The 57,854-nt window shown below is 43.1% G+C and overlaps 5 protein-coding genes across 5 annotated transcripts; 1 reads left to right on the top strand and 4 right to left on the bottom strand.

Moving 5' to 3' along the window:
* Positions 1-6,944: 6,944 nt before the first annotated feature.
* Positions 6,945-9,517, bottom strand: LOC129600079 (uncharacterized). Its single transcript, XM_055498472.1, has 3 exons — positions 8,733-9,517; positions 7,411-8,304; positions 6,945-7,326 (listed from the first exon to the last, which is right to left on the bottom strand). Exons 1-3 carry the CDS (start codon positions 8,751-8,753, stop codon positions 7,069-7,071), a joined length of 1,173 nt encoding a protein of 390 aa, XP_055354447.1. The 5' UTR covers positions 8,754-9,517; the 3' UTR covers positions 6,945-7,068.
* A 19,924-nt stretch (positions 9,518-29,441) lies between these two features.
* On the bottom strand, positions 29,442-35,219 carry LOC129600074 (atrial natriuretic peptide receptor 1-like). The gene is made up of 20 exons (XM_055498465.1): positions 34,586-35,219; positions 33,957-34,343; positions 33,725-33,768; positions 33,581-33,619; positions 33,425-33,520; positions 33,131-33,274; positions 32,717-32,947; positions 32,411-32,643; positions 32,241-32,340; positions 32,021-32,179; positions 31,769-31,951; positions 31,430-31,663; positions 31,199-31,318; positions 30,776-31,077; positions 30,433-30,652; positions 30,210-30,357; positions 30,095-30,143; positions 29,964-30,013; positions 29,815-29,906; positions 29,442-29,723 (listed from the first exon to the last, which is right to left on the bottom strand). Exons 1-20 carry the CDS (start codon positions 35,019-35,021, stop codon positions 29,676-29,678), a joined length of 3,315 nt encoding a protein of 1,104 aa, XP_055354440.1. The 5' UTR covers positions 35,022-35,219; the 3' UTR covers positions 29,442-29,675.
* A 3,127-nt stretch (positions 35,220-38,346) lies between these two features.
* Positions 38,347-47,678, top strand: LOC129600087 (atrial natriuretic peptide receptor 1-like). Its single transcript, XM_055498480.1, is given in 21 exon segments — positions 38,347-38,960; positions 40,227-40,613; positions 40,739-40,782; positions 40,845-40,883; positions 40,994-41,074; positions 41,743-41,892; positions 41,945-42,115; positions 43,480-43,718; positions 43,798-43,897; positions 44,024-44,179; positions 44,237-44,419; positions 44,692-44,925; positions 44,988-45,101; positions 45,168-45,469; positions 46,302-46,521; positions 46,710-46,857; positions 46,983-47,031; positions 47,104-47,153; positions 47,232-47,323; positions 47,479-47,491; positions 47,494-47,678. Coding segments are annotated over 21 exon segments (3,318 nt in total). The 5' UTR covers positions 38,347-38,599.
* A 637-nt stretch (positions 47,679-48,315) lies between these two features.
* Positions 48,316-49,445, bottom strand: LOC129600083 (rho GTPase-activating protein gacII-like). Its single transcript, XM_055498477.1, has 2 exons — positions 49,315-49,445; positions 48,316-48,867 (listed from the first exon to the last, which is right to left on the bottom strand). The coding sequence occupies exons 1-2, from the start codon at positions 49,361-49,363 to the stop codon at positions 48,461-48,463; spliced, it is 456 nt and encodes a 151-aa protein (XP_055354452.1). The 5' UTR covers positions 49,364-49,445; the 3' UTR covers positions 48,316-48,460.
* Positions 49,446-51,844: 2,399 nt separating this feature from the next.
* Positions 51,845-53,030, bottom strand: LOC129600080 (adipocyte plasma membrane-associated protein Hemomucin-like). Its single transcript, XM_055498473.1, has 2 exons — positions 52,862-53,030; positions 51,845-52,544 (listed from the first exon to the last, which is right to left on the bottom strand). Exons 1-2 carry the CDS (start codon positions 52,908-52,910, stop codon positions 52,153-52,155), a joined length of 441 nt encoding a protein of 146 aa, XP_055354448.1. The 5' UTR covers positions 52,911-53,030; the 3' UTR covers positions 51,845-52,152.
* Positions 53,031-57,854: the final 4,824 nt, after the last annotated feature.

Raw genomic sequence — 57,854 nt, 5'->3', positions numbered from 1 at the left:
CATTTGCGATTCCGGTCCTCCTTTACGTTCACTAAGCACCTTTCGAAGGAACGTTTGGGTGTTGTGTGCTGCAGAAATGTATCGACTGTGTGCTCTAATAGCATTTCGCACAAAAATAGATAAAAACGGTTACATTGCCTGAATATTACGGGACATTGGGAATATTATTATTACTTAGGCATCCACACGAAAAAACATCTTACGATGTACCTGGTAGCCACTGCCATCCCTCTAATGTTGGTAGCCACTGCCATCCCTCTAATGTGCTGGCACTGATGCGAAGCTACTTCACAGTCGGAAGTCGCAGTGTTTCTGCCGAAGAGTCGAAGAATTCCAACCGTGACCTGGCTGATTGTTCAACAGGTCCATGCAGCCTGTCGTGCATGCAGCGCGTGTGGATACATCCACTCATCCAAGAAGACAACGCCGTAGTCCGCACTGCTGATTTTTTATATGCCTTTTCACTGGAGAAAAAACACACACCATATCGGCAAGCAGAAATACGAAAGATATAATGCGGTGGCACGCATTTCACTCGGCTAGTGTACTTGCAAAAAGCGAAAGCAAAGTTCTGATTTTAGGTGCAATTATTCAGAATAAAATATTCCCGTCCGCTACCAGTATGCGCGAAAAACGTGATGGTGCTCTGTAAGCATTTGCAACGCATGCTCCTTCATAATCCTCCGTAATATTCTTAAATGATTTATTTGACCAGGCCGAAACACGTTTAAAGTATTTGTAATCTGGATGTGCAGATTGGAGAATACGCAAATATAGATATCACTGTAAAGCGTAAATCACTTAATAGTAAGCACTGCTACTCTGCAAACGGCCTCGATTTGGTGGATTGCACACCGTAAAGTGCGTACTGTAACGTGTAAACTATACTCTAGATGTTTTAGCAAGTTGTAAGTAGTTAAACCACTTACTAAACCATAAAAGAAGCGAAGTGTCGAGCCTTGAGAAAAGAAGAACAGAGAAAAGAGAATGATGAGATAAATCTACAAAAAAGCTGATTTAACTAATGAAAGCACAACGATCTGGTGATCGTGAAAGAAAGCAGAAACGGCAAAAGCGAGGTGCTTCGTACCTTTATTTAGGCTGGCGTTTTCGTCCGCTGTCAGCGCAGTGAAACTAGAAACCAGTGTCAAACCACTATCCCAAACGGATCGCTTCCCAATGAGCCATTTATAATGGGTTTGGGCTGTGGTATTCTTCATGACTCATGTAGCAAACGAGGCAAGCCATAAAAAGCACGCGTTGGCATACTACTGCCAGATAAACACCAAACGATCGTCACCAGCCACGACAACACGTCTCGACTTCGAGAGCCTGGGATACATCATCCACAACTCAAGGCTGGAAATAGACAGTCTGTACCGCTTCTTCGCAGGGAATACAGGGACTGTTGCGCAAGGTAACACTCCAATATATGGATCACCGAGAGCAGAGATAACTTGCCAGCGCATGGAGCTGCTTAAGCTACAGCAAAACTGAAAGTTGCGCATGTTGGACGACGTGGTGATAGATGATCTAGGATCTCTGTATTGAGCATGCAAAGTGCGCAGTTGCGCGAATAGCTATTTAAAACTGCAGGACAGCATCATGATAAATGCTGGTAAATATAGCATATCCAGGCTGAAGGTCGCGACAGACTTGTAGACGACAGACGTTCAGCGAGGCTTGTAGATGTGGAAAACTTCAGGGACAGCCATATCGCCCGGAGTAATGTACAACTAAGACACTGATCTTTACAGTACTCATCCGATGTCAACGCCGTGTCCAATTACATATTCTTATAATTATATTCTCCACTTGACGATTGATACAAAATCAGAAATTACCAACGAGAGCGTTGAAATATGTCGATTATCAGCAGTGCACATGAGCCGATGATGAGCGACTGTGGTTTGTTAGTAAGCACTAAACAGTAACTTGCCAGTATTAAGTGATTAAGTTGAACGGTTTTCTGGTGTTCCGATAATCAATACACCCTGCTGCATTCCCTTCATGCTTACATGGTGCGACGGCTGCACCGGGCGGCTGTTGTCATTGCGCTCAGCAGTGCGCCTGGCAGAAATATAATCCACGAATTTTTCTTTAATTCTACGTCAGGCAAAATCACCGGAACATGTGCCCAGATCTTATTAGAAATTAGCTTATTAAATAATAACAATAATCCACAAAATATAACCGAAATCCACAACAGATTATGATAATGGTATCCACCAGACCACCACCAACCAGAGCACCATATTGCGATAATCGATCCATTCAATAATTGTACGTCGTAACAAAACGACAGAATCGGACTGATTCAGTTTTTGTAAAATGCTGCTAAGCAGCCTAACAAGCTACAGCTAAGAAAAATCAAAATCAACACGCTGCGCTGGATGTTTTTCGGTATCCGTGAGCCAGACTGGAACGAAAAGGGCACTGCAGTCTGCAGATAAAGAAGGAATTCTGTGGCACAGATTAGGCAGAGCAATATTTCCGTCGGGTGAGTGGTGAGTCAGCCAGTCTTATCTGGCTGTTCTTCGGTGTTAACGATTTTCCGGCACGTGCATCTGGGGTCGGCATGGTCGTTGTTTAGCGCTTAACAGACCGTGGTATGCCGTGCATGCACTCACTTCCAAAATTACGTTTTTTTTACGCTGTATTTCTATATTATGCAGTGAGCGGGGTCAAGCTCATGGTCGTCCTGCCCGTTGCCATCTCGATTCTCGACACTGATCGTTCGCCGGAAGTGCGACGCGTGCCGGTTGGTGTGCTGTTCGGATTTGCCCTCTTCTTGAAACGAAATGAAGAAGCAGTGGTCGCAAACGAAAACATAAATACAATATAAAACGATTATTACGAATACCTTATCGAAACATTAATACGACGTCCCTCGGCAGTGTAGTCACTTCAGTGAACAATCACCACCATCCCACTACAGGCTGGCGCTGATGCGAGGCTACTTCACCGCTTAAGACCAGAAAGTTTCCACCGGAAACTCGCTGACCTTGAAAAGTGAACTGACCAAACAGCTCAGCCGTTCCATCCAGCCAGATGATGTACATACGCAGCATACGCAGATACTCTGCACATCCCGTGGAAGATAACGCCTCAGTTCGCATAGCGGGTTCTTAATTGTATCTTCAACTGAAAAGCAAAACCGTTGAGCTGCTTGCGTAACTGCCATAATACTGTATACGAAAGCGATAATATACAAAATAAAGCAGGAGCACGTATCTTTCTAAATCGGCTAGAAAACTACATATCAATTTTATCTGCAATAAAATTCAGCGGAGTTCGGATCATAAATCAGAACCGCGTAATGATTTCCGACCATGTTCAACAGGTTGCTTAGCAGTATGTATATATAAAGTATACAAGCACATGTGTATAGCAGTTAAGAGTACCGAATTACCTCCCGCACCAGCGCACAGCATCCTACGTACAAATAAATAATCTACCTACGTTAGGACGACTACGGCGACATCCACGCCAGCCCCGACACCGTTCTCCCGCCGCGAAAACCCCTACACAAGCGCAGCTACTCCGTGCAGATCCACTACACCGAACGCGGACACCCTCCGAAACCCGGCAGCGCCCTGAGCGAGGTCACGGCGCTGTCTTCCCAACTTGGGTAGCCAGATAATTGTCGATTACTTCTTAGCTATCAGTTTGGGGATTTAAGGTAACACATGTGAAACTGACGTTGGCAAAACGGCCGAAGACAGCGGCCATTTACGAATGCGGTCCTGTTTTACGTTCGCTGAGCACCTTGCGTAGATGTTGAAAAAAAACATCTTACGAGGTACCTGATAGCCACTGCAATCCCTCTAATGTGCTGGCACTGATGCGAATACGTCACAGTCGGAAGTCGCAAACTGTTTCCGCCGAAAACTTGCTGACTTCTTACCGTGAACTGGCTAACAGTTTAACAGGTCCATCCAGCCTGTCGTGCATGCAACGCGTGTGGATACATCCATGAAGATAACACCGCAGTCCGTAGTCCACGCTGCTGATTCTTTGAAAGAAATTTCACTGGTAAAGCAAAGCACTTTGCTGCATGCTGCATGCGTACACAACATATCCGAAAGCAAAATTATAAACAGATACGATAGCGATAGCGATATAGCGATAGCACACATATAGCGATAGCACACATATAGCGATAGCACACATTTTACCCGTCCAGTACACCTGCAACAATACAAAACAGAGTTCTGATTACAGGTGAAATTGTTCAGAATAAATTTACCTGCTCGTTAACAGTATGCGCGGAACAAGTATCCCTGCAGAGCAGTTAAAAGTGGTACACGCTCATTCTGCTATAAAGGATAACCTGCATACAGATTGCGATATTGTAAGTGTGATATATTGTTGTTACCATTTTAACTTTTGCCAGATCATCGTTCCACTAACCAACAAGCGGTGATGCGAAGCTACTGCACAGTTTCAGGCCATAACGTTCGCACAAGAAACTCGGAGATCTTGAACACCCGAATTATTCAACCGCTCGTCAGTCGTCCAGGCCATTCATCCAGATGCGGTAGCAACACACGCAATTTCACTGGAGAGCACAACATCGTCATCCTCGATGATGGTTCTTTGTATGCATTTGCACTGGAACAGCAAAATAAATAAATGCGGAACAATAAAATCATCTGGCGCATTCACAAATACCGTAATGGTTTAGTAATCTGCTGTAAATTTTTAGAAAGATGAAAGCAGCTCTGTTCAGTACGCAATATCTAGCACGCATGCGGCTTGATCATTCGTAATCATAATCATCTGTAGTATTTCTAAATTATTAATTTGTCCAGGCCGTAACACGTTCAAAATATGTGCGAACTACAGGACGCAAGTGTCACAGTAAAGCGGAAAGTGGAAACCAGCAAACAGAAAGCAGAGCTCCTCATTAACAGTGAATTCTGCCTCAAATTTGTGAAATGCGGAAAGCCAGTACTGTAGTCTGTATTCTGTAAACAGCTTCGAAAGTGTAAAGTACTAAAAACCACATCTTCAGTAAAGAAAACGAAAGAGGGGAATTTTTCAAGAGAGCTAATTAAAGTAATAAAATTATAAAAGCACACTCATCTGGTGATCTAGAAAGAGTACAATCCGAGAAATCGTGTAGAAGCGAGGTACTTACCTTTATTTCAGCTGGCTTTTTCATCCGCCATCAGCGCTGTCAAACTGTGAACCATTATTCCGAACGAAACGTTTCTCTTTCCATAAAAGCGTTTTCGTTGTCGAAAACTCCACGAAATAAACAAGGCACGTCAATAAACACATGCCTGGTTATCAACATACCACGAGAAAAAAACACCATACGAGATCATCCCCAGCCATGATAGCAAAGTTCGGGAGCCTCGGATAGACAACTCAGAACTGGAAACCGACACGGGGAGTTGGCTAGCAATTTGGTCGCCCGTAAACGTACTGATTCTTCGCCTGGAATACAGGGACTGTCGCACAAGGGAACAGACCAAAGTCATGGATCAAACCGCCCAACGATAATCAGTCCGCGTATTTAAGTAAGTTGCCACAAGGTGACAAGACTGCATGTTGTGCGACATGGAGATTGGTGAGAAGACATGGCCTCTCTATGCAGCACGCGATTTCGACTACATGGAATGGATACGCAGGAAAAGGATTGAAAGATTTTTTTGTTTTGTGCACGGTAAGAAGTATACTACAAATACGTATTGTACACATACAGATGCGCAGCACATGTTCACAATGCTGGGCTGCAGAACGCACTCAATGCAGATACAGTACTAGTAACAAATTTCGAACACGTTCGCCTTGGTCACCTTGCGCTGCAAAGGATCCACGCACTCCCTCGCTCAAGCGGTACAGAATGGATGGATATTAATTTTCTTCTTGAAGAAGGAATAAAGCATTGACGAAGGGAGGAATACTCGGAGGTTTTTCTGACATAAAATAATATTGTTCTATCACTTCTACCGTATAATTATAATACCGAACCAAAGACTTGGTTACAATAGCGCAACAGCATACCGTACATGGTGCGTGTTTCTAAAAGAAGAAACTTTGTGGCACTCAATTATGCCTTAGGCCTTTCATTAATTGTTATGTTTTGCTGCTATGCTGTTAATTGGTAAAAGAAGGGCTTAGAAGGCTGGAGCAAAAAAATATTTAATTTATTAGTCTGCGCACTTAAACCACTTATATCCTTTACTAAGGATAGCTATGTAAACGCTGGCTACAACAGATAGTTAGAAACTTAGGTATGTACAGATAAGTACAAATATTATATAGGCAGATATATGGTGGACTGGTAGCAAAGTAAATATGTAGTAGTAGACAGTAGTAGTGCATAGAATGATATAGTTTAAAGTTTTATGTGAACGCTGTATTACGGATAAGCAGACATGTGCAAGACAGAATACATCAAATTTTCACTTTTACAATTCACAATCGACATTGCTAGTACTATGTATGTTGTACACCAAGCTTCTTTATATTCGCACGGGGGTTTATTTTAACGATAAGAAAAGCTGTCGGCATAGATGTACAGATAGGTAGAAGTGAAGATAAAGCTTACGGGTCAAAGTTAACAATATGTTCAGGCAGTTTTTAAGGAATACCAATAAGTGTGTGTTCGGTATCAGTTGGCAAAAACGCTCAAGTTACGGAAATACATCGGCCAAACGTAAGCATTACGTAGGCAAACGATTAAATTAGCTAATTATCTGTACTCGTTTACCTGCGTAGTGCTGCATGTGTATATACTATATATATATATATACACATGCAGCACTACGCAGGTAAACGAGTGCTGGCAGTGGCAGAGAATAAGGTATATCTTATTCTCTGCCACTGCCAGCATGTACAAATTGTTAAATCCTACATATAATTTCACTCTAAGCATCCAAACAGAACAACAGGCGTTTTTGGACAAGCCTCTCGCGCACTTTAATGATTACCATTGTTCTTTAAAGGTTACGGTATTGATAACAGTTACCTGAGCTGAGCAAGCACTGAAAGTTAATAAAAAAACTCATCGGCATCACGACAAACCCCGGTGCCATAGGGGCATCTTTCCCAAAGTTAATCGCTGCAGCAATCAGAATAAAAATCTAAATCTGCGCAGGTAATACGCTCGTCGTAATAGTCATCACTGTCCGAGTCGTACTGGCCGCCAAGTCTACGTTCACGCACTGGCGTCAGGGTTTTTGACAGGACTAACAGTGCTCGGAAGGTAATCATGGGAAAAGTGGAAAGATTACTGCTCAAGTATTCGAATACATCTTTCCATTCCATGTCCGGTCTGAAGCGGCTATCAGCTGACTGCCATTTCCTCAAGATCTGTAATACAAAGTACATGCTCGGGACAAATGTTCATTACATAACTTTGCAATTCACGTTAATATTGTTGCTGCCAACACTCACTGTCATAATTTCTTTTTGGCGAATAGGTTTACTGCTCGCCTCGCCGGTCCACTCCAGTAAGCGCTGTAAGCGCTCTTTGTGCGCAGGGATGTTAAAGTCCAGTGGCGCTACTAGCTTTAGTAATTCGATGAAATCAGTTTCAGTATGAACATTCACAATAAAACAGGTTAGCGTTACATCCAGAAATGGCCGATTATCCTCCTCGTCAATGTCACTCACACAATTGGGAACCAGGAAGTGCCACAGTTTAAAATTTTTTAAAATAACCCGACTCAGTGGAGATTCCATTATTTTTGACAATGACGAGCGCATTTTGTTCAAAACTGCCATATATTTATCGACAATTGTCTCTACCCATGGACATGGTCGACGAATCCATAACTGCGAATCGGAGAAAACCAATGTTGCTGGAATCGGCTGGAAGATCCTGAGGTCTTCCAGAAGTTGTACTGTACCCAGAACGCCAGTATCGACAAATAGCGCATATTTGATGGCACTCGTGATACAGTGGCTTAACCACATCATCCCGACAAATTCACTGTCCCGATCTTCAGGCCAGTCAAACGTTATTATCGCCACCTGCCTACAGTCTGGTTCCAGGGTTGCCGAATTCCAGCTAGCGCAAACAGAACGCATGATTGCCTTGTGCCGTTCATCCAGAACCGAAAATATGCCGGTAAAGATATCGTAGGGAAGGTCAGTAATGGTTAATTCCTCCGCACACGGAGGTCGTTTCCCTGGTTTGATTCTTGCGACAGTATGCTGAGCGTTGGGTTCGCCGGTAGAAGGGAAGGAATGTGAGTGGTAGATGTCGCTGCCGTAGTAAAGAGGGCCTGCGGCATTTCGGTATCCGCCCCGATAACTTTCCGTTTCCGATTCTTTTAGTATCGCGGCCTGAAATAGACTGAAGGGCTGCAGTAAATTGTGTTAGTTTTTTTAAAAAAGCGTTTTTTTCTATCTTGAAAAATGCAGTTACTGTAACTTCTCTAGGAATGAAGAAAAACCACTATATCACCTTATAAATAATGCGATAGACTTCCATTCTTCAGATATTTTCTTTTTACTGGTTTCTGCACTTTTGAATGCCTTAGACAGGCAGCCGCAACGACGTAATGACTAGTTTCTGAGCATTTACTGCTATGATGAACCATAATGGAATACTCGATACGAGTGCGGCATGTTTGGTAGCTAACGTATTTGCACTGCAGTAATAAGTGTGGCGACTTATTAGCACTCGTTTTTTCTAAAACGTATTTTATAATAATGTAATAACAGAGTAATAACCCTTTTTTTTAATCACCAATAGGACTGTAAGTAATTACCACTTTGTTTTGGTCAAGCATTTCGTCGTAGCGTAACTGAAGAAAGGTGACACAACTGTTCTCAATTTTGATCAGATGAGTGCGATCGAAATATATTTTCCAGGACTTTATCACTGCTGAACTAAGAGCAGTAATGTCCTCGGGTACCGCCAGTTCTTCTTTGAGAATATCATTCCTTCGTAACAACTGCCCGGTGTGTGGAAGGCAGCGAAGGCGATCCCGCTCAACGACGGTGACAATGCGCTCATCCGCATGAAATACTTCCACCAGTACATAGCGATTAGATGAGCCCGGCGACACCTTGCAGTCGTACCAGGCCCATGATTGACTGGATGATAATTTTAATAGGACACTGCGCAATTCATGATCAGACGGATTGTAATTCCAGCCTGGCAGCGCCTGCCGCCTGTTGCGTCCTGATGACTCTCGATTGAGTCCGTTATCCAAGAATATGGTGTCATGACAATATGGGATGACCTCCGGCTTTTTACCCACGATGCCAAAGTCCACAACCCATCCCGAGTCCAGTTTATCGACAACAAGGCCCTTTGAAGGAGTCCGTTAACCATGACATCCGCAGAGTTCCAATGATTAACTTTCTTCGCAAACATTTTATTCGCTAGATATAAAATGAGTAGTATGGCACTATGGCTCAGTGCTGTGTAGAATACAAAAAACATAAGATTTAATCAACAATGTAAATTGTAAACACGAATGTTGATGTAAAGCGCATCGGCGTTTGCGAGACAGGTAAAAAAGCACGTGTTTGGAAAAAAAGCGCATTAATTTTGCCGGTACAGCACATTTATAATCCGGTTAGTCATGTTTAGCGGCTATAAGTACGCAGTGGCTATATAAAACATTTACATTTACACGAATTCATCATGTGAGCACTGAACCTGGTGTATCCGTTAACCGTTTAGCTTACGGCTGCAGTTTTATCACCACTTCAGACACCACGCGCGTAACATGACAACTACAGTAACTCTAACAATAAGCAGGCACGGAATGCTATCATCTTGCTTCCACACATACAGAGTATACTATAGCGACTGTGGTTAAATTCAAATAATTAGAACTTTATTTGATTGGTCAGTCTGTGTGGATTGATGAGTCACAGCTGGCTAGTGTGTTAACGGTGTTTAACGGTGTGATGTGAAATGGGAAATTGGACGCTGATCAGTCGGTGATGGAGTAACTTTCTGATTCTAATAAATTTGTCCATGGGCAACCTCTCGATCGATCGTTCGTCGTGACCTCTCGTTTTATCTTCTGCACATTTCCCTTCATCCAGAGGAACAGTAAGATCTCTTCCTGTTTGTGGGTTTCCAGTTGCGTAATATTAGACCACCAACATCGGTCTGTTGCGGCGTGGCGCGGCGTGTAACCCACAGTAAACGGGAGCTCACCGTCAGCCTTCCGTTGTATGGCGCTTCCTGACATCAAAGGATCGCAAAGCCTCCTTCAGAACCCAACGTAGAGACGGACTGGACTTTGGTGCAGCATCGTAGTGCAAAGCGTATGTGCAGTGGTGTCCCAGACCGAAGTGTAGAAGCAGATCATCATAACAGTACTCTGGATCAGAAGCCGTAGCGTACAGGATCTCGTGGGCAGACTACAAACGTTGGAAGCAACGCGAACAGGAACGTAAGGGTAAGCACTAATATCCTGAATCATTATCATAAAGATTGTGAGGATTTGAAGCAGATTTTATTTGTGAAAACCTACGCATTGAAGAATCATTTTACTCGTATTGAGGACTGACGTTTTAACGTAGTGCAGTATCCTGTGTGTGTCCATACTCATGGTTTACTTCTGATGCAATCGTATGAAGTTTATGAAAATTTCTGGTTTGAATTCGTATGAAATCCATCTGAAAATTTTGAGAACTGCTGTATTTTATGAAAGTTTTGTAGAAGGGCAGAATTTTCGTTTCTCGTGAGGATTTTCCGAAACGTGCCTAGACGTGCAAAAATTTGCATGTAAGCTTGAGATCGTAAATTTGATAAGCGTGCGTCGGCATGTCGACCACTGAACCGACAGCGCGAGGCAGCGCTGATAGAACAAAAAGATGAAGAACTGGAAGCAGAGCGCAGACAGATCGTAGAGTTGTTGACTCAAGTGAAACGGGCGAAAGTTAACGAAATTGCCAGTAGAATTAATGCAGTATTAAAAGTAACGATGAATAATAATGAAGCTGTGAGCATATTGCCAATTACTGTATTCAGACTGGAATTTCGTATGAAGATCTAAAACAACTGCAGACATTAAGGAATCGGATTATTGGCGTAGAGGTAAAAGATAGAGAAGCTAGAGAATGTCTCGGAAAGTGAGCACAGAGAAAGTCACACAGTCAGAGTGATCGTACAGTGAATTATTTAAAGCTTATCAGCGGAAAATCTGGCAGTTGTATCGAAACTACTTAAAGTTTAAAGATGCAGAGACAAAACGTTAATGAACTGCGAAATCGTTTGAACGATTGGACAAGAAAATATGCATTTGAGAATCGGACTATCAACGTAGAAGATGAAGAAACTGAAGTACATGTGAATGCAACTGATAATGAGATTAAGTATGAACCAGTTAAAACTGAACGTACTCAAACTGAAGAAAATATCGCAAGTTCGCAAACGTAACAAGTACAGATATCAATTCGTTAATTTCGGCATTAAATTCGTATGTTATTAATAACAACAGCAGAAACGTAACAAAAGATCATACAATTGAAAAATTTAAAAACAAGTCGAATTACAGCATAAAGCATTTTTCAGCAGTTTGACCGCGTAGCAGATAATTTGAACTGGTCATCAGCAAAGCGTATCAGTATGTTACCAACGTATTTGGAAGAAGGTCCGCGTAAATTCTTTGAAAGTATGTGGTCAACAAATAGCAGAAAATCATATGCAGAATGGAAAGATATATGTGTTTACGTTATCTGCCGGAAGATTATAAGCAAGTAAAGCGTATGGAGCTGGCACAGAAAACCTTAAAGCCTGGTGAAAATGTAGAGGAATTTTTTGATGAGATGTTAGACTTAATGCAGGAAATTAATCCGAATATGGCGGAAGAGGATAAGATTGCTGAAATACGTAGAGCTATTGACAGTAATGTCGAGTATCGTAAGCTCTAGCAGTAGCTAAAGTGAATACAATTCCGGAAATGCGTAGAGTTTTAAGTAACTTGGCACGTATTGACCAGTCGGAAACGAAAGAAACTATGCAAGTAAGTACGGCACAGGCAGTTAATGCGTATGAATACAGACGAGACCGAAGTAGATCTTTTGACAAATTTAGATCTTTTCGGGAACGTAGTGGATCTCGCGATCGTAATGATTTCCGTAGCAATCAGTACAGTAATAACCGATATAGTAATAATAGCAGGAATACGTATGCAAATCGGATATCCGTACTGATAATCGTTATAATAGTAACCGTGATACTCGTAATGATTTTCGTTATGGCAATCGCGATTCACGTACGTATGAGAATCGTGGCAGAAATGAAAGATGGAACCGGGATGAGCGAGGACGTAGTGGTAGTCGCGATCGGGTGACCGATTTCGCCGAGATTTCTCCCGTGATCGTAGTGGAAGTCGGGACCGTGATAAATCGTAACAGAGAACGTAGTGATAATCGTAGATTTTCTCGTTCTCGTAGCCCTGGACAACGTGATTTACCAATTACGCAGTGGAAGTTCAGTCGTAATGAGATAGATTTCTCATCGTACAGACTAAATAATGGATTGTACTTTTGTCCTAAGTGCTTCGATTATCGGCATGGGTTTCGTATGTGTCCTTTCATTAAGAGTCGTAGAGATTTAGAATCTATATTGCCAAAATGTCCTGAAGATAAGAAGCGAGAACTACAGCGAGCGTATGAAGATGAAGTAGAAAAGGAAATCAGAACGATAACTGGGTGTCAGAAGAGGGAAAAGACTGTCGCCATACGTAAACGGAGGTCCGTATGGCCGCGTAAACAGAAAGCCTCCTGTAGACCGTATTGTGTCATTGAGTGGCACCGTACCGCTGAAACGTAGTGAGCTGAGTACTAATGTACACGGTGGACCGGCATCATGTAAACCCAGCGAAGGTAAGCGTGATTATAAACGGACAGGAAATAGAAGCTCTTATAGATACTGGTGCAAGTACTAGCATAATGAGCTATCCTATGATGTTAGATCTTAAACTGCAACGTATTGAAGCACCGGAAGGCAGCAGCTAAGATTTACCACCATAAGTAATGATGTGAAAGAAAGTAGACCGTGCTACACCGAATGTGAAATTATTATGGGTCAACATAAATTCAAGCAGGACTTTTGGTTATTAAGTACTGCACCACAAGAATTTTGCATACTCGGAAATGATTTTATTAAGCGTGAAGGCGTAGTGATCAATACTCAGAAAGGTTACATATCATTTGAAGCGTATGAATCTGTACGTGAAATTTCGAAATTAATTGCTAGTATCGATACAGATATGAAATCAAAAGCGGAGTGCGTAGAGTGCATAATGGAACAATATTATGCAAATAATCGTATTAAATACGTAACTGAAGAAAATTATGCATTCAGATTTGAGATTGAAAATAAAAGCACAGATTTCGTACATAAAAGTATGAAGACCGGTACTTACAGAAACAGTGCGTATCAGATACGCAAGATATTAAGTAATTTTAATTACGTAACGAAAACACAAGCAAGAGTGCAACGTATGCAGAATAAAATTGAAGAAGAAGAACTGCAGAGTACTAGTACTGTAGTACTAGATAATTCCACAGCCATAAAGACAGTAGTTAGTACGGATAAATCAGTACAGTGTGAGGTACAAAGTACTGATGAAGTACGTGATGAAGCTGACGTAATCGATAAAGCAGTTAACGCTGCAACCGATGCGAGTGGAGAATATGACTGGAATCGTACGCGAATTAAATTGAGTAATAATACTCATATTAAACCGAAAACTGGTGTACTTCTAGAAGTGAATGTACCTGATCAGTACACAGGCAATATGAGACTTTTTTCCTGAAGGTACCTTACTGTTTAACCATCACGTATCGGTCGGTAACAGTATCGTACAAGTGGAGGATGGTAAAACAGCAGTACTAATCACCAACTTCTCTGATCGGGCTATACGTTTACGTAAAGGTCTTATGGTTGGTGTTGCAGAAATTATTGAAGAAGGTGAAGTGGTCGCAGAGAATGTATTCAGTACTTCTACAGCTGTCGTAGAAGAGACAGATCATGGAGTTAAAGTTAACGTATTGGATCAAATTAGTGAGATGAAATTTAACCCTAAATTAACCAACGATCAGCGTAAACGTCTGGTTAATTTATTCGTAAAGCATCATGCAGTATTTCCCTGTGAGAATCGTAAATTAGGTGAATGTTCAGAAGTAACGCATGAGATAGAAACAGGCGATCATCCGCCAATTAAGAAACTACCGTATCGTACTTCCTATGCGCAACGTATGATTATTAAGCAGCAGGTAGATGAAATGGAAAATAATGGTGTAATTCGCAAATCAACTTCACCATGGAGTTTTCCTGTCGTACTCGTTAAGAAGGCAGATCCGAATGCAGTACCAAGATTATGCATTGATTTTAGAGAATTAAATAAGATATATCATAAATCGGCGTGGCCGTTGCCGAACGTAGAGGATGCCGTAAATAGCTTTGGAAACTCAAAGTACTTTTATAGTCTAGACTTCAATAGCGGATTTTGGCAAATACGTATGGCAGAGCGTGATGTTAAAAGTGCTCATTCGTGACAAGACGGTCAATTTGAATTCCTACGTATGCCTTTTGGTTTGGCGGGAGCAACCGCTACATTCCAAAAGCAATCGACAGCATACTCTCACATTTAAAGTGGAAGGGTGTCGTATGTTACGTATGATATTCTTATAGGTGGAGCAACATTTGACGAACACATAGAATTACTAGATAGCGTATTAGCTGCAGTTGCAAAGGCAGGATTTACAGTATCTCCTAAGAAATGTGAGATTGCGTATGAAGAAATTAAATTTCTTGGATACTTAATCGCAAAGACGGACTAAAGCCAGATAAGAGTAAAGTTGATGCAATCGCGAAACTACCAGTACCAGATAGCGTTAAAGCCGTCAGATCGTTTATTGGTGCATTAACATATTATCGTGGTTTCATAGAAATTTCTCTACGTATGCTCAACCATTACTAAAATTAACTCGTAAAAGACGAACCATTTCATATGGGGAGTAGAGCAGCAACAATCGTATGATTATTTGAAAACAGTTCTTATGAGCGTACCGGTATTGAAACCTTTTGATTATAAGTTGGAGACGCAGCTGAAGACAGATGCTTCGACATAGAGTCGGGGCAATATCTGGAACAAAAACACAGCGACGGATGGCATGTCGTGTGTTTTGCATCGCGTATGTTAGACCAACACCAGGTCAATTACTCCGTATCTGAAAAGGAACTATTTGCGATAGTGTTCGCATGTAAAAAGTTCCGTCATTACTTAATGGGACTGAAATTTACCATAATCACAGATCATAGCGCACTACAGTACTTGCTAAATTTAAAAGAACCGCACGGGCGCTTAGCGAGATGGGCACTGATGCTGCAAGAGTACGAGTATGTAATTACGTATCGTCGTGGTAAAGCACATCAAGATGCCGATCATCTCAGCAGATATAGCGTAGAAAAGCCTTGTGGAGAAGAGGAATATCAGATTCCTATGTATCATTCGATTATGGATAATAAGGCAGACGAATTATTAATTAAAGAACAACGTACAGATATATACTGTAGTAACATAATTATGTTACTTACAGATAAAGAGGCTTATGAGAGAGCGACGAAGCGTCAACAGAAGCGATTAGAAATGTTCAGGATAGTAGATGAAATTCTGATGAAAAAGGCGTGCAGGAAAGGCAAGAACTTATTATTGTACTGTATTCCCAGTACTATGCGTGCTGACATATTATACGTAATGCACGATAGTCCGAGTGGTGGACATGTTGGTTTACAACGTACTTTAGAGCGTGTACTTGAACGGTATTATTGGCCAAGAATGTTGCATTACGTACGTAATTATGTGGAAGCGTGTGAACATTGTCAGAAGCGCAATCCGATTAATATACCCCCGACAGCGTACTTACAACAGTTAAAAATCGTATGAGAAATTAGAATGTTGGTCAATAGATATACTTGGACCGTTTCCATGAAACTGCAGAAGGTTTTAAACATATTATTGTTGCTGTGGAAAACACGAGTAGATTTGTCGTATGTGCAGCAGTGAAAACTACGAATGCGAAAGAGACCGCAGAATTTATTTTAAAGGAGATTATTTTAAAATTTGGTCCTCCAAAGCATTTGACGACAGATCGTGGTTCGAATTTTATCAGCAAAATCGTACGAGAATTGAATCGTATTATGCAAGTTCAGCATAGATTTACGACGTCTTATCATCCGCAGTCGAATGTCAAAGTAGAGCGAATGAATCGTTTTATTGCTGAGAAATTAACTGCATACGTAAACAAGATGCAAAATGACTGGACAAATTACATAGATTTTATTACGTATGCGTATAACAGTACAGTACATAGCGTTACTGGATATGCACCATCGTACTTAATGTTTGGTGTGCAGCCGCTCAGTACAGTAGACACGTTATTCAAGGAAATTAAGTCGGAAAATACTGATAACGTAACAGTAAAGCAGTATTTTGACAAAATGTTCAGAGCGTTACAAATTGCGACGGAATTTTCAAAAAATATTGACCGTATGCATGAAAAGAATGCGGAGAATTATGATAGAAATCGTGAAGATAGTACGTACAAAGTAGGTGATTACGTATGGGTGAAAGATGAGCAGCGTACAGTTGGCAGTACTGAAAAATTACAGTACTTGTATAAAGGACCGTACAAAATTTTAGAGATTACAGACGTAGTTAACGTCAAATTGAAGTCAATGGATAAATCAAGTCGTAGTCGTCAGATAATTACTGTACATATGGATAAATTAAAATCGTATAAAAGAATACGATCCGGATGTATTAGATAGCAAAAATGACTTTATCAGACGTAGAAGTGAGCGTATAGCTACTAAAACAGATAACGCAAATAATAAGCCGACGATAGTTTCGTCCGTCAAGAATACTCGTATAGTGTCTGCGAAACCTTGTCCAGTAATTCATAAGAAAATGAAATGAAATACTCGTAGTAAACTTACTACAGTACGTATTGTGCATCTGTACAAAGTATGTTTTGTTTCTTAACAGAAATGGAGCGAAATAATGACGACACTGCAGAAGAGCGCCTGCGTCGTATGGAGCAGATGGCACGGGAGCGTAAGGATGCTGATGCTTTGAATCTCCAACGAGAACGTGAACAACGTGAACGTGACCAACAAGAACGTGAGCGGGTGCAACGTGCAGAGCGTGAGCGGAAAGACAGCAGTGGCGTGCGGAAGACAAGGAGAAGCGCGATAAATGGCGTCGTGAAGTAGAAGAGCGTAGTGAAGTTGCGACAGATTAAAGCTTATGGAGATCAGCTTGACATAGAAATAGCCGAAGAACGTCTCCGTGGTGCGCGTAAAAGTAGATCGTCTGACAGAGTCTATTTCGTGGAGTGAAGAGGAGGAAGCACGGGATCGGGAAAAGTACCGCAGAGAGCTCGAATCCCAGCGTCGACAGCAGCGTATGAGTGGTCAGCGTCAGCAGCAGACTAGTATGCCACCAGCGTCGCACGTGGATCGTGGTGATGATGAGGAGCGGGACAATATGCCATTCATGATGACGCCGGTGTATCGTAATGAACCCGTGGAGCATTCTGAGCCAGAGCAGCGTAGAGCACATCCTCCGATTACTTTCAAGGATGGACGCGAAGCCACGGTTAACTCACGTATGATGCGTTCCGATCCGCGAGAGCAGACACAGCAACGTACCGCAGATCGTAATGTATGTTATTCTGATGAACAAAAGTATGTTGAGTCAGATACTTATTTTAAATCGTATGTGCAGATGGAAAACCGGACAATGGCACAGCGTGTCGCGGACAGTGGACCAGTGCAATCAATGCACAATCAGCAGCAGCGTATGACCCAGCAAAATCCACAGCGTATGCTGCAGCCAAATCAGCAGCAAGCGGACATTGCGCGTAGACGCCAGGAGAAGCTGTCCTGAAGAACGTAAACCGTATCCAACCGGGTGTACCTGGGAATTTGCCGATTCATCCATTCATGAGTATGGAAAAACGTCTCCGTAAAGAGCAGTATGGTATCGTGATGGCAGATTTGAATCGCATGGCGGATGGACTTAACACACTGGCGCAAAGCGAAGAGAGTCCAGACAAAGCGGAGACTTGTAGAGCGGAACGATGGCACGTGTTAGAGTTGAAGACATTTTTGGAGTTATTGCGAAGTAATGAAGCGGAAAATAAGAAACGATTCGTAACGTATCCAGAGCCTATAAAGACGTCACTCAGTCCAAAGTATGTGGAGACTTGGTTTATGATCGTTTTGCTGCAACTTCGTGGATTACGTATGAATCCCAGAAGGACGGTACGACTCGATGGGAAATCGGTACGGGCAAGTGTTCAAAGTTCATTCAAGGACGATTCCGACGTAGTGAAGAACCGCCCTTGTACTTTAACCCGAACCGATTCTTTCCGGATGATATTGCTCGTTTTGGTCAGGAGACTGTATGTGGGATGGTACATATGATGAAACGAGCCGTGATTATGTTTTACATATGTATCGTGAGTTGGACCGTATGCGACAACAGTGGTATGCAGATCGACGTAGACAGTATGCTTCGATTGACATGTGGAGCTGTGGACATCATGTTGAAATGGAACGTGATATTCGTAAGATCGGAGAACGTATTGTGACGAATTACCAGCAGACGTGCAGCGTAGTCAGAGTGAAGAGCGTATTCGTAGTGGAGATCTGGATGAGCTGGCACGATTACGAGCGGAAACGAGAAGTACCAGCAGGAGATCAAGCGTATGCAGGAACAGCAGAAGAAGGAAGAAATGGAGAAAAGCAGCTGGAAGATGACCTGCGAGTGATGATGGATCAGCGAAAGAGAAAGAGGAATGGCGCGAGGAGCGACGTATGGAAAGATTCTGAAGCGGACAAGTGAAGTGTCGGACAGGCATGGACGGAATGGAATTGGTAATTTCCATGGATTTTACTAATAATTTGCTCATTTCTGTTTGCTGGAATAACAGTATTTGATTTTGTAATCTCTTTTGTGTCTTGGTTAATTCACTAATTAACCGCTTACGGCGGGATATAGCGACTGTGGTTAAATTCAAATAATTAGAACTTTATTTGATTGGTCAGTCTGTGTGGATTGATGAGTCACAGCTGGCTAGTGTGTTAACGGTGTTTAACGGTGTGATGTGAAATGGGAAATTGGACGCTGATCAGTCGGTGATGGAGTAACTTTCTGAATTCTAATAAATTTGTCCATGGGCAACCTCTCGATCGATCGTTCGTCGTGACCTCTCGTTTTATCTTCTGCACATTTCCCTTCATCCAGAGGAACAGTAAGATCTCTTCCTGTTTGTGGGTTTCGCAGTTGCGTAATATTAGACCACCAACATCGGTCTGTTTAGCGGCGTGGCGCGGCGTGTAGCCAACCCACAGTAAACGGGAGCTCACCGTCAGCCTTCCGTTGTAATACGAGTACTTCAAAAGCAATTAAATTAAGCTACACAAGGCACCGGAACTCCAGAGAGATGCTGTGCGGTCCGACCAGATACCATATGCATGCAGGAAAGATGTGGTCATCACGGTTGCGATGGCCTAAAACTTATACAGATATATTCAGTAGTGCTATAAAGCTAAAGGCTACTGGGTACTACCTGTAGGTTGTACTACGTAGCAACAGCCATCAAAATAACAACAAATGCGAGCGTGGGTACACTACTTCACAGACGAGCACTTCACTTAGAGGTCAATTCACTCTGAATCCCGTTTTCAAGGCAAATATTGTTATGACAATGAGGAATAATCTCCGGCTTCTTGCCAGCACTACCAAAATCAACAACTCAAGTCCACTTTGTCGACTACCAGGCTTCGTCGAAGGACCGTTTTGCATAAATGTACAGCGTTCATTTAGCAAACTTTCAGAACGTACGGCGTTTAGGAAGAATAGAATACATAGTTGGAAGCTTGGTACAACCTGCTGATCCTTAATTCTTTAATTCGAAATATTTGCTGTACAGCGATGCTCTTCTAGCAGGAGCTTGAATTCCACAATACAAGTTTTTACCACTAATCTATGGGAGTTGAGCCGATAGTGTATACCGGTATTTAAGTATTCACACATAGGTAGAAAACGTATAGCAGCGCCACAAAAGGCTGACAAACAAGTTTGAAGGAGAAATTTACAGTTGGCGATGGCAGCCACTGTAGTCCGGCTGGACACGTTTTACGGTTGCTAGAATTCAGCCCATGTAATATTTCTCCATTTATCCCAAAATACGTATCCTATCCGGCGTATCCGCGAATTTGGTGAATGAGCTTGGCTAACGGCTGCAGTTTGATAATATCCACAATCAAGTGTTACAGATTTCAGAGTAGTTTAAAGTGCGCACAATAATAATCATAAGGCAGTCACCCGATTATACCATCCTAACCATTCTGTTGTTTATGCATGCACTTCAAAAACAATTCTGGTTGACAAAGCGGACTGGAATTCCGGGTTGCTAGGAGGCATGGTGTGCGCTGTGATCATGATTTAAATGTATCTTGTCTTTCCGGTTATCGCAAATGTCGGTGACCCGCCATTTTGTCGACCGTCACTTTGTCGAACAGACATGATATCGAACCGTCAGGACGTCGAGCTAGTGTTTAACTAAACCGTCCTAGTTGTTCTTATCTGTTCTTAAATCTTCTTAGGTTTTCTTATGATTTCTTATTTTGTCTTAGGTTTCAAGTAATTTCTTATGCTTATCTTAGTTGTCGCCCTTGTGACGCGTCGACGGTCGACGTAGTGCGGTCGACACTGTGTGGGTCGACGTAGTGTTAGTCGACGAAATGTCGGTGGACCGCAAACGTCGTAGCAGTCTTCCCAGGAGAATAGCAATGGCGTTGCGGATGGTCTGCATACTGAGTGCGAAGAGTATCGGGTCAAAAACCGGCTGAAGAAGTAGGAGTATCATGGTAGATTCCGTGAATACTGGATCATTCTCTGATATTACACCAAGATGCGTCAGGGCGGTCTGTAACATGGTGGGTGTCCAACATGCAAGGGTACTGCAGGTCAGGACTGTAAAGGTCACGAAGGGCTGCACGCGGAACGTCTCCGTCGCTGAACGTTGATATGCAACCTACCAGGCACCAGAACTATTCACGTTTGTCTAAGTTTTACAAAAGCAACATTTTCTGCAGTGCGTGATAACAAAGTTGCTGCCTACGAGTAGTGCCTGCCACTGCCTGGTATTGTAGAGATAAGCAGGCTTTGACCAGTTGCTTTTACGAAGCAAGATACCATAGCGCTTCGTTTATTATCGTTCATGCATACGATATAACTTACACGGTAATTATATTCTTAACAAATGTGATGCTTCCTTTAATGCATATTGCAAAAACTAGCGGTTTTCTTTTCAAACCCAACCCTGCGCGAGCACTGAGTGGGTTGCGCATCGCTTGCACCGGTTATTAATAAATTTTTGAGTCGTAAACGAATTGGCCGAATGTAAGCGTTCTTTCCATACAAATATAAACACCGTACTTAGATTGCTTGGCTGGAATACCTGTCGTTTCCCGGGGCCGAGGGCACTTACGAGCACGGGTGGAGGCTGCGTGTGGAATGCAATCGTTTGGAGTTGGCTGGCTGTACGCTTTTTCCGGTCTTCTTTACGGTGCACCTTCCGCCTGTACAACCAGCACAGAAACGGGTACACCAAAATAATGCAGGCCACCGTTGCAATGTCCACCAACGTATCCACAAGCATGGCATAAGTCTTCAACCATCCGATGCTGCGCGTGATTTCACAAATCTTAAGATATTCTTCAGGATACATGAACCGGTTCAGTAGAATCATCGGCAGAATGGCCAGATGAGTGAACACCACGCTGACCACGCACAGAATAATGGCAAAGCGTGTTGTGTGGCGGTTCCGGTAGGAGATGGGCCATCTCAGCGCCCAGACACGGTTGACGGTGATGAGGACGTGCGCCTGCATGGGCAGAATGGGCAGGACCCGGGACACGTATATAGCGAAAGCGCAGAAGTCGATTGCATCAGCAGCCCGTTGGATCAGGCCCTGCAAGTCCGACAGGAAACAGGAGGCCATTCCCTGCACGATGTTGCAGATGGATAGGTGAATGACGTACAAGGCAAAGGCCGTACGGAGCTGAGGATATTTAGCAAACAACGACAGTATGCAGAGATTGAACAGTATATTAACGCCGCTTATCATATTAATATACCATGCATTGGGCTGTCCATTGGGTTCTTCCCTAATGCCGTCCCAATTTTTTAACAGTTCCGAAAAATTATCCGTAAAGTTAGGTGGAATTGTCAAAGAAGTCAGGTTGTCATCCATGACACTAGTCAAGTTGGTATCCATTGCGCTGATCAGGTTGTCGTCCGTTACCGGCCTCGTCAATTCCCTTATATGCGTCTATGCTAGGAGTCTAAACTATTGACTGGAAAGCTACGGAGTAGTTGGCTGACTGACTGGATACTTTCACAAACTAATTCCAGAAAAATGGCTTTGCCTCTTTGTGCTTAATTCATCTGGGACGCCACTGCGCTAATGCAACTAGCTCGTATTTCCGTCTCTAGTTTCTTTAATTCTGACAATAATATGGCTCCTTTAATCATGTTTTTCTGGTATATAGCGTACAACGACAATCTGGCACGATAAAACAGTCGTTTGTTTAGCAACTCTAAACTGTCGTCAGCTAGGCGATGCGGTTTCGTGTAAAAACGATTGACAAAACGGAAGCCAATCATGCTACCGCCAAACATTGTACCTCAGTTTTCATGAATGATACCGTGAAAACCGTTTTGTACCTGCGTCATGCCGAGTAACTGAATCAGCTTACAAATAAACCGCCCAAAGCCACCACTCTTAAAATCGTTTACCCTCGATAAAGGGGCACGACATGATCAGTATAAGCTGAAATCCCAATCAGAACCAGTTTCGGACACGTGCTTTGCCGAAGAAAACCCTGCGTGTTGATGAGGCAATGATTCTTCAAGGATCTGAGATCGGTTTCATGCCCGTTTCGAAAGTATCCAGTACGCGGTCTCAAGTCTGTAGTCCTTTTCCCTTTAAAACGACGTCGAGATCATAATTAGTCATACGAAACATAATTTGATTTGGTCAAGAAGGTCATAGCGTAACTGCAAAAATGTTACCCAGTATCGCTCAGTCGCTGTTGGACGAGCGCGAGCAAAGCATGCTTCCAGGAACCAATCATTGACGCACTTACCATTAGAACAGCAATGTCTTGGTGCACCGGAAATTTCTCTTGAGAGTAAAATCATTTCTCCCTAATAAATGCCCAGTGTGAGAGTGGCAGCGTACATGCATGATCCTCCCCAACGACAGTTACAAAGCGTATCCTGGCCAAATAACGAGAATATCTGCCCACAGTCTTCGCATTTGTACTACGCTCTTGGCTGGCTGGATGGTATTCTCAGCTGTACACTATGGGAGTGGGGAAAAAGCAGCACAGTGGCCGATGCAGCATAGTTGTCATAGCGGCTGTAAAATGTGTGCATCGATCATACAAAACATTTACCCACTTAACTCGAATGCATTAAGTGCGCATAAATCTGAAACAGTTTAGCTTTACGGTGGCAGTGTGTCACCACGCCGGATATCGAGCGTACGTTTAACATAATTTAATTACAATAATCTGAAACAGTCATTAAACAATATCATCCTGCTGACTGCATAATTACAATCTCGTGAGCTTTTTCAAAAGCAAAATTTAACTTCAGAAACAGTTAAAGCATTACAAAACACTGGAGCTCCAAAGAGCTGTTGACAGGTCGGATGGGTAATGGAAATACAGACAAATCCATGCAGAAAAGGTGCGGTCATCGCAGCCGTCGCATTAGTCTTCCCAGTAACAGAATAATGGCGTTGCGGATGGTCTGCATACTGAGCGCGAAGAGTACTGGGTCGAAAACCGGCTGCAGCATCACGAGTATCCCGCTAGTTTCGGTGAATAATGGATAATTCTCTGGTATTACGTTAAAATTCGTCAGGGTGGTCTGTAAAAGGGTGGGCGTCCAGCACACAACGATACTACAGGTCAGCACGGTATAGGTCACAAACGGCTGCACGCGGAATACTGTTGGCTCCGTCCCGGATCGCTGGTACGCAACCTACAGATCACCAAAACTATATTTCCGCTTTTGTTTAACTTGTTCCAAAAGCAGAACTTGTCATTGTCCTGGATGCATTACCTGTTTTTTTATGGTAGCGAATTAGCGACCAGTGTAAGCAGACATGTCTCGACCAGATTAGCATCATGAAAAATTATCCCCATGGGATAATAGTGTTTAATTCATACTCATACACACAACCATACCTGATCTACGGTAGATACAGCGCTGCGTTCTTAATGTAAAACACTGTTATGCATATGGCTGAATCTTATGCGGTACTTGAAGACCATGGACTTTATGGCTACAATGTCCTATTCCCACCGTGTGACGTCAGCAAATTAAGTACAGGGACTACTTAATTCAGAACTTTTCAGCCTCTTATGTATTATGGCAAACTGTTGGATGGCATACCTGTCGTTTGCCGGGGCAAATGGCAGCCATAAACACGGGCACAATCTGCGTGTGGAATTCCGTCGTTTGCAGTTCCGTGGCTGCACGCCTTTTCAGCTCGCTTTTACGGCGCTCCTTTCGTCCGTACAGCCAGAACACGACCGGGTACACCACAATAATGAACGTCACCGACGCATTGTTCACCAATAGGTCCACCAGCGTGGCGTACTTCCTTAACCAACCAACACTTGGCGCAATTTCACAAAACTTGCCATGTTCACCAGGATACATGAACCGATTTAGTAGAATCATGGGCAGAATGGTCAGATGAGCGGCCACAATGCTGGCCATGCACAAACTGATTGCCAAGCGTTTCTTATGGCGGTTCCGGTAGGAGATGGGAAATGCCAGTGCCCACAGACGGTTGATGGTGATAAGGACATGCGCCAGCATGGGAAGGATGGGGAGGACCCAAGATACGTACAACGCGAAGGCGCAGAAATTTACATTATCTCCGGACTTTTTTAAACAAACCCTGCAAATCCGACATGAAACAGATGGCCGCGCCCTGTACGACATTGCAGATGGATAAGTAGATGACGTATAAGGCGAAAGCCGTGCGGAGCTGCGGATATTTAGCGCACAACGACAGGATAAAGAGATTCACTAGGATGCTCAAGCCGCCGAAGACATTAATGAACCATGCGTTGGGCTGTCCGTCATTTTCTTCTTCGCTCGGTTCAGTGCTGTTTAAGATATCCGAAATATTAGGCGGAAAGGTCAGGTTATCCATTAAACTAGTCAGGTTATTATCCGTTCTCTATACTCTTCTATGTTGCGTGCTTATCAGCCGACGAGAAATCTACAGCGCACTTTACTGACTGAAAACGTATGCGATCCGAAAACTAACTTTGGCTCGTAAAGCGTCTGATTCACTTGTTATGACACTGCGCTGTTGCGACTAAGAGCATATTTCCGCTCCAGTTTCTTGAACTCTAGCAATAACGCTCCGTTACCGATGTCGCTGACTTTATTGTACAAGGTGTAGAAAGGGAACTGGATACTGATACTGTAGTGGCTCGCACATCTTGTACCACAGAGTTGGTGTACGGGAAAAATGTGCATCCAATATACACACTCTAACCGGGCAAAACGCACGATTCCCAGTTGGCGTGCATTGATAAATTTCTGATGTTTCTCAACTTCTGGTCTGGAGAACCTTCTTGAATATTAAAAAAATTAGAGCTCTAATAATTATTAATTAAATTTATGCTCAAAAGCAGCCATTAACTTAAATCTTTGCTGTCAGCTCGAATTCAAACACTGATTTGTTGTGGTTTGGGGTGCCCCCAGAGTGAGGGGTACGTTCAGCAATCAGCGTCAACATTCTACAGCTACAGAACAATTCGAGTTCTCAGATACAGAGCTTCTTTTCTAAGGTGAATTACAATTTTAAAGAAAATGTTTGATTCTGGACAGATTCAGAAGGAGAGTTCATCTTGAAGTCAAATCAAGCATTATTTCGTAGGCGTGCATTTTGCCCGGTTAGAGTGTGTATATTGGATGCACATTTTTCCCGTACACCAACTCTGTGGTACAAGATGTGCGAGCCACTACAGTACATCATTCATTTGTTTAACTGTTAGCTTCCATCAGGTGGTTGATGCTGTTTCGCATAAAAAACCATGGGCGAAACGGAAGTCAGCGACACTATCATTAAACACTACATCGCATTTTTATGAATGATCCCGTGAAAGCCCTTTTGCAACTGCGTCATGCAGTTGCAAAATGGAAACCCAATAAAAGCTCAATAAGCGCAACAAATAAACCGCCCAAAACCAGCACCCTTAAAAACTAAAACCGTCTATTTTGGATAAAGTGGCAAGACATGAATGTAATCAGGCATTCTCTGTCGGAATCAGATTGGGATACATGCAGAACACACAAGCAGTGTCGCACAAAATCATGAGTACGTACCGGTGACGCGATGCTTTTCCAGTGCCTTTGGAACGTTTTCATGCCCTTTGCAAAAGTACCAATACGTTAACGTGGTTATAATTTTACATTCTTTTTCCTTTTAAAAACACATCGAGATTATCAGAAATCTGTTTCTGTTTCTTGTCAGTTAATATTTTTTCGATTTTACCCATTTTAGTAGAAACTCCGATGCATAAGCAGGTCATACTGTACAAGCTTCACCCAGGAGCACAACGCCGTAATCTAGAATGTTGAGTGCATGTTGTGCGTTTACACACACTGAAACTACGTAATTATGTTTACGTAGTTGTTTAGTAAAAACCTACCCTATTTCTACATCAACAGAAGAGGTACGTAGTAACGTAGCGCTGTCAAAGCCACACCCAGTGCTAATGATCATAAATAATTCTGCTGTCACCGAAAAACGATGTACGAAGCAGGAATCGTACATAAACGAGGCGCCTTTATTTAGACTTGCTCTTCCATCCGTCACCAGCGCAGTCAAACTTATGAACCATCATTCCGAGCGGATTGTTTTCCCTTTGAGAAAGCGGTTTCGCGGTAACATACTTTTCGTAATAAACGCGACACGTCAAAAAGTACGCCTGGTTACCGATATTCCACGAGGCAGAACCAAAACGATCATCAGCAATCACTATAACAAGACAGAACACAATTCAAGAATGACTATTTCTGAACGTATGGCATCATCATGTGCATACATTTCGTCCGAATAATTATCCTACATGCGAGCACGAGTTAATCAAACGTAAGTCACAGCGAAGCGATATAGCTCACAGCACGCTCACAAAGTAGCGACGATGATCCTCCTGCCCTTCTACACCGTTCCAGACGTGAAACCCAAAACATTTTCACAAAGTAACGGGACTTAGTAAGAATGTGCGTGTATAAGAATGTTCGTTTTGATGTAAAACTTGCTCATGCACCCTCATTACTTCCCGCATATCTAAAAATCTCTGAGGGTATCGTAATTTACACAGTTCGTAAAACAAGAAACATGAAAATAACACAGACTGGAACGTCTGACTGCAAAAAAGCACGGTGCGTGATATGGCGCGGTAAGGAACCTCTCCATCCAGGAAATGTCTCTGGTCTTTCCGGTCACTGAAACCGTCGAAGTAGTCTTCCCAAGAGAATAACAATAGCGTTGCGGACGGTCTGCATGCTGAGCGTAAAGAGTATGGGATCGAAAACCGGCTGCAGAAACACGAGTATCCCGCTAATTTCGGTGAATAGTAGGTCATTCTCTGATATTACGTTAAAATGCGTCAGGGTGGTCTGTAACAGGGTGGGCGTCCAGCATACAACAGTACTACAGGTCAGCACCGTAAAGGTCATAAATGGCTGCACGCGGAGGCGGAGGGCTGCTGTCTCCGTCCCGGGTCGCTGATATGGAACCTACAAAATTAAAAAATTATTATGTTCATTCTTGTCCACCTTTAACAAAAGCAAAATTTGTTAGAGTCATGAATACATTTTTTCCTATAGTGCTTCATGATACTTTGTATTAACAAACCGCGAACAGGCATATTTCTGCTAAATTTTCATCATGAATTAATAGAGCATAGTTTCGTGCATATTTGGACACAGTACAGTACTGTGTTCTTTACGTAAGTGTAGTGTATACTGCAAATTGTTGAATATCGTACCTGTTGTTTCCCGGAGCTAAGGATACCCACAAGCACGGGCGGTGCCTGCGTGTAAAATTCCGTTGTTTTTGTCGTTTGCCGTTCCGTTGCTGGACGCTTTTTTCAGCTCTTCTTTTCGGTTCACCTTCCGCCTGTACAGCCAGAACAGGACCGGATACACCAAAATAATGAAAGCCACCGGCGCATTGTTCACCAGCGTATCTACAATCGTGGCGTAAAGTGTTCAGCCACCCAACGGTGGGCGTGATTTCACAAATATATTCATAACTGTTAGGATACAGAAACCGATTCAGCAGGATCATCGGCAGAATGGTCAGATGCGCGATCACCACACTGACCAGACAGAGAATAATAGCCAAACGCTTCGTATGACGATTCCGGTAGGAGATGGGGAATGCCAGTGCCCATACACGATTCATGGTGATAAGCATGTGCGCCTGCATGGGAAGGATGGGGAGGACCCAAAATACGTACAAAGTGAAGGCGCAGAAATTCACGTCAGCACCTGACAGTGTGAGCAGGTCTTGCAAGTTGGATATAAAGCAAACGGCCATTCCTTGTACCACATTGCACATGGATAAACAGATGACGTAGGCAGCAAAAGCTGCGCGGAGTTGTGGATATTTAGCGAACAACGACAGGATGCAGATATTGAATAGGATATTCATCCCGGCCAAGACGTTAATACACCAAGCGTTGGGCATTCGATTAGATTCTTCCCCACTGGCGGTTGCGGTGTAATTCCAGAGTCCCGATTCATTATCCATAAAGATAGGCAGAAAGGTCAGGTTGGTATAAGTTAAACAAGTCAGGTTGTTATCCGTTAAAAAAGGCAGGGTGTTTTCCAGGATGCTAGTCAAGTTGTTATTCATTAAATAAGTTAGACTGTTGTTGTCCACTATACAAGCCAGTTTGTTATCCATGGTACTAGTCAAGTTGCTGTCCATTATACTGATTACATTACACTCATATACGGTATGTTGTACAGCCGACGGGAAAGCTGCCGAGTGACTGGCTACTTTCACGAAATAATAAAATAAAGCTAACTTTTCTCGTTATGACTGATTCACTTGGTATAACACTGAGCTACCGCAGTCAAGAGCGTATTTCCGCTCCATGTTGTTGAACTCTAACAATATCGCTTCGTTAGTCGTGTTCCTCTGTTTTACGAGGTATACTGTACGGTAGAATGACGGTCTCTCTTTGATACAACGCTTGTTTGTTCACTGTTCACTGCCATCACGTAACCGATGCAGTTTCGCACTGTTCGAAACGGAAACGGAAACAGGTATCGTCGAACATTGCATCCCATTTTTTTAATGGTACCGTGGAGACCACTTTGCAACTGCGTCATTGCTGGTAACTCAATCAGAGCAGCAAATAAAGTAACCCCCTTATAAACCCTCTACCTTCAATAATATGGCAAGACGTGAGCTTGACCAGGAAAATCCTAAACGAAAACGCGCTTGGAAAACATGCGTACCACACTTGGCGCGTCACAAAATCTTGCACATGGATGACGCGATATTCCCTTCAAAATCTGTGAACCGCTTTTTTCTTTACAGTTTCACGCCCGCTTCGATAGTAGCCAGTACGTGGTCATCAATCCTTTCCCCTAAAAGAAACACAGACTTCATTACAAATTCGCCATTACTTGCACAGAAATATTTGGTGAGTTTTGCACAATACACCGGCAAATCACTGACCTTAACCGGGATTTCTCCACGGACAGCGTAGACGAACCCGCCGACACTGTCGAGCAGTTGTTTCGTTGATGGGCTGAACTGTATTTTCATCACTGTAAAGTGCATGCGGCGGTAGTAAATGCTGCATATAAAGTACATTGGTCTGGTACCATCGCCCGTTGATTCCATTCGGGAAGCTGTGTTAACCGTATCACCGAACCTGTACCGTACAGTTGTAGTTAGGGTCATGTAAATCGTTACTCACTTCCATATAAACTAATGTAAAAGTTAGATCCCGTACAAGCAGTATCGTGGCATCTTTTTTCCAACAATTCCCGTCACGCAGGGCCCTGTAAAGTCGACCTTGTAGCGCCCGGTATCGATTGAAAAATGTCGGTTGGATGTCTCGTTTTTACCAGAATTGATGCCGATGCGGACACCGATTCGCTCGTCAGGCAAATGCGGCACGGCAAAGGCTTGTGCACCGTTAATCACATCCAACGCCATGGCACAGATTTCCACCACATGTTTGTTGCCGTTGCGCATCGGCAACCCGGAAGACACCTATGGATGTAGAACAGTATCGGAAGTCCGTAGTGGCGTCGTTTTGATTGTACAAGGAAAAGCTGCAACGTTTACCAGAAAGGCATCCTGAACTGTCTCCACTTTGTACACATCGTACCGCATCAGAATACCATCGATGAACTCGTACAGACTGTTCAGGAGATCGATGACGTTGAACGGCGTTCCCTTGGAAGACAAATTCCCAAACTCGGGGATGTCACTAAAGTAGATGGTAACGCTGTCGAACGCTTCCGGTCCGACCATTAATCCTTTTGTCAATGCTGCCGCAACAGATCTAACCAAAACCCAAATAAAACCATACCAACTGATTCGTCTAACTAGTGTCTTGAAAATTGAAAAAAAATCAAAAATTTTAAGATATGAGTGCAACGGCCAACTGTTCCGTTGTTTGAAGTACTTGGGCAAGATTTCTCCGAGCAGTTGATCGGTCCTCTGCTTTTCATCCACAAACGCCGCTGTTTGTTCCGCCACTTTCTTCTCCAGATCCGCGGCGTATTGTTCCATCCGCTTAAACAGCGAATCAATGACGTTATCCCCGATATCACCAAACACCTTCCCCAGCCGTTCTTTGATTTTGGCGAAGGTCGGTCGCTCGAGCGGAATTTCCTCCCAGCAACGCTCCATCAAATCGTACAGCTCGTTGGAGCAGGCCGAGCGCGGCACGCGTGGCCGCTGCAGAGGTGGCGATGCTTCCAATACCTGCGTATTTAAGCATTAGTCTACCCTGGCAACGGTTAGGATTGGCCACATGTTACATGTTTACGAGACCGAAACATGCTAATTCACAACTACACTTCACGCAAGCATCTTCGATAAGTACCTCCATAACAATTTCCCGCGGCGATTCCATTTCCGAGTTAAAGTCGTCCGGCATTTCGTAAGGGCCGGAACGCAGAATAATTTGCTGGAGGATGATGGCAAAGCTGTACACATCGCCTCTCTAGGGCGGTACACATAAACAAACCACTGTATTAAAAATTATCTGGAAGATTAATTTATCCGAGTGCACATCATAAGCGACGCATTATCTCCGTAATACGCAGCAATGTACCGGTGTGCCCTTCGGCGGCATAGGCTGTCGTAACAGTTCCGGCGCCCGCCACAACAGGTGATCCCAGTCCCGCTCATAATCCGTTGGATCAGGTGGCAGTAGATCTTTCTTCCGGCGGAAATACGACAGACCATAACCGGAGATTTTCAGCGTGAAACGATTATCGAATAAGCACGTGTTGGATGTCAGGCCACCGTGCGACGTGATGGGCGTCGAATGCAGGTACTCCATTCCCTGCGCCGCACAAAAAAGGAATTTTAGTATCGGTTATTAACTCAGCATGTTATACAGGTATTAGCCGGTTTTTCAGTTTTTGCCATGTATCGGTCAGCTGCTTACCCTAACCAGATCGCGTATCATGAGGTTCTTGAAGAACCAATCCAATTTCAGTACCGGATTCTCAATGACATTCGTCAGACTGCCTTTTACGCACATCTCGCCCACGATGTATATGCAGGTATTGCTGTCATCCAGGGCGATGCCGATAAAGCGCTGTAGATTGCTGTGTTCCGTTTTCTTGATCTGTTTGTATCGCAGAATTGTACCGCATCAATCGACAGGAGTTTTGCAGTCGGAAAATGATTAATTTACTGTCAGCAATTGATCCACCAAGTCTTTGTTGGGCTGGAGCCGGTGATCGGCCACATCAATCAGTCCGACCATGTTCTCATTGTACAGCCCGAAAAGTCCAACCATCTGGGCGGACAACTGGGCGCTGGTTGTCATGGTGGCCAGTGTCATCGAACTTCTCTGCAAAAAATATTCAGTATTGCACTTGCATTTACAGAGCTTCTAAAATACAATGTCTTGCCATGGAGCGTCTGGACAGTGCGAGGCTTTTATGCGCCTTTACGTCGATCTGGTCCAGCGGGATTCGCCACCAGTACGGATTGGACTCCTTCTTGGTTTTCCTACGTAAAATTAGAATAAAGAAAAAATATATCAGCGAGAAAAATATATTAGTCGGTGTGTAGTGAGTACCACAAACGAACGGCAATAACGCCACCGGCGACCGCCATGATAGCCCCAAACACCAGACAGATGGCTACGATGAAGCCCAGCATGGACGTGGACAGATTCACTAGGCATTTCTCGCCACGGTACCCGCATTTCGGCTCATTGGGCGGCAGTGTATCGGTATGTCGGCCGGGCCAGTTGAACTTCTGTTTGCGGTAGAACGTGAAGTTGCTGTGCGGCGGACACGTTACTACAATCTGCAACCCCAAAACCATTTTCACATACAGTAATGTTATCCAAACACGTTACAGCGTAAAACAGAATTCCTACCTCGTATTTATCTTCCAGCGCATTGAAATGCTTAGCGATGTAGCCTTTCTCCTTCTGCCGGGCATCGCCAAAGTAGAACATCCCGCCCAATGGATCCTCGTACTCATGCATGAACATGCGCGATGTCACCAGTTTCCCATCGAGGTGATTCTTGCCGTGCTGAATCAGGTTATCGATGATCATCGCGTAGATGACCAGAGACTCGTAGTGGTTCCGCAATATTATGTCGATCTGCAGCCGAACTCATGTGATTTTGCGACACATTCCAGAGACTTATGAATCTATTTAACTATTTTTAAAAAAATAGGATTTATTCGCCTAGGATAATGCTTATGTACTGTATGTACACTGTATAACAGTGGATTGTTATATGTAGTTAGTAAATAAAATTCCGTTGTTGGACAGTGTACATACTTTTTCCAGCGCTCCAAACGAGTAATTATACTTGACCCGGGCATAGTGTGTGGCCTGCAGTTCAAACTGCTCTTCCAGCGGACCGACCACGGTGTCGTCCATTAACTGGAAGACGAGGAGGCTCTCATACGCCGGTATGGCAATCTGCAACGACCAATGCATGAAGACCTGTCATTGATCAGTTTCTTATTGGGTTTATTGATATAAATTAAATCAACGATTTTGCATCTATTGATTGCCCTGTTAGCTGTACTACCCAGCAATGCAGTTGATGGAAATCTGCAATATGCCTACCAGGTCGGAATGGTCGCCAGCCGGTGCATCCACCGCTTCCGGATCGTTAGTGCCCCAATACGCTTTCAGCTCGAACAGCTCGACAGCGATATAAATCTGTACAAAACATTTTCACGTTTGTTGTGTTACACATTGATTGCGGGAATGAAGTCTTACGTGTTCTCCTTGGGTATAGCCCAGTTCCGCAGCGGCGATCTGGAAGCAAACAGTTTTGTCAGGGAACCTTGCAGTTTCAAACAGATGTGTTGGGAATTTGTACTGATGACATGATATCTACAAACTGGGCGTGCACGTATTTACCATGATGTTCCTGACACATAACGCGTGTCCGAGAATCAGCATAACTACAGAAATAGACAGCGTTTTGTCAAGCAAGGTTCTTCTAGCGAATTTCATCTTACGTGAAACCCCACAAAATTTACTTCAAAAATCAATAACAAAAAATTTATCTACATATATGACGTGTTGCTTATGGATGACGATGCATTAGAAAGGGCACAAAACAGCAAAATAATTCGAAAGTTTGATGGACCTCGTGATCGTTCGGTATGGGCTGTGAGGATTTTCTTGTACGTGGCCTGATCCGTGTCCAGCGCCTTCACCGGCTCGATGATCATGCTGGCATAAATCGGGTAGTTGAGGTTCTTCACCGTCTTAGAGAAACTGATGGCCAGATTGACGTAAAAATTGTAGGAATCATCCTGGATGACGGTGATCTGTGTGAGGTTGTAGACCGTTAGGAAGCGTATCATGAAGGTGCAGAGATCCGTCGAGCTCCACGTCGGTTGGACGAAGAGTGGGAAGAAACTGGAGGAACCATCCGGTTGGACGGATGTGGCGCCGGCACCGGGAATCGCCAAGAGCGGGATGTTCAAGTAGTGGGCGAATCCGTACAGAGCCGTCACCGAGTGCGGACAACCTGTGCGCATCAGCGAAATTTAAAACAAATCTTGTTTCTGAATTTCACATAGTTTATCTTTTATCTGTTTTAGTTTTTCTTTTTTTTTCTTGTACTTATTTTTTGTCTTAAATAATGTCACAATTTTAATAGAAAATTTTTACTTTATTAAAAAAGGTTGTTCTTGTGGAAAGAAATCCTGGAAATAAATCAAAAATTAGTGTATGTTTAACAGCATAACAGACCAGACAGATTATTCTTACTAATGCCGATCATAATCTGGCATTTGACGCCGGAATTAAGGAGATTATAGAAATTCCGTATGGCAATCTGCTGTCCACTGGTGCACGATGGACCCGTGCTCTGATAAAACTGTCGCATCTCGATGTTGTACTTCTTCAGAATCTTATTTCCCTCTTCAATCCCCAGCTCAACGAACGGCGCCACCCGATTATACGATGAATAGTAGGAGTCCGTTTCCCACAGAAAACAGATGTTGAGAAACGTCCTGGTACGGTTATAATTAACCGTCTCTTTAGCCTTCTCCGGTGCCGCTGTCGTACTGTTAACCACCACGCCATACGTCGCGTTTAAAACGCTGTGGTCGGATAAAAATACCTCGGTCCGATTCAGATACGTTATCTTCAGATCCTCGCTGGCCAACGCAAAGGACAGATACACCAATAAAAAATACCACATTTTGGCCGAAAGAAACACACCGTGTGCACCCTCGCACCTGAATCATTAATCACAACGAAGGGCATTTTTTCCATCACTTCATAATCCGTTGATTGCGTGAGGTTGACAGTCCCGATGTGTATCCATAAATTGATTTATCTATTTCGGCAATTAGTCCGTCAGACGCGGGAAAAACATTAGCGTGTAGACCATATTCTTGTGTAGATTTCCATCGGTTGAATTATTCAAAATCCGTCAATAACGACGGATAAAGTCAAATAACTGGCTACCCGTCGGCGCCGTTACTCGACACCGCCGGTTAAGAGCACTTTACACAAATAAAGTGCCGGTATCGTGTGAACCGCATTGAGAGGGAATTTGATTAATCCCGTTAAGTAGTAGCGAGACGTGTTTTTACGGGATTGTGTACGCTTGTCGCAATGCTTGCGTTCCAGGCGCTTAGCGTGCAGAAAACACACCACGGTCTACACTCAGTGCCTCGAGGGATTCTCACTGAAAAAGCTAAATAATCGTAACATATTCCGTATGTAATTTTGTCCCACTTTTCTAGATTCAAATAAAAGCGATAAGAGCCATGAATTTTGCCCGGTCACAATTTTACGATACCACCTGACCTTTGAAGTACTGGCCACAAACGAACAAGGATTGGCTATTGATTTTTTACCATTGATACATAAAAATTAAACGGATATTATATTTCACAGAAAATTTAACGGTTGCATTTAAACGTTTTTGCTGGAATGATGCCAAAAGTTTTCAGCGAAACCAGGTGTCGGCTTAGTCCGTATCGTTAGCACACCGGAAACAATCAGCAGCGTCTGTTCGCACTTGAAGTGGAAACCTTTCGCTATAAACGTAATGGTAATGCGGGTGTTCGTGCCCATTCGGCAATTTACTTAATTATTAATTTCAACTTAATCGTTTTTATTACTTTTTGCAAGTGTCCACGTAAAAGCCCTTTGCGCAAATTCGTGGCAGGAAGGGTGTAATAGACCTTGAATGGTAAAAAGTCGGCCAAACGGCCGTAGCCAGATACATAACAGGCTTTTACGAGGTTCATATAAAAATAAATTATCTATAACTGTGATTGTAAAAATGACATTTCAAGGGCAAAAAAAGGGATACGTTTCGTCAAGGTCGCAAATTACCTTCATAATGATCACCTGTAGGTGCAGGTAATTACCAGCAACTGAATTTTGCCATGTGCGATCTCTACTTTATTATAATTAAAAAAGTCTTCTGGATACAGATACCGGATTGTTCTATAAAACCAACAATATTTAAGCAAAGAAAACAGTTATGGTGAAGCCTCTCATCAGTAATTAATGGGCTTGTGTAAAGCGAACATGTGTTGAGGAGTTGTACAAGAATTTGTCGGAAATAACGCAACCCGGAACACATTTAAGCAGAATACTTTTTCCTCCATAGCACCAATAATCCCGGTAGATTTTTCCGCTTTTCCCAAGAATTATTCTGTACAACGCTGGACGCGACAGTGTACATCCATTTCATCTAATCCAACATTGTCATCTGAGACAGGACACTTCTGCTCATATGTGTACACCTATTACCGTCTGCAATCCAAAAAAAGCCCCGCATCCCATCTAACACCCAGCGACACAACATATTATCGATCGATATTAGCCTTATCCGACCAACTCGTCATTCCCATGATTAATCCTGAATGCAGTCGATCCGCGTCTCTTTTTAGCGGTACATTACCAATCGCTAATTACATCCATTATGCTGCGATTGCTGCTCGGTACCATCCTGCTTATTCGGCGGCCGATCCACGGCGTAACATTATCCGTGTGTTACTTGTGGGAATCCGATTCGTATTATGCGCCGTTTAATCGCACGGCGCCGTTTCTTGACTTGGGTATCCAGCATGCCAATAATCGCTTGCGAGGGTATAATGTTAATTTGCGGAGAGTGTGGCGCATCCTCGGACCATCGTGCACCCGGGGCCAGAGTACCGCCGTGCATCGAGTGTACGATCTGCTGGAATGGGGGGAATCTTGCAATCTAATTATCGGAACGGGTAGAAGACTGTTTGCGTAGGCACGGTGTCGGATTCTATCATCTAATTTCCGGTGGAATAATGTCTTTGCTGGGTGTTGTGTGTTCTTCTTGCTAAAATTAGCCGGTTCAGTTAGAACTTTGCTCAGTTCGCGTCAACATTGTCGAGAAATTAAGGAATTGCATAGCCTAAGAAAACCGACTGTTTTTATTTTAAAACCTAAGAAGATCGGCTTTCCCATAAAAACGCAACGTTCCAACGATAACCGATTTTTTTCCAATCAGAAAACCTGTCTTTTTCAAAGAATAAAATAAAACCGTCTTTTTCAAATTAAAAAAAAACTGAAGAAGTTTGCGAAAATTGTGCTTTTGATTCGAAAAAAATTTTAAAAACCTGATCAAAGAACCGGCATTATTTGACTTCAAATACCCAAGATAAATAAACCAACTAGCTTCGTATCCAATTAGGAAACGTAAGCCCATAATTTAAGCAAACCGACATTAAATACCTAAGATAACAAACTAACTTTTTCTCTCGTCAGGATTCGTAAGAAATTAAAGAAAACCGGCTTTTTTTCCATAACAGGGTGCGCGCGAACCGTCAGTGTTTATACGGTTTTGCGCGCTACATCAACGCGCCGCTGATGGCCATCCCGGGCGCCGGCGTCACCGCCGTCAATCCAACACCTCCGCCCACGATTTCCCGCTCCTGGTGCAACCGGCCTTTAGTCTCTCCGACCTCACCGAATTCATTGTGGAATTCCTCGTGCAGAACGGCTTCCAGCACCTCACCGTCATCCGCGACGACTCCTACAGCTTCTTCATGGATTTCTCCTGAGCTTTATCAAGGCGCTGCGCGACATCAACTACAGTATTTTCATGAAGACGGAGGTGCAGTCGGTGCGCAGCCGGCTGAGCACAATGGACATCTACCGGATGGTGCTGCAAGCCGCCAACGAGCAATCACGCGGTGGGTGTTTTGTATATCGCAGCGTCACGTGTAGGACATATTGTGTTGGCGGGAAAAGGTCACATTATATTTACAATCAATACATTCATTGTACGTACAGCGCAACATAAGCTACTTCGATCAATAATTTCAATATGGGAATATTATGAAGAGAATACGCGTATAAATGGCGTTTATTGCACTCTATTACACAAGCACAAAAATACGCCGACACTTGTACAAACTTTTAATCAACAAGCCCACGATGCGGAGGTAATTGAGAAGCCCGGTTGGTGCACCTGTTTAAACATCCATCGGCATCCCTCGATCGATCGCACAGCTATCGATTCTTTTTACAACGGTCTGCGGGAGAAATACGCCGTGTATGGATCGCAGGTGTGGAGTCGCTCAAAAGGTTACAGCGGCGTCTTGACTCGCAGGGAAAGACAATGCCGGGATATTTTCGCATCGGTTAATACGCTGCCGCTCTTTATCCTTGCCACTTATACCGTGTGTTAACGAGATGCTGCTCTTTTGTTGCCGTCACGAAGCGGTGTGCTGTGCAGCGCGTTTTCCGTAAAATTTCCGCGCTCGTTTTTGCCAGCCATCCATGCCCAGAAATGACCGACAATCGCTGGGCGATGTGTACGGCAAGATGCGCGCGGTTCTTTTTCTGGTGGTGGTGCAGGTGATGGTCATTGTGGAGGGCATGCTACCGGGATTACCGCGGAATCTCACGGTGTGTTATTTATGGGAAAGTGATTCGTACTATTCGAAATATGAACGGGTGGCGGCCTTTGTGGATTTGGGGATCTATCACGCCAACAACTACGTCCTCAATGATCAGATTACGCTGCAGAAAGTGTACCGGAATGCGGGACCGGCCTGTATTAAGAGCCAGAGCGCCGCCGTGACGGCCATGTACGGACTGCTGCAGGCCGGGGAAACGTGCCACCTCATTATCGGCGCCAGTAAGTGTCGATATTATTTGACTTTGGAATGGATAATTAATTGCTTATGCTGCGTTATTGTACGTGCGTTTTCGAAAACAGAACCAATAATTATTATTGATCTATTATCAACTTAGCACATGTTTCCGGTTCGGAAACGGAATTATCTGCAATAGAGGATTTTCAAACATATTTGTGGAAAATAAATATTTGAACAGAAAAAAACTGTAATACTGTTTTCGCAACGAAGCAGTTGAGTTATGTAAAACGAATGCGCAAGTGGGAGCGGGTGACGTAAGCTAAAGGTTTTTAACACCACGCACATGTCGCCGCCTTTTAAGCTTTTTTTTATCCGCACATTCTGAGTTTGCATGGTGTGTTATAAATTTATAATCTTCCACGTACAGATATGCACAACAAAAGTAGGTGTGGTATATCCATTAGGATGCACCTCATACATTTCCGGACGTTTTCCGGATATACAGTATATTCATCTTAATAATGCTCGAAAGGAAGTTTTTAATAATTTATTACCGGTATGCGATAGGCCTTTTTGTTGCAAGAAAAACTGCGGAAACTAGGAGTGGCAGGATAAAAGTTAGACAAACACACTGATGCGACGGCGTCGTCAGCATTCAGCAGTGAAACCTTTCAAGCATTATTTTTGTTTTGAAAGATGTAGTGTGGAGTAAAATCTAAAACTGGTTTTGTTCCCTCACGTTAGTGCTCAAAATTATTGTAATAATAGTGAATAATATATTAATGTATCACAGCTATTCGAAAGATCGCAGTTATTAGTGTATCACAGCTATTCGAAAGATTGCGCTATGTTAGCCATAAGCACGAAAACAGATCTTCAAGAAATCAGTTAAAACTGTTGCACCAGTGCAAATTTAAGCGACAGCTGCAGAGCTGCGAATTTCATATCATAATTTCGTCAAATAGAATAATTTCATGTGTGAAATTAAAATACAATTAATTTTGTACAATACCTGTATTTAATCATTTGTACGAATTAAGGATGCTCATCTTCCAAAACGTCCACAGTTATTATTTACATATAGGATAGTGCGCCTATTCTTGTACATTATGCAGACACGTGCAACGTACAATGTAATTGTACAGTGTAATTGTACATTGCAGTTGTTTGTATAATGTATTACAGTAGTTTTGATTGAACTGTCCAATTATTTATTAGCAGGAAATTAAGGTGTAAATCATAGGAAATCATAGTATTCTATCGCGGGGCAAACGATTATTCTAAATTCGGCATGTACGTTTGTACAGGTTGTCCGTACACCACCGTGGCGCTGTACGGCTTCGCCGAAGCCCTGGACATCGCCATGATGTGCATCCCGGGTGCCGGCGTGACCTACCTGCAAGCGGAGAGCAACCCCTCCACCTTCCCGCTGCTCATTCAGCCCACCTTCAGCTTCACGGATTTCTCACGCTTCCTCATTGATCTGCTGGTCTTCCGCAAGTTCTCCCATCTTACTATAATTCGCGATGAATCCTTCACTTTCTTCGCCAACCTGGTGGACAGTTTTTCGCGTACGATGCGCGACGCCAATTTCATCATGTTCCGTAACACGAATATCGTGTCCGTGCGCAGTCAGCGGGCCACGCGCGACACGTACAAACAGATTCTGGAGAGCGCCAATGAACGATCTCGAAGTATGATCGATAGGGGGAATTTCCGGGGCGCAGTGACAATCTCTGAACGCATAGATCAATAAGATTATGTTATGAAGGTTAAGTTTACCTTGACCTTTCGGTATAATGAGTGCGACTGTTTACAGTGATTCTGATCCTGGGACATGCGGATTGCGTCCGGAACGTAATGGTACGATGCTTTACTACAGAAAAGTATTTTTACATTTGATACAGCTGTGTTGATATTTTCAGTTGGTTGCTCATAGTCTGGGATACACGAAAGGCGAACATGTAAGATTTCCTTGGTTTCCGTAACGTAACGATTACTTCGATTATATGCGGGAAAAATATACGGCAGAACATCGATCAAACGTTCCTTGAAGAAGTGCTTTTGTCGGCAGGTGTTTATAGCAGCGGAACTGTTCGATCTGCCGGAGTACTGGGGTCGAGTGGATCCCACGATCGGCGATAATAACGATGCGGTAAATAGGTCTACACTTTGCAGATAACTACAGAGAACAAAGAAATACCAGAGCCACATTGTGCTGCGTATATACTTTATAATTCAGTTATTTGGAACTCATTTCCCGTTAGGTTAGAGCAGTATATATAGGAAATATGGTGGTATATGAGTTATTGCGTTTTGTAAATTACTAGTACCAGTAGATATGTACTACTTCGTGTATGACTACCATTAAACGTTGCAGTAGCCGTAATATTGCAGATATATGCACTTATATAAATATGTGAAAATAATTTTGTCTTAATTTCGATAGAGATCCGAAATCGGGAACTTTCCTTAACCTTTCCTTAACTGAGCAATGATTTATCTAAACTCGAAAGTGCTTTCGCATAAAATCCTAATATTTGGATGTCTCTATGTATTGCTGCACTATTGTAAAAATACATGTTATATAGACTATACGAGTGTACACACTTAAATATTATATAACTTTTCGCAACGTGGTTAGAAGCGTTGAGGGAACGCACTTGCGCATGCCCAAGTACTTATTGCGATCAGCTGGTGCTAACAAAGCCATTTAAGAATATTTTCGCACTAAACCAAATGAGGGCAAGGAGTGTTGAAGAACCGCGCTTTCACATGTATTGCGTAATCCCGCGTGTGACATTTTATTGTCTCTGCCTGCAGAGTGCCGCGGCCGCCTACGAGAGCCTGCTGGTGGCGCAGCTGCTGGATGATAGCACGCGCGGCACGGAGGACGAGACCTTCCAATTGGCCGCCACGCGGGTGGCGCGTGAACATTACAATTACACCTTCGGCCCGCTGGACACCATCGACGTAGCTGCGCAACCACTACGAGTCCATCATGGTGTATGCATATGTGCTGAAGGATCTGCTGGACGAGGAGCTCAACTACACCGACGGCGACATCATCGTGGCGCGCATGTCCAACACGTCCTTCAACAATCCGCTCGGCGGGAAGATGTACTTTGGGGCCAATCGCCAGCGCGAGAAGGGCTATGTGCTCAAGCATTATAACGTGGAAAGCGATAAATACCAGGCAAGCAGATGAGTTTATGCTGATTCATCAGTGTCAGTACTGCAGTATCGCGAATGTTCTGCATGCATTTAATACGGCGTTGAAAAAAATCCATCAAACATATGCCGCTGGGATTTGAGCTTTTTTGTAGCCGGATAATTACAGTATCAACGAGAGCAGGCGCTACTCATTCTCCACGATCAAAATAAAAAATTGGTGTTTGTGAATGTTTCCATAAATGGTATTATCATATTTTGAGTACTACTCGTAGTGTTGGGGCAAAGCGGTTTGAGACACTGCGTATGCGCCAGCGCAAACCACTGTTCTACCAAATGTCTACCGCATATGCATATGCGCCAGTACTTTACCGGCGCTGCATTTCTCTTGTACTATTGAATTTCTTTTTAGTACGAGTGCTAAATGTGATCGTTCATATACGATCTCATATTATGCCACCATCAGAACAAGTTAATTTATTGCGAATCGTTTACGGATATCATACCCGCTTCAAAAGTTTTTCAGCAACTTGATCTACAAAACAGTAATGCTGCATGGATTTAATAAAAACCGGGCAAGAAGAGTACGTATAAGGTACTTATTTGTCAGCGGAATATTATGAAGGCACATATTATCAGTTATGTAGTTATATAAATTACAAAAATTTGATACGAAATCCAAAATATATTAAAACAGCACTGAAATATTTGAAATCAGAAAGAACGACGCATATTTTGATAAGACCGTGTATCTGCCGTATTTGTCAGAATGATATGGCATATGATTTGGTAGTACAATGGCTTGCAAAGCAAAGAAAGTTGAAGTAAGAAACCAACGTGGAAGATGCTCTGCCATAGCATAAATTGAGGGTGCTTTATATTCTTTTTCCGTATTTAAAATTATTACTAAGAAATGAGAGCGAGTATGCAATTTTCTGTTGTTTTTTTTACTGTTACAGGCGCTCACCTGTGCCTGTCAAAATACGTTAAATAACTACATTGCTTAAACGAGTTCATAAAAACAGGTCAAGCACAAATGCACCGTGAAATTTTCGGCAGTAGTCTGTCTTACAAAATACCTCAAATAAAGTAATACAAAATACCTGAAAATACCTCTGGAAGAGTACTACGTATATTTGTTTAAATACTCTTAAATACTGTTTATATGTAGATGGCGGTAACTAAACCTGTTAAATTCAAACTTTGAAGTATGAAGTAGGAAAAGAAGATAACACGGTGACAATTAATTATTGTCCTGTCATGTTGGGATTTTGATATCAGTAGGATATGCAGTACAAATGTGCACGGAAAATACTGAAGAAAGAAAAGTTGTAGTGATTGGCGCTCTCGTATAGCGAGCGCGGTATCCTATACGTTTGAATGTTGCAGGTGGTCCTGCAATTTCGACCGCACAGCAACGTGACATACCGGCGCCTGTACAACTACTCCTGGCCCAATCGCGCCAACCGCGATGAACTGCCACCGGATGAGCCGGTGTGTGGCTTCCGCAACGACAAGTGCCTGCAGACGGGACTATCCCCAACGACCATCGGCCTGGTGGTCGGATTGCCGCTCATCTTCCTTGCCGTTCTGGTATCCGTGGGCGCCTACGTCTTTCTCCAGTTCTGGTATACAAAATACTACACAGTAATGTTATCGGCATCAAAGCTGAACGTTTATTATTCTATATGGAATGATTATATACAGGCAATCACGGTTGGATTTTAATCCCAACTGGTGGAAGATCATGGTGGAGGAGCTGGATATTAAGAGTCCGCGAGCGGCCAGTAGCTCCAAGAAAACCCTGGTAAATCAATCACCGTAGCATCAATTTTCAAATTTTGTAAAAATAAAATAATTTTAGGAAAGATTTTTTAGTTAGTTGCACATACATAGCGCTTTTTGTAGTCGACCGTTTTTTGTACGGTTGTAGAGAAGCCAGAACACCGGCGCCAGCAAACAGTCAACTCACTATTCAGCCTACATGTGCGACCTTTTCGCCCTGTACAACGGCACCATGGTCGGACTGATCGACGTAACGGATCGCAAGTTGACGCCCAACCGCGAGTTGACCGACGAGTTGAAACTGGTAAACCTGTATGGCGCGTTACTTTTGAACGGGGGTTAATAACTGGAAGATCTACAGATCAAAAAGACGGACAACGCCAATCTTCAGCACTTTATCGGCGTGGCGCTCAGCCCCGATAATGTGTGCCAGTACGTCGTCGGGGAAATTTGCTCAAAGGGGACGTTGACGAATGTCCTGGAAAGTCCCGTAATTAAACTGGACTGGTTCTTTAAAAATCTCATTATCCGGGATTTAGTGTCGGTAAGGCGCAGCATCATTTATCACAGTAAATTATTAAGTTAAAAATATAAAACGCATGAAATAAAATTTCCATAATGTATAATAATTTATTCCATTCTCATTGGGAGTGTATAAGCATAATGTGGAGGCAGACGTTACCGCGCATAAATAATTCTAGCTTCAAGCTGTAAAACGATGATCACTACCCGCTTCGGTACTAATATTTTATTGATTATTGATGAATCGGTTATGAAGTCAAAACTTCATAAATACCCCCTCACCCATCTCTCTAGGGAATGACCTACCTGCACTCCACACCCATCGCCTCACACGGCAATCTCAGCTCCAATACGTGCCAGCTGGATAATCGTTTCACGCTGAAAATCGCCGATTACGGTCTGGCGTTCTTCCGCAAGAAGGAGGATCTCATCCCGCCCAAAGCCAACGATTACGAGCGGGACTGGGAGGCGCTGATGTGGCGCGCCCCCGAATTACTGCGCCAAGTGATGCCGGTCAAAGGCACACAAGTGAGCAGCGAAAATCACGCCACAATGTGATCATTCGAAATTACACTATCCAACCTTTATAGAAAGGCGACGTATACAGTTTTGCCATCATCCTCCAGCAGATCATCCTCCGCAGCGCCCCCTTTGAGCTTCCCGATGACCCACTGGACCTTTCCCCTCGGGAAATCGTCTTAGAAGTAAATTCGCTTTTTATTTGAACATTTAAGAACTGAATGTTTATTAGGTGATTTTTAACTAAAAAGGTCATCGCCGCTAATATTCCCCCGGTCCGTCCGCGCGTTCCCCGGTCGTCCTGCTCTAACGAACTGTATGATTTGATGGAGCGGTGTTGGGAGGAGGTGCCGTTGGAACGGCCGACCTTCCAGAAAGTCAAAGAGCGTCTGCTGAAGATCATGGGCAACATCGGGGATAACGTTATTGATTCGCTGTTTAAGCGGATGGAGCAGTATGCTAGTGATCTGGAGCAGAAGGTGGCCGAGCAAACGCAGCAGTTTATGGATGAGAAGATGCGGTCCGAGCAGCTGCTGGGCGAACTGCTTCCAAAGTATGCTTTTTTCGCCACTTCAAAATAATTAATAGTATTATTTTTCAAATAAGTAATCAGCATTTGACTCGCAGAATTATCACCGATAGTCAGACTTTCCATAAATACGGCACAATTATATGCTGCCTTTATAATCACATATTTTGGATACTTACGTTATGCGTAAAGCAGTATATATAGCCGATACCTAGTGGTGTTTCCGTGAGAGAAGAATAAACATCTGTATTTGATACGCCGGGCGACTTCATTGATGAACTGGCGAGTACTTTCGCCACAACTTCCCACAGTTTCGAGAGCCACTGGCTGGAAAAAATGCCGAACAGTGAGTTCGGAATAGAGGTTTCGCTTCCGCACTTCCGCGTCTTCAGCAGCCGATCCCGCTGCTTCTGAACAGCCAGCTATATACGAAGAAGCGAATGTGTCACAAACTGTCACACATCCCATATCAGAGGGAGGGAGGCCATTTCTCCAAGGGATCAAAGAGCGTATCAAAGAACAAACAGGAGAAGCGCGCGCTGTTCAGTATTTATGGCAACGTATAAGTGTGGAAATTCAGCGCGGAAACGCGGCTTCTGTCCTGGGGACGGTCGGGTGTTCTCGAGAGTTAGAAGAGTTATTTTACTTGTTCTAATTATTGGGGTTTTTAAAGTTTGAATGTAAATGGCATTGGCTTGTACAAGTTGACAATAAATACTTTACATCTGTATTTTGTAGTAATGTGACGTAGGTACCTTTAGAAATATTATCCTGGTTCAGTTAACAATCGAAACAGAAATATTCTTCTTACTAAGAACAATGAATTGTGCAGTGTATTAAATATTGTACTTTGCAGACCGGTAGCGGCGGCTCTAACGAAGGGTCTGACCGTGGAGCCGGAAGCCTTCGACAGCGTGACGGTGTTCTTCAGCGACATTGTCGGCTTCACCACCATCTCCTCCAAGGGCACCCCGCTCGACGTCATCGAGCTGCTCAATAAGCTCTACACCTTCTTCGATGAGGTGCTGATGCGGCACGATGTCTACAAGGTGGAGACTATCGGCGATGCCTACATGGTACGTTTACCTTATATTGTACAAAAAAGAACTGTTGTAAAAAAATACGTGTTTCTGTTCTTGCGCTTCCGGTTAATAATTGTCAACCCTGTGTTATCAGCAGCAAACTTCCTATTAACACTAGCATCTTATTATCACAATTTATCTTCTTCGTAACCCGCCAACTCTTTTTATTCCCTCATACCTAGGTGGCATCAGGCTTGCCAATTCGTAACGGTAACAAGCACGTCAGCCAGATCTGCGGGATGGCGTTGGAGGTGGTGGCCGGTATTGCCAAGTTTGTGGTGCCGCACTTGCCGTCGGAGAATGTACAGATTCGCGTGGGCATCAATTCGGGTTAGCGACTTATTTAATTTTTTAAATTGCCAAGATATTTGTAATTTAATTAACCTGCTTTTCAATAACAGCAATATTAACAAGTATAAATGCAGCTTTTCGAAAATGTGTCGAATGTTAACTAGGTCCCTGCGTTGCCGGTATTGTCGGGAAAAAGATGCCGCGTTATTGCCTGTAAGCGAGACGGATGTCCGATAATGAAATATTATGACCTTATAATAAAAAAGATTATTACTCAACGTATAGATTTGGGGATACGGTCAACACCGCATCGCGTATGGAATCCAGTAGCGAGCGTAAGCCGGCACAATTGAATTTCGATACGTATTACACAAGAAAAAAAATAAAAATCTGATTAATCGTTAAATTGGCAGCGATGCGGATACAAATCGGTCCGGAGACGCGACGCCTTCTCGACCTGATCGGCGGCTTCACCTGTACAGAGCGCGGCGAGATTCCCATCAAGGTAAACGACGATTTGGAACGTTGTTTTGACGCAGTATCGAAAATCCTTTTTTATACGAATATTTTATTGCTAATCGAAGTTCTGTGTGATGTTTATTATACGCACAGCTGGATGTTTTGCGCAGCGTTATGTAATCGCCTGTGGTTTTCTTGCAGGGGAAAGGTGTGCTTTTACGCACTGGTTAGTGGGAAACTCCACTGAAAATCAATCACTGGCAGGATGCATGGGAAAAGTGCAGCCGGATGTCTTTTTTTTGTACTGGTCGATTTTGCCACTCAATGCGCATTTGGTGATATTTGAAATATTCCTTATTGTGCTGCTGTATTTAATACAATTATCAGCAAATTATTGGTAATTTATTGTAATGAAAATGATGTAAAGTAAATTTACCTTCGGTGTATCTATGCATTTTCTTAACCAGGAAACGTTCCGTCCGATAAACAAAGTATAATTAAAGCAAAATGATTATAATTACACGTATTTAACGGAAAATTCGAGCAAGAAACGATGCAACGCCGATTAGAAAACGCACATTTGGTAGAACAGTGGCTTAAGCAGTGCCGTAGCAAGTGAATAAACCGCTACTTGTACACATAATTGACATACATTAAAGGAGATTGGTAAGAAACTGTTTTTGAAAACGGGCGAGAGTCGCTCGACTTGTTTTTTGTTTCAACGTTTAAGTTTGGAGATTATGCGCGGTAATGCTATGGATGTATTGGGCACAGTCCCTTCTCATGTAAACTGGGACAAATTCTTCATTTGATTATTATTGTTGAGCGAATTAAGCTCGGTTTGTACATATTGAGAAATAAAATTAACTGATTAACATATACAGAATGATTAGGCGAAATATTACATTTTGTAATTACACATCTCGTATCAAAAATTTAGATTATTTTCTAGCAATCCCAAAATAAATACTAATAGTACTAATAAGATATTTTGGCATCGATTACGTTTCAAATAAATTACGCTGCCCGTTTCGGCACATCGGAGAATTTAATTCCGTTTTAATTAATTTGAGCGCAGCGATTGATAATACCATTTGTTACATAATCCAACCAATTTTCTATATCCCATAAAGAAATAAGCACATCTTTAACAAACGCCAACAACGATGGATCGCGACTACGTTCACTTCCGGTCGAAGGCGGTGCGGCCGCGCGGCTTGGGCCGGAAGATGGCCTCCGTGACACCGGTGTTGATCAGCTCGTAGCCGGGGCGGGGTCGTTTCGTGGACGGCTTCTGCGTCGTGGTGGTGGTCGTCGTTGTGGTCGTTGTTGTGGTGGTCGGTTTGGTGGGTTTGGGTCCGTAGCCGGAGGCGCTGTCATCATCGCCACCGGAGGACGACGACGAAGAACTGCTGGATGACCCGGAAGAGGAGGCCGATCCCGAGGCGGACGCGGAGCCCTTGGCGGAGGCCGGCTTGGAGGCGGCCGCGTCGTCCGGCTCGTCCTCACCGGCGTCCTCGTCGTCGGCGGGTTTGGCTTGACGAGCGTAGCGCGCGAAGCTCAGTTTAGCAGCGGATGTAATCGGGGCATCTGTAAAACAAGCAACAGATTACAAATAGTTACAATAAAATATAAGAATGAATAATGACAGTAATGCTGCATGCGTTCAGGAAACCTTCTGCATCGGGAGGAGGCTGGATGAAGTATATTATGTGTTGAAATAATGCACTGGGACTGCTTGATTTAGCGTTTAACCAATGTTCATTTGTGCCACCCAATAAAAATACGATAACAGTAATAAAACTTCCATGAAATATTAACAGATAGTAATAATAATCATATTAACAAAAAATACCAGGTGAGAATAGAAAATCAATTTACTCGGTAGGCTGCTGTAAATAAAAGTCAGTCACATCTATAAAAATATTAGAAAAAATAATAAAAATGTGTCGATAAAATTACACAAATGTGTTGTGAATTTTTCTATGCCGGTATATGGCAGGAGATTGCTTCGCTCGGTTATTATGTAGAACCTACCGTATAAAACGCAAAGGGCAAGAGCCAAGAGAGCCAGGTACACCTTCATGGTTGGCGGTTGAGGGTTGAGCGGAAGGAACTTTAGAAGAAATCACAAGAGAGCAGAAATGCTTAATCTGATATCTAAACGTCGCGGCTTAACCTTTATATATACCTTAGATTCTCGCACCTCATTATATGCTGGCAAAAAGTAATATAGTTTCTGGATAAACCACTGGCCAAATCGTTATTACCGCTTATTTTAATAAAGCTTAGTTAAGTGCACAGTTATTATAATTATATTTCCTTCTTTTTCTCTGTATGCATGCGCACTGTGAGAGGTCCGCGGAAGTGTGGGTGTCCAGCGTGTAAAACGCTTTCAAAAGAGCATAAGCACCGTGTAACGACAGCCCTTACTTCCTTGCTATGCGTACAACGACAACTACGGTTAATGCAGTGTATACACAAGAGATTGTGTAATGCGTGATTACCGGCAAAGAATTGTGTAAGCGTGCATGAATATTAACGTATCCAGTACATGTGCATAAAATTCTTTTGCTTCTCTTCGTTAAACACTTAACGATCGGTACATAGCGCTTTTTCTGCTGAACGGACAAGTGGCCGTTAACAAGATCAACGTAACAACTGTCGTATAGGAACGTTAACAATTTAACACACATTCATCAACAATTTTCCGTTCGGTTATTTAGGAACGTTATAACACAATATTTCATTCATTCTTTACTTCCGGTCGAAGGCGGTACGTCCCTTGGGCACCTTAGGCCGGAAGATAGCCTCGGTGACCCCGGTGTTCTCCAGTTCGTAGCCCGGGCGTCGTTTCTTCGTCGTGGTGGTGGTGGTCGTGGTGGTAGTTGGTTTCGTGGGTTTTGCGTAACCGGACGCACCGTCGTCATCGCTGCTGCTGGACGACGCGCTGGCCTTGCCACTGACTTTCACCGAGGCTCCGGAGGCCTTGGCCGATGACTTGGACGACACCGGTTTAGCGGCCGGCTGGTCCGCTTCCTCCTCATCATCACCGGCGTCCTCATCGTCCGCCGCGGCAGGCTTGGCTTGACGGACCGGGCGAGCTGGGTGCGGGTGACGGTTGGCGGTGCGGGGGTTTAATTTGGCCGAGGAGGCACTAGGAACTTCTGCAAATAACACATAAATATTGTTCTTTACTAAACAACCGTTCTTGTTCTTGAGATCAATTACACATTTCCATACGAAATTAATAGAATCCACCTTTTGCAAAACTGTAACAATTATATATATCATCCATGCTCGTCGTATAGGAAACAGCGTGTGCTAAGATTATGGTTGGAAAAATAACCGTTGCATTTTGCTAAGACTCGGAAAATTGTTAAATTACATAGTACTCAGGACTGCTCTTGCAAAAGTTGGTATAAATAGTAGCAATTTAATTACCTTATTTAATTTTTCGTTTAATAATTGTTATAAAATTAGCACTTGCTTAAAATGTTTTAATTACACTTTACTTATGCGTCTGTACCTTCTGTTCGAAGCACTGGCCAAATTTATTCTCGCTGCTTACCGTATAAAAGAAGAGGAACAGAGCAAAAAGTGCCAAATAGATCTTCATGGTTGTGCTTTGGTATCGGACTACGGAGAATGGAGAAAGCAAATAGAATGAAAGGGAAATAATTTGTCGATTTCTGCGGATTTTCAGTAACCATTTTTATATACCCATGACAGGTTTCACTGATTTTTTGTCTGCCGGCATTTGCCGGGGGCGGGTTTGGATTCTCCCGTTGGCCAACTTCTTACATGAATTGTTTGCTTGTCTGCCTTTCCCGCAAATTTCTCCGTTTCCCCGTTTTCAGTTCTATTTCCTGATTTGTGTTTTTGTGAATAATTGTACAATAGACTGCGGAAGTGCAGTGTTGTATGTACTACGGTAGACAGTAGTGCGGCTTCTAGTCTGAGCAGTTTCCGTATTGTGATGATAATTGCCGCAATTACTGTATGCGTACTAATATATATGTACGCTGTATAAAGCGTTAAATAACCGTGTATAAAACTGCACAGTATACGCTGCATCAAAGCGGGAACTTGACCTGGAAATGTTACGTGTATCCAGGTCGAACGAATGCCGGTTGGCTGGCGTTGAACGGCCGTGTCAAAATATGAATCAACCGCTGTATGAATATAGAGCGCTTTTTTTCTGGCTGCGGTTCAGATAATTATTTTCTCTTAAACATTAATGCAGTGCCATTCAGACGTGTTAATTTAACGAGTAATGTCTGAGCGCCGGAAGGCCCCCATGCCACTTATACGTAGAACGATCAAGCAGACGGTGGTGATTATATAAGATCAAGACTGCCATTTCATAGTAAATTCATAGCGAATTTTATTATTGACAAATTTACCAATTAAGCATGCAAATAATACGACATCCGCATTATTCTGTATAATTTAGTAATGTACTGTACGAGGGATACTATCACCGGTTTCACACCAGAGCATCAACTGAATTAGTTTAATGCGGCAAAAAATAGTTTTATTTCTTTTTGTATAATTCGACTAACACTAAGCCAGTGAAATGGACACTTACAATTTTACGAAAATATCCAGAAGCACTAAATGTGCAAAAAGTATGGGTAAATAACGAACACCGTGAGTTTTACGAAAGTGATTAGAAATGTGGATTAAATAAAACGACGAATCTCAAGTTTTTTAAGTTATTCAATTCATTTTTCCTTTCCTTCCGGTTCTTTATTACACTGAAGGCGAATTCCAATTCTTTACGACGGTCAAAGTTCTTATGCCATGTAAAACTGTCTAACGGCAAATGATAGCACGGTACGATACAGTAATACTAATGCACCAGTGTGGCCTTTATCTCCTGTCAAAGACGGTCCGGCCGCGTTTAGCCGGCGGCCGCGTCAGCTTAAAGGTGCTTTCGGTGACCTCGGTGTTGATGAGATCGTAGCCGGGCGGGCGCTGCTTCTTGGGCGTGGAGGGCTTCTTGGTGGTGGTCGTCGTCGTGGTGGTTGTCGTTGTAGTGGTGGTCGTGGTGGGCGCCGGGGTCTTCTTTACCGGTCCATAGCCGCCGCTGTCATCGTCGTCGCCGCCGTCCGCGCTGGGCTTCTTGCCGGCGGAGGGGGCCGGGGCTGGGGCGGGCGCCGGCGCTGCTGACTGTTCGGTGTCGTCGTCCTCCACTTCCTCATCGCTGGATGATGTGGCCGCTTTACCGGATGCGGCAACGGCTGCCGAGCATCGTGGTGTCTCTATAATGACATTAATTTAATCGGAATTACAGTTTATTGAAAACATACGTGTATATTGTATACATTGTGGTGCTGAAACAAACTGAATTTGTGAAACGTTACATGATGACTATATAGCAATCAACAGTATAATACAATGGAGTTATGTAATATTGATCAAGCAATGGTGCATAAATTCTTGAATAATTATAACTGCAATTTAGAGTAATTACTAATTTGTCATCCAATCAAAAATTAGAATTAAAATAAATTACTAATAGAGTTAATGTAAACTTATTCAGGGCATTGCAAATAGGGTGATAAGTACTCGTACATACCGCGCAATAAAACCATGGCCAACGCTAGCAGGACAAGACACAGTTTCATGGTAACTTTATTATAGATTTACTAATAATTACAACAACAATAAACTGATTATACAGTTAATACTGTAGCATGCAACAAGACACCAAGGAGAGCAGCCGTCAGCAACGTGTGCCGTGATCACGCTCCATGCCCGCTTTTATACTTTTGTAATCCCGCCATTCGCAGTGGGACCTTTCCGAGCCGGTTTCTAGTTGGCGCTGTGCAATGTTCGCCCAGGCATTTGGAATGCATGCTGCGCCGAGGAGAAACACTGCAGTTTCACGGAACACGTACCCTTTAGTCACCTGGTTCTATGTAATTGTTCTTCTCTCGTAATAAACACGGTAGTGAAACTAGAGCACATTTCCATAAACATATTCAACGCGGACCTGTTTTGCTCCATACATAATCATTTGTGTATTATAACCGGATATTTACAATATTATAACGTGCGATACTTTTGTGATTTACAATGCAAATGATTCTTAATAACTCAACATATAAGCTGCTCTAGACGTTATCTAGTTGCATTTTGTAGAATCATTCGGATTCTCATTAATCTGGTGTCTATTGACAGTTTACGTAAGCTGATTGTGCGTATATAATTATACATGCAACGCGATGTATTTCTGTATGTACAGATATATCGTATCGAAATCGTTCAGTTATTTTGCCCGTCCATTTGGCAGTTTGGTGTACTCTAAAACAGACGCCGTTTAATCGAGGGAGAATTTTTAATACAAACTTTATCCCATCGAAAAAGCTAGCAACGATGCCAAAAAGCAAGCACGCTACCGCGCGAAGACACATTAAAAGAAATTAACAAGAGCGACCATCGATATTGCGTCGCCATAAAACACATGAATAACATCACTTTAATCAATCTAGTATAACATCGTTTATTTGATCAGAAGAGACGGCAAAATTGCGGCATGTATTTGGATAGGTATTATAACAAAGGTCACATATACTCGTATATCTTCTGCAGAAAAACCAATATGTACCGTATATAAAGGCTTGTCAAATCGGTTTGAAAAATCCTTTCACAAAACGCCAGTCAAATCCAGAGATGCTACAATGAGGCGCAAGGTACGCTTTGCTTTATGTAATATGATAATAATTATAAAAAAACGTAAACTATCCTTCGCTGCTCGTATAATGCCAACCCAGTGCATATAAGCGCAAATTTTGTTTTATTACACAAATTAATTATTTTCGAGCAGTTGAAGTGTGTTTCGAAAAGCACTGGTCCGGTATAAATTTTTAAAAAATCCCATGATTATTTTGTACAGCGGGCGATGATACAAAGATGATCCGCGGCGTATTACCATCCCTGTGTGCGGAAATCCAGCCGCCTGGCCTCGGCGCGTTTCCGCTGCATCTCCTGCAGATAGCGCGCCGGTTCAGCATCCAGATGCGGCGCCAGAAAGGGCACCTCTCCGTCGTTCTCCACTAAAAGGTCACTGTAGCCCGCATCCGCCGGGGCGGCGGCGTAGCCGCTGTGCGTCTGCAATTGCTGGAGAATAGGGGAAAGCCGGGCACGCGGATTACTCAGGATAGGTTGACAACAGCTTAGGAAACAAACCACCGCAAAAATACAAATTAAATCATAATTCGTCATCTTCATGGAATTACTGTATTTCGGGAGATAATCAAATACCACAGCTTCCGGGAAAATTATCAAGCAAAGGTGCCGGTATGATAATATTTTTTTATTACATTAACTGGAGAAAAACTCGGCGGCGAATGATGGATAAGAAACACAGGAAGTTCGTCGAGGATTTGTAAAAGAACGGCTTAAATTGTAGATACTAGATACGGAAGCGGCGTTGAATGTGCCGCTTTACAGTGCGTCAATAATTAATCACACCACTCCTGTCCGCCATCCTCATGAGCGCAGATAACGCGGAACTAAACCGCCCACAAATCAGGGATTTTCTCTCTCTCTCTCTCTCTCTCTCTGATCTGCGAGCCTGTGGTTACCATATTTCCTGGTTGAATGAGCCGCAAGCCGAGGCGATGATTAATTATTTAATTGTCTTACTCTCCCTTTTTCCTGTCGAGAAGTATTCGCTGGAGCAAACACACATCTCGGCCGATCAATAAAGACCAGTATGCGCTAAACGTATATCGAAAAAAATGGCAACCGGCACACCGTCGATTCACCGGCGTCGAGAAAAAAAGGACTGCATGAAGCTAAATGAATAAAAATCACTAGTTGCAGAACGAAGGTCCGGAATACTTACTCCCGTTGTTACACAAACGTTACACCGGGAATAGAGCGCGTCAGTGATTACAATCGGTTGTCCAGTTAAATTCCCGTAACGCCCAATTAATTGAAGAAAGGATTACGAGTCTATACAAATTGATATTTACTCGTACTTCAGCAGAGACATCTCTCCATCTGCGCTTTAGAAACATCAGATTGTGTATCTATAGCAGAACGTTGGCTTCAAAAGTAGGCAGGTACTTCGCCTGACACCGGGATGACCTCGCTGTTACATCATCGGAATTCCTTTTACATCATCGGAATTCCTTATTAGGAAATACTTACTGCTAATAAGGCATTAATTCACATCGTTAACTCAACTGTACTGTAATTAAGATTTAATTAAAATTGTTCCCTTCACTGTCAGCATCCAGTAACAAAAGTTTGGTTTCGAACAGCTGATTTAGGCGAATGCTAATGCCGCTACATTACCCTACACAAGGCCGTTGTCACTACTTTTCACTACGAAAAACGGCTGACGGCTTTAGAGCGTGGTCGTTTGACTCTTTTTGTGAAAACACTACGCAATGCTATTTATACTACAGCACAGCTATCACACGTGAAACATCTCGTTGAATCCAAGCAGAGCCATTCTGCTCAGCTTGTCCACGTCCAGAAGTCTAAGATCGAACTCTTTCCATGATCTCGTTGTCCCGTCTTCGTGAAATCCGCTAAACCTGTGAAGAAACAATACCATTCCCTGCACTGTTAATACTGACACCAGATAGTTTTGTTGTGCTGTTTCAAATGGTTAAGCACCCTAAATTAATCAAACTGAAAATAAACGTACACTATTAAAAATGCTCGAATGCTTTCCCATTCGTGCGGGTAAGCGAGTGTCTGCACCCAACGCGCGCATGGACAGCCTTGACCTTGACGTACACTTCGTCCGCAACAGGTGGGAAATTATTGTCCAACGCCCACATGTATTTGCTGGCCACACTCTCAAAATTTTGGCTGCAGTCTAAAACCAGCTTCGGGATGGTGATTTGGAGTTTATCAATCTCGAGCACATCGAACCTCGACTCGGGGGTGAGAGCCTTCTCCATCCACTTGATTTCATGGGCTGGCAGAAGTTTGAGCTTCGTTACATAAGGATTAAAAAATATTTGATACAGAGCTGGTCCAAAAATGTTCTGCAGTTTCCAGTTGTGCAACAGGAGGCGTTGGCTGCTGTTCTGGTAAAAAGAATAACCATATTGTCGCACCATGATTCGCGTAAAACGTTTTGTCCTCAGGGTTTGACAACCAAGGATATCCATATGGGTTACCAGGGTGGGTAATAGAATAATCTTTAAAAATTAATGTAGGCAACTGGATCTGCATGGCTTCCAACAAATCACACAAAAAGTATTTGTTTGCGAAAGGTTTCAGTATAGTCAGGCTCTTTGTCGTTGAGCAGACGGTACGGTTCAGAAGAGACGCTCCTTTGAAGCAATTGAAGTTATCGGATTTCGTTTCTTTGGTACATATTTCCAAACAGACTTTGATGTCCTCGCTTGCGCGACGATTGCTTAAGAGTTGTTGCCACAAAGCACACACTCTGTGAAAACACCGAAGTCAACAGGTAACAGGTATTAGGTGGTAAAAGTGTCATTAAAATACCTAGTATGTACCGTTGCTATGACCCATACCATTAACTGGGATCACCCGCTCGATTTTCGCCGCTACGAACGTATACATGAAAGAAAAAGGTCTTTAAAATTTCGTATTATATGAAAGAATGAGGTCTTCAACATTCGTCGCGTCCTCATGGAAAGCGCTGAAGTCTTAATGCACTACATACTGTATACTATTGCTGTCTTTTTAAATCTGGTTGGATGTGCCCAGGTAGATGCGCACTACGCAAAGAAGGCGGTACAAACCTCATTACCTTTTAATCTTTGCACATAAATGCAGCTCTAAAAAAGAAAAAATTTCACCAAGAAGGATGGGCGGCAGATTATCAAAAGAGGCGCCTTTACTCAGCTGGTCCGCTTGTACGTCTACAAGAAGAGAATGACAATTATACTATTACGAGATATTTGTATATTGAGACCCGTAGAAGTATGTAATGCAGTATAAGTTATTATAATATTACAGCAGTATCCATACTATACACCAGCTGTATGTACCAGTACTTTATGAAAGCCTTTATAAATTCTCCTATAACGCTATACAAACAACCACATAGTTCGCTTGTTCTCCTTTAATTTACACTTTACGAAACCAGTTCAGGCCAGGTACTGCTAGTCCCGGTAATTTCGTTGAAATAAAACCGGCACGTAAATACTTGGTCTTTTGCCAGCATATAGGCAGCATAACATTGTACTCCGAACTAACCATAAATCACCTGATTCATAGAGGATCGCTTTATTGTCACTAAGACCTGTTTGGAAAAACGGCGGCAGGTCAGCTTGGGTGTCTAAATGGGTCAGCAGCATCTGCGACAGTGATGTAGCCATCCACTGCGCCGTCTCGAAATCTGCCGATAAACTGATGACCACGAACATGCATCCATCGCGTTGGATTCGAAGATGGAATCGACAGCAATCCGATAAGGCGAACAATCGCGCATCGCGTTTCATCGTGTCGCGAAAATGCTTGATGACCCGCGATCGATCGGAGGCGTCTCTAAGAACACACTGCGCTTTGTTAAAGGGTACGTACGAAGAGTTTCCGGTACATCAGCTCATCGACGCGGGACAGCAGTGGTG

The sequence above is a fragment of the Paramacrobiotus metropolitanus genome, unplaced genomic scaffold, assembly GCF_019649055.1.
Source record: "Paramacrobiotus metropolitanus isolate TYO unplaced genomic scaffold, Prichtersi_v1.0 Parri_scaffold0000163, whole genome shotgun sequence".
Lineage (NCBI taxonomy): Eukaryota > Metazoa > Tardigrada > Eutardigrada > Parachela > Macrobiotidae > Paramacrobiotus > Paramacrobiotus metropolitanus.
This window is presented reverse-complemented; position numbering and strand designations above follow the sequence as displayed.

Bases quoted from the DNA above. Each gene is read 5' to 3' on its own strand.
- LOC129600079 (XM_055498472.1), bottom strand. From the start codon at position 8,753: ATGCTTGACCAAAACAAAGTG. The intron at 8,305-8,732 runs GTAATTACTTAC...AGTCTATTTCAG, and splicing joins TGCTTGACCAAAACAAAGTG to GCCGCGATACTAAAAGAATC. The intron at 7,327-7,410 runs GTGAGTGTTGGC...TTTGTATTACAG, and splicing joins GCCAAAAAGAAATTATGACA to ATCTTGAGGAAATGGCAGTC.
- LOC129600074 (XM_055498465.1), bottom strand. From the start codon at position 35,021: ATGTGGTATTTTTTATTGGTGTATCTGTCCTTTGCGTTGGCCAGCGAG. The intron at 33,769-33,956 runs GTCCATCAAACT...CTATTTCTGTAG, and splicing joins CCATACCGAACGATCACGAG to TTATGCTGATTCTCGGACAC. The intron at 32,180-32,240 runs GCAAGACATTGT...TATTTTTTGCAG, and splicing joins CACTGTCCAGACGCTCCATG to AGAAGTTCGATGACACTGGC.
- LOC129600083 (XM_055498477.1), bottom strand. From the start codon at position 49,363: ATGAAGGTGTACCTGGCTCTCTTGGCTCTTGCCCTTTGCGTTTTATAC. The intron at 48,868-49,314 runs GTAGGTTCTACA...CTTGTTTTACAG, and splicing joins TGCCCTTTGCGTTTTATACG to ATGCCCCGATTACATCCGCT.
- LOC129600080 (XM_055498473.1), bottom strand. From the start codon at position 52,910: ATGAAACTGTGTCTTGTCCTGCTAGCGTTGGCCATGGTTTTATTGCGC. The intron at 52,545-52,861 runs GTATGTACGAGT...ATGTCATTATAG, and splicing joins GGCCATGGTTTTATTGCGCG to AGACACCACGATGCTCGGCA.